The sequence below is a fragment of the Brachyistius frenatus genome, unplaced genomic scaffold (genome assembly GCF_029030835.1).
Source record: "Brachyistius frenatus isolate BFR_SWC_R1_liver_20210118 unplaced genomic scaffold, ASM2903083v1 Contig_97, whole genome shotgun sequence".
Taxonomy (NCBI): Eukaryota; Metazoa; Chordata; class Actinopteri; family Embiotocidae; genus Brachyistius; species Brachyistius frenatus.
Genome location: NW_027210696.1, coordinates 1 through 69,325, shown reverse-complemented (window position 1 = coordinate 69,325; position 69,325 = coordinate 1). Strand labels below are relative to the sequence as shown.

The 69,325-nt window shown below is 40.4% G+C and overlaps 9 protein-coding genes across 12 annotated transcripts in view; 6 read left to right on the top strand and 3 right to left on the bottom strand.

Moving 5' to 3' along the window:
* Positions 1-1,701, top strand: part of terb1 (telomere repeat binding bouquet formation protein 1) — a 9,574-nt gene extending 7,873 nt beyond the window's left edge. For 2 of the 3 annotated variants that reach the window (XM_069711161.1, XM_069711160.1), the window contains 3 exons: positions 177-253; positions 1,068-1,223; positions 1,321-1,701. In XM_069711161.1, coding sequence (XP_069567262.1) covers positions 177-253; positions 1,068-1,223; positions 1,321-1,353 — 266 coding nt within the window. In that variant the 3' untranslated portion in view covers positions 1,354-1,701. Of the gene's footprint in view, positions 1-176; positions 254-1,067; positions 1,224-1,320 lie in introns of those variants that run through there. The other variant, XM_069711162.1, reaches the window with a different exon arrangement.
* A 1,468-nt stretch (positions 1,702-3,169) lies between these two features.
* LOC138628255 (protein TsetseEP-like) lies at positions 3,170-9,683 on the bottom strand. Of its 2 annotated transcripts, XM_069711195.1 has the most exons (5): positions 9,513-9,683; positions 9,322-9,415; positions 6,431-6,681; positions 5,688-5,890; positions 3,170-4,749 (listed from the first exon to the last, which is right to left on the bottom strand). In XM_069711195.1, the coding sequence occupies exon 5, from the start codon at positions 4,740-4,742 to the stop codon at positions 3,831-3,833; it is 912 nt and encodes a 303-aa protein (XP_069567296.1). In that variant the 5' UTR covers positions 4,743-4,749; positions 5,688-5,890; positions 6,431-6,681; positions 9,322-9,415; positions 9,513-9,683; the 3' UTR covers positions 3,170-3,830. The 2 variants fall into 2 exon arrangements, with proteins under 2 accessions (XP_069567296.1, XP_069567298.1); XM_069711197.1 differs by lacking the exon at positions 9,513-9,683 and having other exon boundaries at positions 9,322-9,503.
* Positions 9,684-18,522: 8,839 nt separating this feature from the next.
* Positions 18,523-26,903, top strand: neto2b (neuropilin (NRP) and tolloid (TLL)-like 2b). Its single transcript, XM_069711194.1, has 12 exons — positions 18,523-18,776; positions 20,278-20,334; positions 20,497-20,655; positions 21,471-21,719; positions 21,897-21,944; positions 22,115-22,242; positions 22,883-22,984; positions 23,159-23,285; positions 23,675-23,788; positions 24,412-24,473; positions 24,559-24,651; positions 24,744-26,903. The coding sequence occupies exons 1-12, from the start codon at positions 18,767-18,769 to the stop codon at positions 25,179-25,181; spliced, it is 1,587 nt and encodes a 528-aa protein (XP_069567295.1). The 5' UTR covers positions 18,523-18,766; the 3' UTR covers positions 25,182-26,903.
* A 254-nt stretch (positions 26,904-27,157) lies between these two features.
* Positions 27,158-33,206, bottom strand: LOC138628225 (transmembrane protein 116). The gene is made up of 12 exons (XM_069711131.1): positions 33,124-33,206; positions 32,961-33,004; positions 32,086-32,149; positions 31,753-31,884; positions 30,387-30,491; positions 30,249-30,292; positions 30,004-30,129; positions 29,853-29,898; positions 29,563-29,634; positions 29,260-29,413; positions 29,053-29,135; positions 27,158-28,961 (listed from the first exon to the last, which is right to left on the bottom strand). Exons 1-12 carry the CDS (start codon positions 33,154-33,156, stop codon positions 28,809-28,811), a joined length of 1,056 nt encoding a protein of 351 aa, XP_069567232.1. The 5' UTR covers positions 33,157-33,206; the 3' UTR covers positions 27,158-28,808.
* Positions 33,207-34,055: 849 nt separating this feature from the next.
* On the top strand, positions 34,056-39,620 carry LOC138628208 (ADP-ribosylation factor 4-like). The gene is made up of 6 exons (XM_069711111.1): positions 34,056-34,268; positions 35,461-35,541; positions 35,672-35,781; positions 36,203-36,274; positions 38,003-38,128; positions 38,252-39,620. The coding sequence occupies exons 1-6, from the start codon at positions 34,202-34,204 to the stop codon at positions 38,336-38,338; spliced, it is 543 nt and encodes a 180-aa protein (XP_069567212.1). The 5' UTR covers positions 34,056-34,201; the 3' UTR covers positions 38,339-39,620.
* A 1,330-nt stretch (positions 39,621-40,950) lies between these two features.
* LOC138628226 (protein tyrosine phosphatase domain-containing protein 1) lies at positions 40,951-44,630 on the top strand. Its single transcript, XM_069711132.1, has 12 exons — positions 40,951-41,138; positions 41,234-41,314; positions 41,667-41,785; positions 42,000-42,137; positions 42,225-42,496; positions 42,583-42,876; positions 42,995-43,240; positions 43,330-43,446; positions 43,555-43,656; positions 43,767-43,847; positions 43,959-44,069; positions 44,157-44,630. Exons 1-12 carry the CDS (start codon positions 40,951-40,953, stop codon positions 44,247-44,249), a joined length of 1,842 nt encoding a protein of 613 aa, XP_069567233.1. The 3' UTR covers positions 44,250-44,630.
* Positions 44,631-45,751: 1,121 nt separating this feature from the next.
* On the top strand, positions 45,752-48,099 carry cimap1b (ciliary microtubule associated protein 1B). The gene is made up of 7 exons (XM_069711120.1): positions 45,752-45,799; positions 46,812-46,926; positions 47,053-47,256; positions 47,336-47,437; positions 47,528-47,649; positions 47,735-47,875; positions 47,964-48,099. Exons 1-7 carry the CDS (start codon positions 45,797-45,799, stop codon positions 48,054-48,056), a joined length of 780 nt encoding a protein of 259 aa, XP_069567221.1. The 5' UTR covers positions 45,752-45,796; the 3' UTR covers positions 48,057-48,099.
* A 916-nt stretch (positions 48,100-49,015) lies between these two features.
* Positions 49,016-53,762, top strand: rabl2 (RAB, member of RAS oncogene family-like 2). Its single transcript, XM_069711180.1, has 8 exons — positions 49,016-49,635; positions 50,333-50,362; positions 51,084-51,163; positions 51,299-51,378; positions 52,107-52,218; positions 52,393-52,490; positions 52,660-52,743; positions 53,044-53,762. The coding sequence occupies exons 1-8, from the start codon at positions 49,529-49,531 to the stop codon at positions 53,122-53,124; spliced, it is 672 nt and encodes a 223-aa protein (XP_069567281.1). The 5' UTR covers positions 49,016-49,528; the 3' UTR covers positions 53,125-53,762.
* A 308-nt stretch (positions 53,763-54,070) lies between these two features.
* LOC138628197 (SH3 and multiple ankyrin repeat domains protein 3-like) lies at positions 54,071-69,302 on the bottom strand (the record flags this gene model as incomplete). The annotated part of the gene is made up of 7 exons (XM_069711093.1): positions 54,071-59,415; positions 64,590-66,697; positions 66,793-67,319; positions 68,014-68,119; positions 68,363-68,490; positions 68,887-68,910; positions 69,086-69,302. Coding segments are annotated over 7 exons (3,681 nt in total), but the record flags the coding sequence as incomplete, so codon positions are not given.
* Between the last annotated feature and the right edge of the window lie 23 nt (positions 69,303-69,325).

The following is a 69,325-nucleotide window of genomic DNA, read 5'->3' as shown; positions in this document are numbered from 1 at the left end:
TGTAACAGATGAGTTGTAAAACCTGGAACTCTCTTTGTATTTCTCACACACACACACACACACACACACACACACACACACACACACACACACACACACACACACACACACACACACACACACACACACACACACACACACACACACACACAAACTGTTTTGTGTCTTAAATACAGGAAGAAGAAAAGGAAATAACAGTGGACATTGTGCTCTTGATGATCAGCCAAAGATGAGCACAGACCAGTGTTCCACTGTAAGAGTTTGAAAGTTTTCTGGTAAAAATGTGTTGATATTTTCATGATGCCATATTTTCCAACAGCTTTTAGTGCCGTGACTACTGTACATGCTGCAGTGCGTCAAAGGCATTGAAGAGTAGTGTCGATGAACGCTGACACTGCTTTCTCAAATCAGTGCCTGCACACACACTGCGAACAAACAAAAACAAATATACTAAGATACCGAATTGATTTAAAGTAGACTCTAATGCACAGTACAAAGACCAAAAGATGTTGTAAAGTATGTCTTATTTGACCAAATCTGAACACAATCACAGGGAGGTTGATCGTCTCGAGAATACTACAGGACAAATCTGCAGTGGGCTGCAATCAGTTAACATGTATACAGTACGCTTGAGAGAATGTATGCAATGTGCTGTTAATGAGCTGAAATCTGCAAAGCCACCAGTGTGTTTGGTAATATTGGTCACAGCCAATTTGAGCGGATTATTTTTCAGTGGGAATAATAAGCAACAGAGGTTTTGAAAGCACATATTCTTTTACTTTATTTATTTAAAATTTGATTAAGTAGAGAAAATGTATCAACAGTTGCTTAGTACATGTACGCTGTGATTGTCTGAAACTCTACGAAAGGATAAACTATGCCGAAGAAGTTGTCAGTACAGTACTTATGTAGATGAATTATACAGTATTTTGTTATGTCAAGTGGGTGTTCATGCACGTTATTCGTCCCATAATCCCCAGTCTCCTTTCCAGGTGACACACTCTCTAATCTTTACAACATCTTTTTTTTTTTTTTATCTCTTCTGTCTTTATGTGGAATCCTCATAGAGAAGGAACCGGAAGGACTTTAGCCGTGAGGAGGTGTGTTACCTTTTGTCCGGAGTAAAGAGGTTTGGCTTCTCTTGGAATTCCATCTTGTGGTCGTACCCCTTCCAGCCTGGACGCAGCAACGTTGACCTGGCCAAGAAATACAGGCGGCTCATGGTAAAGACACAATCTTGAATAAGGTAGTTTCCAAAATAACTGTCAAAGTGCAAAGAGATGACCTCCCTTAATTTCTCTTCTTGTTTTTTGCCTTCAGTGTGGTGAAGCCCAAGACACTGGCAGTGAATAACCTTTGTCCTGAGATCCTGAGTCACTCCTGAGTAATGGCCCTCTGTGGATATCCTGCCTGGATCTATCTGCAAGGCCATCATATGGCACTCTGATAATCTAAAGCAATATATACTCCCTATACTTAAAAATGACTCACTTAAAATACTTTCTGCGACAGGTTTTTGTGTTTTGACGGATATTGCAAATTATTCGAGTCGACAGTTTCATTGTCTTCATGTTTAATTCATTGAAACGGGATTTAAGAAAATGTTACTGCACACAGTTTGTTTGAATGTATTTGTTCATGCTTTGCATTCATCGCATAAAGTGTCATTTGAGAATAAATCAGAAAACTGTTGGGAGTTTTTGTAAGAAAAAAAATTGCCAAAATGCCATAAAATCTAGTCCGGCAGAAGTGAGTATGGTTACATGTATTTTGACTCAGCGAATTTATGAAAGAGTGACACCACATTTATCTGTGATTTATTTAAAGATATTAACAGGAAGTTCCTTTTTTGGGGGGAAAAACCAGAATAATTCTGTAAAGAAGAAACTATTTCTTTCACTTCCACTTCGAGCCTTAAAAAAAATCCTAATTGTCTTACTTCCTTCATAGATGGTGAGATGAAATCAAATACCAAGTTCTGTTTTCTTTTGCTTTTGTGCTCCGGCCATCACAAGTCCACAGAGACAGGAAATCAACAAGGAGAGAGGGGACTCGAGTCCAGCACTTTTGTTTATTGAGTCCAAAGCCTCTGGTATGACAGGAATCGCAAATAGTGCAACTCATGCTGTTTATCTATTCTCGGTGTGCATCAAGAAGCTCCGTCTGCAAACTGTATTATTTGCTAAAGCTGAGCTTTGACTGAGATCACTGTCTGAAGAGTGCCTCTCCCACTCCACAGGGACTCATCAGTGTGTTGCCAAACACGGACTTACCCGTTTGCCGTGCCCCGAGGCGTAGGCCGTGAACGTTAGGTGTGTCCGGACAAGACTAAATGTTTTGAGTCGATACGATTATTGAACTGGGCAGGAGATTCATGAATTGCCCTCGTGAAAAGCAGCAGCAAGCAGCAGCAGCAGCTCCACTCTCGCTGCCGTCGCGGCGGAGTCGCACGTCTCCTCCTTTAGGCTGCGTTTCTGTCAAACCGGAGTTCATATTTAATAGCGTCTTATTATTTTTTTTTTCAGTTTTAGGCAGGCCTAAAGCAGAAGTGGCCTCTCATACCAGTCCGATGACCGCTTGGTCAAAATGTTGGGATAGTGTGAGGGCAGGCTGAGTGTGGTGGGAGCGGCATGCGAGGAGCACATTTCTCATGGACCGAAACGCAGTCGCACTGAAGACTTTTGACCCGGACCCCCCGAAAACCTCCTTCCTCTGGAAAGAATGCGGCCCGGTCGCTGCACTTCTCCCTCCCTCCCCTTTGCGCCCCCTCTCCCGCGAGAATTGTTACAAGACGCTGTCTCTCTTACGTGACCTGGGCTGTACTTGCTAGAATTGGATTCCCATGTGTCCCCGTGCGTGCGTGTGCTAGTATGTTGTTCCAATGTGCTTTGCGATGGAGAAAGCTCCAGTGTGAAACTCTTTTGACAGATCCCTAATCTGTAGCTGCGCAAAGAGTTCATCCGAGATCCATCGTGCCGGCTAGCCTTTATCTTGATCCGATATTTCTTTCCAATTTACATTCCCAGATTCTTCCGACATGCGATAATAGTATTCTATCTCTTATCATATATTCTCTTAGTTCAAAAAAAAAAAAAAAAGAAAAGAAACAGGGAGCGTGACCATAACACATATGGAATACCATTTTTATTTTCACAAGCAACTAAAAACACAGTAAGGTGACAATCACCTTTAGAGGATTACCGCAAAGTCCGAACATGATAATGATAAGACATAAATGTTGACTGGACACTTGTATCCGGCTTACACAAGTGGAACTGTCGCCATCTTCGGTTGCATTCTTTGTCCCTGACCTTTTCTCTTTCAATGAGCACACTCGCATATTTTCCTCAGAAAGATTTGACCCTTTGTACTTAAGTGATTTTTTTTTTTTACGTACAGGGTTATTATATAGCAATGGAACATATTTCCTTAGTCCCAAAATGAGATTATTTTTGCTCGTGAGCTTGCACAGAGGAAGATCTCTGTTGTCTAACAGTATACTTGTAGTCCCTGTGCTGCTGGAGCCTCTTTACCCCACGACCGCACATAAGAAGGCGGTTTTATGCATTAAAAAACAGAAAAGTATCACTATTTAGTAATCACTTCAGTTAGTTCCACAGCTCTTTTGGCAAATTTGGTTCATTTAAAAAAAAAAAAGAAAAAAAAAAAGAAACAGTTATTTGCCTTAATTAGGGCACTTAAAGTGAGAAAAAAAACAACAACATGGTTTCTTTGCTCCGCACAGAATTCATGTAAAGGGTAAAGAGAGGGGGGGGGGGGTTCACATAAAAATATCCATTCACTTCTTTCATGAATTATCGTTGATGGATTCACATCAAGTCGGCGGGCACGCTCATGTCCATGATGGGAGTGTCATCGGGGATGGTGACATCACATGGAATGAGGTCACTGACAAGGTCATTTCCTTTCAGCTCCAAGTTCTGTAGGATTTCACGAACGCTTTCCTCGTCGACATCACTCCCGAACTTCTCCAAGCACCCTGCAGCCTCCACCTTGATCAGCTTTTCCAGACGTTCTGATGTTTCCGGCTCCGGTGTGGAATCCTCAGCAGCCTCAGCGCCGTCTTGGCGCTGCTCACCTGCTGGGATGTCAGACGGCTCGTCTGCATCGACCGGGACGGGGACGGGGACGGGAGCTGGGGAGGGGGTGACGTCAGGGACACCCAAGTCAACCGAAGGGAGTGACTCTTGAGTGAGAGATTCTTGGGTGAGCAGGTCTGCCTGCTGCTCTGGAGCGTCAGCCGGGGCTGGCGCCGGATCTAAGACGGGTTCAGGGACCGCCTCAACTTCCGGCTCTGGTTCGGGGACCGGCTCCGGGGCTGGTTCAGGAGCAAGCTGAGGTTCAACAACAGGTTTCGCAACCGGCTCTGGTTCTGGAGGCGATGATTCGCTAACTGAGACCAGAGCTTCAGGCTGGACTGGATCTGGAGTTCCCTTAACCGGAGGCTCTGATTCGGCATTCCCCGGGACTGAGGCAGCTGGAGCTTCTCCCTCTTTACACTCTGACACACATTCTTCGCTGGGTAAACAAGCCGCCACTGTCGCTGGCTCCCCCACTACCACATCTACATTCTCTGTCTCGGCGACATCCTGAGTCTGTGTTATTCCAGAGTCTTCTGTCGGTTGAGGAGTCGCCGGCTCCTTTGCAGACTTCTGATCAGTGGCCACGGTTTCAGCGCTGTTGGCTGGGGCATCTCGCCTTCTGCTGAACCCGTTTCCCATGACAAACCTGTACAAAGGGTCAAAAATGAGATTGAACATAATTGAGACAGTTAAAACGTCAGTTTATATTTTGGAAGTGGTAATAAAAAAAAATAAATAAAAATATATATATACAATCTTCTCTTTGGCCAAATATTGCATAAACTAATTGTGCTTTAATATAAATTCATTAATACACAGTAGGGTTATAAAACCAGTAGAAAGTAGAGAGAGAGAGAAACTATCTTTCAATTGTCCGGATTTGGGTTATGGTACACTATGTTCTCCCTCCTCGGGACAAGTGCTGTGGTTTTCTGGAGAGGAGCGTGTCTTGAGTAGAGAAGCTTTCTGCACCCGTCCGACGATCATTTAAAACATTTTGTTTGATTAATCACTGCTGGCTTTTACGCAGTAGCGTTACACAGACATTTAATCCAACGACAAAAACAACGTTCTGGACAAGTCCAGACGTGTGCACTGAAAACGTTTGCCACTGGCGAATTTTCATTTCACACGCCTCCTCCCCTCTCTAAAGGGAAACATATAGTTTATAGTTTTCCATTGTTTCTCGTTTCTAAATATTCTGTAAAAGAACCACACCTTGTTCCAGCTGCGTCTATCAGTACCACGGACCCATACACATGCAACTTAAACAACAGTTTTGTCAGGTTACTTAACGTAATGACAGGACAAGCATCCCCAAAATGAAGTTATGAAAACAAAAGAATATTAGCCTGCTAATAGTCATCAATAGTCAATTGCTAGTGACAGCAAAACGAACAAAGAAAACTTTTTACAGACGACCCCGCCTCCCTGTCGTGCTGAACAAACTGTTAAAAAACTGTCCAAAAGTGTGCAGAAGTACAAAAAAAAAATAAAACAAAGAAAAAAAAAAAAACCCTCCGGTCATGACATTAAGTTAAAAAATATATATATATATATAACAACGGCCATCACGTAACCAACCTTCTGAACTTTCTGCGTTGGAAGTAAAAGTAGATCAAGTTGAAGGTGATGTCGTACTCTCAACTTGTAGAAGTCCGTCCGTCAAACTGTCTGTGAAGGCGCGGCACCAGCGGAGCCGCTGCGCGCCGCGCGTCCACGCTCTTTACGCGCGCCCCGCCCCGCCCCGCCGGGGCCGTCATGCCGGGGACACACCGATTTCGTCGCTGGTTATCAAACGTAAATAAACAGAACATTTAAACAAGCCCGGCTCAATCAAACGTGAAATTCAACCGTCGGATCAACATCTACCCCTGACAACGCTGTTCAGAAATCAGATCTTATTAAACTGAGAATTGATTGAAAGCGCTCACCGCTGTCCAGATATGTAATGTGATCATTGTTGGGGACGTCAACTGATCAGCTGATCAAGGTTAAACATTAATAAACCCGTCACACATTTATTGAAGCGTCAGTGTGTTATGCTGAGAGGTTTGACGGACTTCCAGTTTCAAAGCTTAACTCCTGAAGATCAGACAAGTAAGGTAATAAAGCAACATTACACTTGTACCGTTTTGTCCATTAAATACTATTTTTGTGTATATTTGAACAAACAACACGGTATTTCTCTGAATGATTTTTTTTTTTTTTATAGATTTTTTTTTGGTCAACATCGATATTAAATGTGCAGTTCAGGGGGCATGGGGACGAAGAGCATTCTCTCCTTCAGCTCTTTTTGGATCTCTATGGTTCTCCTGCTCGTCTACCTTCAGATGTTAACCTCCCTGGTGCTCTTCGCTGGCGTGCTCGTCGTCTCCGATGAGGTCCTCATCAGCCCCTTTCGCTTCTGTCGAGCGCGTCAACACGGCGAGGTGTCCTGCACCGGACCGTCCGGGAGTTTACTCAGCGGCGATGAATCGGCGCTCAATATTGACATCCTCGCAGCGCTGGTTACTCTGGGGTTATACGTTCCAGTGGCGCTCGTGGCCTTTGCCCTGCTGGCCATGCTGTTCGCCACCTGTGCCAAAGACAAAGGAGTACTCTGGCTTAGCATGATCTGCCAGGCTGCATCGAGCTTCCTCACCCTGGCTGGCATTATAGTTTTCGTGCAGCTTTATCGGTCACATTTTAGTTGGACAGACTTGACTGTTGGATTCTACATCTGTGTGAGTGTGCAGCTGGAGCTTGTCATCACTACTGTGCTGACCGTTGTGTTGGGATGGAGGCTGACGTTTGACTGGGAATAAAAGGGTCCAGACTGCCCCCCTGCTTCAGCACAACCACGGGACCCGGACTGCGATGAAAAGAAATACTTGCAATTATTTTTTTATTTTTTTTTTAAACATTATTTGTGCTGAAGTCTTTGCTTTAGGGTAATATGCTGATGAAAACCATGACACATGACCTGGTCGATGTAATGACTAACTGTACTTCTTCTTTTTTTTTTAAATCGGATTAACTGTAACATGTTAGTTCTTCTTTTGCTGTAGCTGTCATTGAATTATACACAAACTAAAGAATGAAAGCTGTGTTTGAATATGTAAATAAATATTTCCTTAAAAACGAGAAAATGGTCTGTTCGCTCTGATAATCACAGCTGGTGAATAGATGAGAGGATGCAACGTATTAATGCTGCTACAGTTTTTGTATATGAATTTTTTTTTAAAGTAAAATGTGTTGTTTACGAAGATTGTCAGTCATACAGGTTATCGTCAATCTAACTGTTAATGCAAAGATAACTGGACATGATTGAGTTGTTTTTTTTTTTGACATTTCACCTCTCACCCAAAAGACCCTTGTAATTCAGAGCTGAAAAAAACCGTTTCTTCATTTAATTCAGCGACAAATTGAACTATACTTTCTTGTGAACAGTAAAAGAACACATGCGCTATGATCACTCAGTTCAGAAATGTAAGGCTTTTTTTTTATTTTTCTGTTTCTCCCTCTACAAAGAGGCCACAGGTGCAGCTACAACGTAGTGCTCGGTGGACTCATTAATGTCTTCTGGTGAAACCATCTCTCTCACCAAACCTCTGCGGTGACAAAGTGTGACATAACCACAGGTGTTACCAAAGGATTTTGTATCCAAACACAAAAATCAACCTCTTGGTCTCATTAAAGCTTTCCGTAACCCTGTGGAATAAGCATGTTGTCCCAGGGAGTTTCCACAATTCCACAATTTCACGTTAAATCAAACAAAAAATGGGTACAGCGGAACAGAAATGACGTTATAGCTCCATTAACGCGGAAGATTTTGTCAAGTTACACCGAGTTGTTGCACCGACATGAGGTTTTAATGCCATTTAAAAGGCAGACGCCAGCATCTACACCTCATTTCAGTGCAAAAGCATTGGTAAATTATCGGTGTCTCTCTTTGGATCCACCGTCTTGTGGAGCGCTGCCAAATTAGACATCTCAACGGCATCACTTTGATGTCTAAGAAAAGTTTTTTTTCAGTTTCGTGAAAATGCTTTAAAAAGTTCATTTATCAGGAGAAAAAAATGTCCCGTACAAGCCTCAAGGCATCGTCCTCCTCTGCTGCGTCTGCCAGCATCTGGGACTGTTCCTTTCTTTTCCCAGCCTCCACAACAGCATTCATTAATCCGCCATGATCCTGAACTGGTTGTGACCTCCGACCCGCAGACCCAGGACGCTGCGGGCTCTTGGTGCACGGCACTGGTTCCACCTCTGTAATGTCCGGGTCCGTTTCTGAAACGTATGCCGTCTGCACGTCGTCACCGCGGCCTGAGGACTCGTCCCCTAAAGTCTCGGTCACTGACTTTGTCCTCATCTGCGAAGTGGTGGGTTTCTCTCGCTTCTTTATGGAGTTCACTGTCTGTGGTTCAACCTATGTTTGTATCGTAAATAGCATTTTAGAGAGAAGTTAAGTAAACAAAACAAAATTGCTTGCTAGGAAAGTCAAATTAATGGACACAACAACCTTAAAAATGACTTATCCAGTCATTGCAATTTAGTGAAAAACAACTATTCCAACAACACTAACAAATATTATTGCGATTAGGTTTAAATCATGTTTTTTGAAAAAAAAGAAAAAATTATATATAGCTGCATGTCGGTGGAATAAGCTGCTTATCCTTAAGATAAGAGGAGTTTTAAATCCGATCTTAAGAAATGGTTGTTAAATAATTTGTAGTTGTACACATGATTGATGTTTTCTTGTTTTTTTGTTTTGTTTGAAAAATCTGCCATCTTGTGCTGCAATATACGACAACAACTACTTACTACAAAAAGTAATCAGGGTTTATTGTATATTTTTATCCTCACATTTAAAAATAGATGAAGTCTGTCAGTTGTGATCAGCCCATCATGTTGTTTTTTTTGTCTAATCTATACATGAAGCTAACAACCTGCATCTCATAACCCCTTAAAAAAAATGGTGATGATTATTGTTGAACTTTTTTTGTATTTTTAATAAATGCAAAAATTCTGGATATACTTGTACTGGATACATATTTGACTTTCACGCGTATGATCACATATCACATTTATGGCATGTTTTCATTGTGATATTTATTGGTTAGAGCAGGGTTTTTTTTTTGGGGGGGGGGGGGGGGGGGTTCAGGCAGAACTTTGTAGAAGAAGAAGAAGAGGAGAATTTTTACATTTAGAAACGTTAAAAACAAACAAATACCGCCACCTGCTGGTGAGTCTGGAGCGCCGCACCCTCGCAGGTAAGATACGAAACAGCTGCTTCTACCAGCTCTCTCTCGTTCATGCAGTAGAAAGCAGCCCTGGAAACACATCAGAGCCCATTTGTTCGTCATAAGCACTGACAGAGTTCAACTTAAGCGCAACAGCGACAGTCGTGTGTTTCTGACGCCCTTCTACCTCGCGGTTTTCCGTTTCCTCCTGGTCCTCAGCGGCTCCTTCTCTTTCACTTTCTCCTCTTTTTGCATCCATGAAGGCAGCGCGCGATGCCTTTCTGACATGGCGACGTTAACGTGCACAGCTTCACGTCATCTCCACATCTGCAGTGAGCTTATGCTGCCGAACCATGAGGTAAAAAGGACGCGAGAAACAGGAGGCGTTTTCTTTCGTTGTGAAGTCACGTGACAACACGGGGTTGACGGAGTCTTTACCTCCACCTAGCGGACAAGAATGAAACAAGCCCGGTTCTTCAGGAAATGATCACGAAACAGTTTTCAATGAAGCAATTCAGGTTTAATAACCAAAACCAAACCAAATTTTCCACTTTTATTTTGATGTAAATGGGTTTTTAAGATACTAGTCAGTCTTCGCACAGGTTGATTTCTTGTTTTGTTCATTATTTATGATTTAACATTTTTTTTAATTAAAAGTTTTTGTGTTTTGTGAATTGTAGTAATAAATGCGATATATTTTTCTTTCTTTCTTTCTTTCTTTCTTTCTCTTCTTTCTTTCTTTCTTTCTTTCTTTCTTTCTTTCTTTCTTTCTTTCTTTCTTTCTTTCTTTCTTTCTTTCTTTCTTTCTTTCTTTAACATTGAGACAGGTTTTATGTTGTTATACTAACTTTCAGGCAGTTCTATCTGCCGTTATTTACATATGATCGCTTCTATCTCAGATGATTTGGTCTTGGAAGATATGAGGGGGGGGGGGGGGGGCATTACACACAGCAAATCACATGTGAATTTGTATTAGGGGAGATGTAGCATCTTATGGGACCCGGAGATGACCATAAACATATTAGAGAGGAGAAGAAATGCTGACAACATAAACACACACAACTGGGATTAAACAGAAATAGCATGCTAAGAATCTAGTAACCAGCTAAATGTATCTTACAATGGATTTTACTTAGTGTTGTTTTGAAGGCTTACATATATGGGTGGGTTTCTGACATTTGTCTAACGAGGTCATTATTCATACTTCTCCTTCCTCTTCTAATCTGTTGTCATATGGGCCTGAGATAAAGATGGAGTTTAGCATCAGCTCTTCCGGCTGCATTATATCCCATATGTCCAAGTCTGTCCTGTGGTTGGACAGTTGTTTACTCTCAGCGGTTGGATCTTCAGGGACCATGTGGCTTTGTACCTAAAGATGGTTATTGCGTAAGGAACCATCGGATTAAGTTTCAAGTTATATTTTTGTGCAGATAACAATTTCTACGCACACGTCTTTAAGGAAACAAAATTCTATTGCCACACCAGTTGACCCGTGTTTGTCTCCTCAGCTGAATTCAGGATTTAACACAGCAGACTGTGCATGAGGGTGATTAGTTGTGGCATAATCTACAGTTGTAACATTCAACGCCCAGAAAGCAATAAAATCTCCAGGGGTTAAAATGTGTGTGAGAACAAAATAAAAAAAAAAAATGTGATGATAAATGAGGAGTCACTGGGATGGAGTAATCTGTTCCACCCTATTAAAGTCGTATGTCAATGAATCTACAAAGAGCTAACTAAAGCTCTCAATAGTGAAGTAGACGACAAATTTCAATATGTCCCCCTTGAAAATAGTTTTAAGTTGTAGCATAAATAGCCTACTGAAGGGAACAAGAACCCATAAAGCTGCAATGGCCTCAACTTAAAGTATTTGAGTAGATGTATTCTACTTCTTGTATTTAGCTACTCCAAGTGTCTTTAATCAAAACATCAACAATACATTTTATTTGATATTTGTATATAGTTTGATTTTACAGCTTGCCTTGGTGGGGTCAAATGTAAAAGCTGTTTTAACAAAAGGGAATTTAGTTTGAATGTGTTTACAGATGTGAATCAGAAATTGGTGGCACAAAAATCACAGTCTGCGGTACGTGCCCAAATTGTTGTATTCACATTAGCACTGGTTAATTCTAAAATAACTGTGAAGAGGCACAGATCATGCAGTTTTAAAGACTAATGAATGTATCGTAATCACAAAGTTCAATCATCATTTACAAATACTCACTCCCTTCCATCTCCTAGTTACACAAACACACACACACATTAGTTTGCTGGAATTAATCAGGGTCTCGAGTAGTGTGCTCTGTGATTAAAACTGCATCGCAATTCTGATCACCCAAATTCTTTGATTTCACTTCCAGAGTATTCCATTTTTTTTGTTTGTTTCCTCTTTACATTTTTCGATGAGCACATTGGGTTTCATCCTTGTAAGATAAAGCAGCAATAAACCAAAAACATGAAACATAAAAACTTTCTGACTTGTTTTCCAAGATACAGTCAGATAAACTTGTTGAATACTTTTTCTTAACTATTAAAATGCACTCTGGGTACGTGTGGACATATATTATAGTGAAGTACTGATGGCTTCTAACCTCGTATGTCTTCTTACTGGCCAACAGTTAGATACATAATGCGAGTCGAGCTGCATGACACATTTTTTTTTTGTCCCCGTTCTCTTTTTTCTCCTCTCTATCCTTTTGTCGCCCTCTTTCAATCACTGATGTTCAAAACAACCTTGTATCAGATTCTCACTTTCTGTCACTTTGTACCCAAAGCTGCCATCTCTCTCTCACTCAGGCCTTTTAATTATGCCTCTAAAGCCCCTTCCTACAAGTGCTTAGTCCTTGATTGCAAAGACCAGCTTTGTATATTTGACTAAATTAAAAAGTGGGGGAAAAGGGTGAAAAAAAAACCCTCAAGGCAAAGAGCATGTTAACAGCCAGCTGCACACACAGTGTAATTTTCCCTAAAGCTCTCAAGTTCAGTGCATTTTAGGAACAACAAATAACGAGAGGGCTCAAGTGATAAATGAAAGAAATCCTCAAAATCTCCATACATATTATGATTATTATTATTTACAGCAGATGACACTCAGTAGAGGATTTTTTTTTTTTTTTAAATAACTGTATTACTGACCCACAGTTTTTCCCTCTTATGGCTTTCTTCTTTTTTTTATATAACGCTGCTAGAAAAAAAAAAAATTCCACCAAAGCAGAAATGAGTAATTACTGGACAAAGTTAGGTGCTTTACAGTGAAACACATGCCACCGGTATAACATGAGATTCCCAGACAGTTTCCTTGCAAAGCTGATTCCAATCCATCTCTTTTTAAATGCAGCAATAACTCAATTTTTTGTTTGTTACTAAAAACCTAAATGAAAATAATATATAACATCTACAACTCATTATCAATCCTAAATCATGATGTTAAATTAAATTCATTTTTAAATTGATCCACACATTAAAAAGCTCTTTGAGGAACCTGAAGTAGCATTGGACTCGCTCTCCTCCAGGCTTGCTGCCACATCCACAGATCAGGCTGTGCTAAGAAGATTTCTGTGTGCTAATGGAGTAAATCTTGTCACTGCTTTTCTTGCATGCTGAATTTGTGGGTCAAACATGGCAAAAATGTCTGCTAAACTTACTAAACATGAGTGCATCAGCACTGTGTTTATTTTTAGTTTAACAACAACTTGAAGTTATAAATAAATAAAAAATGTCCCTCTGAGGGATTAATAAAGTATCTATCTATCTATCTATCTATCTATCTATCTATCTATCTATCTATCTATCTATCTATCTATCTATCTATCTATCTATCTATCTATCTATCTATCTATCTATCTATCTATCTATCTATCTATCTATCTATCTATCTATCTATCTATCTATCTATCTATCTATCTATCTATCTATCTATCTATCTATCTATCTATCTATCTATCTATCTATCTATCTATCTATCTATCTATCTATCTATCTACCTATAATGTCTGTTTTTTTTATCGAGTTGTTGTAATGACCCTCATTTGAAATCTCTTAACACTTGGATCTGCTTACATTTAACTTTTAATTCTACATATATGATGATATATATGATATACATGTAAAGTTGAGCTGGAGATAAATGAGTTGATCAGGAAAGTTCTCTATCTACTTTCAGTATCCTCAGCCGTCTCATCACATGTTAGAGACTCCGAGGACCCTAACTGCAATGAAGCAGACTAATCTGATGGTTCTCTGCTTTGGCTTAACCCTGCTTTGAGTAAGGGTCATTGCCATTGGCCATCTGTCCCAGAAACCCCTCTAGTGATTGGCGATATGGCGCAAGAGGGCAAGATTTAGGAAGAGTAGGATGTTTAAGTTGAATGAAGATCTTTCACTAAAGGATGTTATCTGTTGGCAGAGATGCAACACCATCTCATTATGGTATCGAGGACCATGGTAGTGAAAGTTAAATTTGTCTTATGTCACATCACACAAAGCACACATACACACACACACACACAGGAGGAGAAGAGGAAATCATTTCTACCTTTCAGGGGGTCTTTTAGCTTCCGCTCGGCTTTGATTGCAGCAAAGTGTCTGGGAGCCAATTATTCCCGTTGTGTTTGAGCACAATGTGGAGTTCAGTCTTTCACTCGTTCTTTGTGTTAATGCTTTTCTGTTGAGGTGCATGATTGTGTGTTTGATTAGAATTTATCACATGACCTGGAGATGGCCATGTGGTATCTTTACTTTTTACGTTTTGGTGATAAATAAGCATAAAGCACACAACTTCCTATACATGTAACATCGCAAATGGCAGATTGGTGGAAAGTGTAGAGTTTTCTAAGAAATTATGTGGTTATTTACGTATGATCGCTTCTATCTCAGATGATTTGGTCTTAGAAGATATGGGGAGGGGGGGGGGCATTACACACAGCAAATCACATGTGAATTTGTATTAGGGGAGATGTAGCATCTTATGGGACCCGGAGATGACCATAAACATATTAGAGAGGAGAAGAAATGCTGACAACATAAACACACACAACTGGGATTAAACAGAAATAGCATGCTAAGAATCTAGTAACCAGCTAAATTTATCTTACAATGGATTTTACTTAGTGTTGTTTTGAAGGCTTACATATATGGGTGGGTTTCTGACATTTGTCTAACGAGGTCATTATTCATACTTCTCCTTCCTCTTCTAATCTGTTGTCATACGGGCCTGAGATAAAGATGGAGTTTAGCATCAGCTCTTCCGGCTGCATTATATCCCATATGTCCAAGTCTGTCCTGTGGTTGGACAGTTGTTTACTCTCAGCGGTTGGATCTTCAGGGACCATGTGGCTTTGTACCTAAAGATGGTTATTGCGTAAGGAACCATCGGATTAAGTTTCAAGTTATATTTTTGTGCAGATAACAATTTCTACGCACACGTCTTTAAGGAAACAAAATTCTATTGCCACACCAGTTGACCCGTGTTTGTCTCCTCAGCTGAATTCAGGATTTAACACAGCAGACTGTGCATGAGGGTGATTAGTTGTGGCATAATCTACAGTTGTAACATTCAACGCCCAGAAAGCAATAAAATCTCCAGGGGTTAAAATGTGTGAGAACAAAATAAAAATAAAAAATGTGATGATAAATGAGGAGTCACTGGGATGGAGTAATCTGTTCCACCCTATTAAAGTCGGGATTTGTAGGCTACTGTGCTTTCTCATCAACAGTGATAGGCCAAATCCACAGGGATTTCTTACCAATCACAGGCTAGTCTTAATGACTTTTCCTCGGAAGCTGATAAAAGTGCTTTTTTCTAAAATCGTCAATCTGTTGTGTTTTACAGATCAACAGTGGCACAAAAAGAGTAAAAAATAAAGGCCAGACAGGGTATTCTTGTGGTAGCAACATGCTTGGGAGAGGTGAAAGAGCCACCAGCACCAGTTAACCCCGCTTTTATGTGTCGCTGTTGAACTGAACAAAAAGTTCCTGCTGTGTAATCCATGACCTAAAGTTGACACTTTCCTCGAAAACTCATTGTTCTTTTCAGATTAACACATGCAGACAGTATAGGCATGTCTTCACTCACAACAACATGGTGGTGGTGGTGGTGGTGGTGGGAACGGGGCGGGGAGGAGGAATGAAAGGAGTGAAAGTTGATTTCATCAAGCAGTGTCACCTGGCTCACTCAACCGTAGACTCTGCCAAATTGAAGATGTAAATTTCATCCTTAAGTATGCGCTAATAAGAGCAATCACTTGCGTGGTTAAGACTCTAATCAAAATGCTAATTACAGTCCAGGCCCTTCAAATGAACAATTTAGGATTCATTATTCTTTTTTAGTTGGACTTTTCTGTCCCTGCTTCCCATTAAGCATCTGTTGGCCATAAAGGTTGTGACATTACATAAAGACATCTGATATCTTCACATTGCAGTTAACTTATTTTCTGCCATGTAATTCATGAGTCTAATCTACAGCTGTTGGAGGGATGTTACTGTTTTTCATACAATTATGAATGTTTGAATTTCCAATTTTTTTTAAACATGCTGAAGTCTCCTTGTTCGAATTGGCTCAAAACTTTAGACTGACATGTCACTGATGACCTTGGACACAGCAGTTGGCAACAGCCTCAAGGCAGGAGTCCATTACTAGGTGTTCCAGAGCATTTGATTGAGATGAGCTCAAGATGTGATTGTTTTGCCAAAATAAATTATAATAGCATCCTGCAAAGTTGAATTTAATTACAAAATGTCCAGAGAACTGCAAACTTGTTTTTATTCAGTACATGTATAATCAAGCAAATCAGTTTCTTTGCCAAAATTGTTTTCATATCATACAAGAGCTTTTTTTCCCCATTAGCTTATTGATTAGTTAATAACAGAGAGAGCCCACGCACATCCAGCACACTGATTGTATAGTGCAGAATAATCTGAAAGATCAGAAAATATCACAGCACTGCAGTAATGTGAATGCAAATGAGAAAATCTTAAGGACACCCCAAAGCTTTTCTCACAGTACAGTAACACACTTGGGGTTAAAAGACAGCAAAGTACTTCCACTGGCGTTCGGTGACTACAACACAAAGCTTCCCCTCCAATAGCAGCTGCAGCAGCAGCAGCACACTTTTTGTTCCACTTTGATTCTCGTCTCTGTCAAACCGCCTAAAACCTCTGCTTTCTAGGTCTCTGATCAGAGGAAGCAGGCAAGACATCTGGCCGGTTGTCGTGGCAACAGATGCAGATTTGAATACCCTTGATGTGTGGTAAAGGTGTATGTGTTTTAGTTAGCATGTGTTTTAGTGGGTGAGTGACAGACAGACACAGAGTAACAACAGTGAGAGTAACCAATTGGTCCTGAAAGTAACTGCAGGAATTCATAGACATGTTGACCACCACCAGTCACACTGCAGTTCAAATGTCACACAGCTCAGGATGACTTGGAGCTGCAGGACTCCTTCCCAACAAAACACATTCCGGAGAATAAATGAGTCATGCATCTCTGAGACTACTTTTACTTCATAATCAATCGAAAGGGAATAGTGTCGTTTTTAAAACACAGGCCCAGATGACGAAACTTTACAATTATGGGGATATCTTGTGAGCGCGTGTGCTCATCTTCTGTTGAATTAATTTGCCCCGAGGTTGTTGCTGCAGAAGATAACTTTGTCTCACCTTCCTGAATAATGATGGCCGTGGAGACTGAGAATATAGCCCTGCGGCTTTGGGATGTGTTGCTTTGTGATTTGCGGGTGGTGTCTGCTGTTTTTCTGCTGTGTATTTGCATGTTTTATGTGATAAACAGAAATCCAGACGAACAGGGGAGGTTTTCATCAGAAAATAAAACACTAATAATACGTTAGATTTTGTCAATATTGATAACACACGCGAAAACGAAGGCAGCCCATAATGACACCACATCTGCCACTTGGTTTCAGTAACTACAGTAGTAGGGGGGCAATTTAACTAAGTATTATGGTTCGCGAGCAGACGGATGACTCAAAGGCATAAAACTGAGGCAGTAAGTCAAAGTAAAAGGCTGGTTTGCAAGAAATACACCGGGCCAGTGAAAACAGATGGAGGCTGGTGGAGAATCCAAACTTGGGCAAAAACACAAACAGAAAGACAGACAAAGAACTGAAGTCAGACACTCAAAGACTCTCAAACATAGCAATCTATTACTGGGAGGTGAACAGGCAACAAAATGAACATAATCTGCACCTACTGACATAAAGATGCAGCTTGAATATTTATGCAATAGTAATCTTAACAAAATGATAAGATTTATTTTTTAATAAAGTTTATAACAGGTACTTTTGATATACTTTAAACAGTGTCCAGTATAATTGCCGATAATACTTCTGTACTTTGTGTAATTTTGAGAGAACTTTTGGAGAAAATCCTCCACTTTCAAATCAAAAGTTGAATTCACAGGCAGAAAAAGCACCATCACTCACTCTGTTTTGCTGATACAATTTTATGCATGCGTACGACTATCCAAGTGTGAGTGTGAAAGGCAAGAAATTACAAATTTGCACCCAGGCCTCTGTCAAAGTAAGAGTGTCTGAGACTGCCAGGAGCACATTGTCCGTCTCTGAGAGCAAAGCTGCTGATTTAAAGCAATTACAATCATCTAGAAGGGCACAAATCTGCTAGTGGACATGGTGACAGGTTTGGTTGTTAAATGGCAACACATCAAAGGAAAAGCTCCATCCCACCAACTCTTGGCTTCCATTTTCATCTTTCTACAGCTCTCGCCAGAGCCAAGCTCTTTTTCTTTTGGCTTTAGGGGATGAGTGTCCTTGGAGAAAAGGGAGAAAAGACTACAGGGAATGTGTCCTCCTCTCTGCTCTGCATAGAAATGCACAGGGACATTTTTTCCCCCCCCTTGTGTGCCTGCGTGTGTTTCTGTGTGTGTGTCAGAGTAGCATTTGCCTTCTGGACACTTGCCCTGTATCACCTATTTGCATTTTTAAAAAGGGAATTCCCAATTTAATTAATGGCTGTGCCAAACAGGCTATGGGAAGATTACCATATCAGTCATACTCATATAGGATGATGCACATGCGCAATCAGATCTTCCCCCATCTCGCGCCAACTGAGCTCAATCTTAAAACCGCGAGCAGCCGCAGACAGATCATCCGTTTATTTGAGAGGACGAGTCTCGCCTGATGCACACTGAGCTCCGCAGAAACAGCGTCTTTGCCCTGGAAAACTCTGCTCATGACATTTTGTCCTTTATGGGAAGACTGATGATGAGTCAGAAGTTCATCAGCTGTTTTGTGCCCCCAAAGACTCTCTTTGATTTTGACCAATAACATGAGGATGAAAAGGTGAAAGTTGGATTCTATAAATGCAACATGCGCTAATCCGAACCACTGGGCTTAAACGGAGATGTGAGGGACACACAGTGGGTTAAGTTTGAAATCATAACTCAGAAAACGGAGTCCAGCTACAACGATGCAGGCAGGTGAGTGAGATCATCCATATTTGCATAATTTAGGGCGTTTGGTGAATTTGGGCATTTTCTTTCTGTTTCTGAGGGCGAGTGACATATACGGGGTTTTCTAATCTTTTATAACCTTTTTCCAGATGTTCTTGGCAGACTTCTGACATGTTTGTACAGCTATGTTGTTGACAAACCTTTATTCGGGTTTGCAATCTGCAAAAGGAAAAACAAAAATCGACCGTGTGTGGGTTTTTAAAATCGAATTCCTGGAGACACTTTTTAGACAGGAAGACGAATGTTGTTTTGTAAGTATCTCTGGTGCAACAATTCACGGTGCTGAAGTGACAGCTCTCTCCCTGCACTCTTTAAAAAATATATATATTTTTTACAATGTTTGTAGAAGTTAAGACAAATGTTGCAATAAGATGTTTTAGGAATCCAAAAGTGGGAAATCTGCTTTCCCTGTTTTTTTTTTTTTTTTTTTTTGGCATCAGTGTGGTGCCTACGTGCCTGCACAGGAGGAGGATTTGGAGCTGCTGCTGGTGCTGTTGCTGCCGCCTCAGTGCCTCCTCCAAACACGCTGAATATGGGCTCTGAGGAAGTGATTCTTTGGCATTTTAACCCACAGAAAACCTTGCTTCAGCCATGCAGTATCCTGGCAGTCAGGTGTAGATATGGTGGAATGACAGTTGAGCTTAATTGCCTCATTTTACCATCTGGTCATTGAAGGAAGTCATTCAGATATCAGTATTGCTCCAAAGTTTTTCAAAAAATATTCTGTGTTCATTTCTAATATAACAGTGACATATGGCATTTAGAATGCTCTGTAAACAAAAACAAAATTAGAAACAGAAAATAAGTGATCAACGACAAATCATATTGTAGGCTTGTAAGCCTGGCATCATGTTAATAATGATTGGAAAAAGGTCTTAAAAGTTTTAAATTGGTCGTTAGAGGTCACGAGCTGCCTCAGCCGATACAGCCCACATGCTGTACAAATATCCACTGCTGTTTTGTGTCTTGCAGTGTGTCACTGGACATTCACTGCAACATCCTAAAATGCCACTTTGGTGAAAGCTCAAAGCAATTTTTTTGTAGCCTGATGCCCTTGGGCTGGATGGTCTATTTAGGTCACATTTTATGTAATAGGTGCAAATGTGTGTGTGATTTCATGACACATGGCTTTTTTTTATTTACCATTTGACGTCCTTGAACAGCATCATAGCAGACTGCACATTCTCAACTGTCCCACCTCTCATCCACTGAGTTACATATGAGCCTTGAAAAGAAAAAGGAAAGCAGGAATATGAGTAAGACTTAAGCAAACAGATGGTAGAAGCAGCATGACCTTACTCTGTCCCTGTCAAGCTTTGAATTCCACACCCCCGGCCCTTTATATACATTCAGGGAGAGACAACAAGCACAGACGAACAAATCCTGCTAAGCGCTCTCTCTCTGTCTCTCTCCTTTCTTCCTCGACTGTGCCCTTCCTCACTGTGATATCTGTTGGCTTTTTGTACAGTCTGGATATTTCTCCTATTCGTTGAGGAGGGATTTGCTCTGGCACAAAAGATTAAAGGTAAGATTGTTATCTTCACTGCTCTTTTTTGGACTGAGGGACTACAAATAACTCAATATAATTAGGTATAATGTTCAGGTGTCATTTGTCTTTGTACAGCAAATATTTGTATCATTACTGTCAGAATGTCATGTACCTCTTAAGCTGTCATATCACATGCAGGTGGAGGTGCAGGATCAAATGGAGTCAAACCTTCTCAACAACCGCAGCAATCTCGTCACTGTGGAAACTGGGTACGAAACACAGAGGGTGGCACCTTCAGCTCCCCAAACTACCCGAACACGTACCCACCAAATAAGGAGTGCCTGTACGTGCTGGAAGGTAACCAACAACATGCACCTGAGCCTGATCATTTCACTCCTGTGAAAAAATGTTTAGCTCCTGTTTCAAATTTTGTGAACGTTGCAGATTTATGACATTGAACTGGGTCAGATTTCTGTTGTGTAAATATTGGTAATAAATGATGGGCGGCACAGTGGTGCAGTGGTTAGCATTGTCGCCTCACAGCGAGAGGGCTCCGGGCCCGTTTCCCGGCCTGGGGCCTTTCTGTGTGGAGTTTGCATGTTCTCCCTGTGTCTGCGTTGGTTCTCTCCGGGTACTCTGGAGCGTAGTCCGACCCCCCCTCCCCCAGCCCCCACAACGCCGTTCAAGATACAGCGGCTATTTATAATGGATGGATGGATGGATGGATGGATGGGACAATGACACCAGTAAAAACATTGTTTCATATGGCCAGTGTATAAGGTGATCAATAATTCAAACTGCTGTTGTTATTGCCTCCCTCATTACCTCCTTCCAATCCTAAACTGATGATGTTGTTTGGATTATATTTATGCAACATCTGTCCAAACTAAAGACAAACAAGCTATCAGGAGATAACTTTATCGAATGTATACCTCATTATCTTGTACACTAAACGACGTATCAAACTTGGTTGTGCCTTAGTTCCCTTCTTATTGCTGCTGTCGCCCACAAAACATGCTGATTTACAGTAATTATGAACTCAGATATGCAACACTAAGAAATATTTGAAAGGAGTATATCGTTTTTCACTGCACTGTCCATTCTCTGGTGGTATTATATCCCTAAATCACCTCCATGGCAGTAGAAGTGACACACTGCCAGTCTGTCCACAGCCCTGCCTCGCCAGAGGATAGAGCTGCTGTTTGATGAGGTCTTCCATATCGAGGCGTCCTTTGAGTGCCGTTTCGACAACATCGAGGTGCGGGATGGTCCCTTCAGTTTCTCGCCGCTCATCAATTGCTTCTGTGGCACAGCCAGTCCCGGACTAATCCACTCCAGCGGACGCTTCATGTGGATCCGCTTCTTCAGTGATGAAGAGCTGGAGGGAACTGGCTTCCAGGTCCAGTACAGCTTCACTGCAGGTGAATAAAACAGTGGGATGGTTAATTTATCCCTGTATAAACTGAATGTTCATCCAGTCTGCTCAAATAATGCCTCCATCAAATGTATTTGCTGCTACTAGCCATCTAAATGTCTACACTGAGTGAGAATGCACTTGATACTGTACGTCACTGTCTGTCTTTTGATTTCCCCCAAAGATCCTGAATTTCATCTGCATGTGGGAGGACTTTTAAACCCCATCCCAGGTAGTGCAACCACATGTCCACTGAAAACAACTTCCTTTGTACATCTTTTTGTGATTATGTGATGCAAATTCATGTCGATCTCAGCTCACCACCACGACCTAATCTCATGGTTTTTCTCCTGTATGTTTCCACTTTCTCTGCCTCTTTGTTTCTTGTTGTCCGTGAGTCAGATTGTCAGTTTGAGCTGTCTGGGGCCGATGGCCTGATCCGTTCCAGTCAGGTGGAGGAGGAATACAAAGTGAAGCCAGAACAGGCAGTGGACTGCATCTGGACTATACGAGCCCCGGCAAAGAACAGGGTAAGTGGCACGTGACATGTTAGATTTACATTTACAGTATTGCCAATTATTTAATTCTCAACAGCAGTTTGAGCTTAATTTCATGTTTATCAATATTATTGTTAACTGGATGATTATATAAGGAAAAAAATGAAAGTTAAATAAAGGTGGTGAGAATAAAGGAAAAATTTAAAAAAATCCCACAAAATTAAGTTGAGAACAGGGGAAATGACTCATTGGGTGCAAAATGACACAGTAAAGTGGTTGGAAAGATGAGTCTCCAGCCTGCAGCTCATTTCACATCCTGCGTTATCTTCACCCACTCCACATCTGTTTTGATGTATTCCTAGTCTTAATCATAAGGACAAAGCATGTGGTCTTCAATTTCATGTCACAAAACCCCTCGATTAATGGGCTTTACACTTTTATCATTAAACATTTACTAATTGTACATGACTTGACAAACTGTATATGTGCATATAAAGTATAAACATATACGTCGATAATCCAAAAGTCTACATAAGTACACATGCAGTAGAGCTGACTCAGAATGATTTAGATTTGATCCTTTAGTGCAGTGATGCCTTCACACGACAGGAGAAAAATATACCTGAAAACTGAACATAATGTACAGTGTATTCCCTCTCATTAATTATTCCAGATTTATCTGCGTTTCTTGGAATACCAGATGGAAAACTCAAATGAATGTAAGAAGAACTTTGTGGCTGTTTATGATGGCAGTAATGCCATTGAGGATCTAAAGGTAATATATATGTAACACTAGACTGTAAAATTAGTCTCTTTGCATGAAGCACTTTACTGCTTTTTTAATATCATGTTTGAATCAGAAATATAGAGCACCCGTCCTAAAAACCTTGGCCTCAATGAGACTGCGCATCCACAGCTATCATAGAAAATGATGTGTGGTTTCTTACAGGCCAAGTTTTGTAGCACAGTAGCAAATGACGTCATGCTAGACACTGGCGTGGGAGTGGTGAGGATGTGGGCCGATGAGACAAGCCGTCTCAGCCGTTTCCGGATGCTGTTCACTTCTTTCGCTGACCGTGAGTTTGTCGTTCAGATTATTCTTATCTTCCGTCATTTAAACATTTTTCTGATGTGCTTTCAGTTTATTTTCTGCAGCTGTGACAGTGCAAGTACAGCATGTGGCTTGGATGTATGATTGCAAACAGATTTGTTATAGCATTCCCCTGTGGTTGCCATTCATCATTGCAGATTTTAGACAAATTTTTTGGTTTTAGTTAAATTAAATAATGTACTAAGATATTAAATAACGCTAAGCAAAAGAACAGCTCCATAGTTTATCAAGCATTTTAAAGATGTAATTCCAGTTACGCAGCTCTCGCTAAGATTTACCTCTCACTGTTAGTGGGTTGCTTTGTCAGCTGGTCTGCATACCTCACATACTGATACACCTGTGTTTCTGTTTTAGCACCCTGTACAGGCAGCACATTCTTTTGCCACAGTAACATGTGCATCAACACTTCTCTGGTGTGCAATGGCATACAAAACTGTGTCTTTCCTTGGGATGAGAGCAACTGCAAAGGTACCCCAGTTCTGCCAAGACACTTGGCAGGAATACTTTCTTTGATCCGCCAGTCTGTGCTGTGCCGTATTACAATGAGTTGTGTAGTGCTGTGATGCATGTCATGTCTGACTCTGCTATGTCACATTCAGCCTCCTTGAGGATCTGTGACTATAATTCGACAAAGTATTTGCACTGGGACACTCGTACAGACCTCAGCAAGTCTTCTTTGTTATTTTCCACCCTGATATTACAGAGTAATAAGTATTGGTACATTTTTGACAGTGCAGTCCTATTGGCAGGAAAATCACAATCTCATCATCTTTGACACTTTTCCAACTAAAAGACCTTCAAGACATTTTGGTTGATAAGTGAAACTTGAGCACCTCAATTGTTGGGGTGGCTATTTATCCCTGCTTTGGTTTTTAGTGAACGCTCCAAATTGTTCCTGGCAATCAAAGATATAGACTGCCTTGACGAGTGGCAACAAGTAAATGACTTATGTAGTCTCAATACCTCCTAACGTCCCTCATATTTTAATTATCTTTGTCACTCTCTTCATCTTTGTCATCCAGAGAAAAAGAACAAAGGTATTTTTCACCAGATCACAAAGACCCATGGGACAATAATCTGTGTGTCAACAGGAGTGGTGCTGTTACTCCTCATTGTTTCCATTCTGGTACAAGTCAAACAGCCACGTAAAAAGGTAATTAATGTAATTATTTGATATCAGGTCACAGAATATTGCTGTAGAATTTTCAAATTCATTAAGTGTGTTCGAAAATTTGAAGGTGTTGGTACGTAAGAACAACCTCTTTCATCGCGCTGACTTCCAGGAGGTGTTTGACCCTCCGCACTACGAGCTCTTCACTCTCAGAGACAAGGTCAACTGGATTAATTTGATAGCCTATATAATTTTCTGTACGTGCTTATTTCTTTTTTAAATTCCAAATGTAAAAACATTGTCCTTTTTCAGGAGATGTCTGGGGACCTCGGGGAGTTATCAGAGGAACTCCAGTCCCTACACGCATTCAGAAGATCCTCACGCTGCATTCACGAACACCATTGTGGCTCTCAGGCCTCTATCAACTCCATCAAAGCCAGTCAAGGTGCACATGGCCTGGGCAGGGGATCCATGGAGCTCCCGCCTTTCAGAGAGGACTTCAAGAGCGCCTTACCTCCCTTCAAAGACTTGAACAGCAGTCTGCGGAAGAAGAGCTGGCCTAGTATAATACCGGGCCGAATGCAGAGCCATCATGGTATGGGGGATAGAGCACTTCGGCAGGACAGAGTTATGGAGGAGGACGAAGATGAAGAGGAGGATGGAAGGTATGATGCGTATGTGCGAAGAGCAGGAAGCCGAAGAGGCAACTATGAAATGGCTCAACAAAGATCGTTGTCCATGGACTTCTAAAAAGAAAGGGCGAGTTTGGTGCGGCAAGTTCTGTGGCAATTTTGGGGCTGAACTCTGCAGATTTAAAGAACAGAGGAAGAAGACGGGAGACTTACTGCTACCTGTCACTTTTTCACTTGACTCCTGGTTGGAGAATCATAAACTCTGTTAAAGATCAGTGCTTCAGGAACTATACGGAAGATAATCAAAAACTGCCAGATCTGCTTGGACAGTAAAACAGCCGACGGGTACTATCATTGTGGTAAAAGTGACGAGAAATAATTATGCTGTGTATTGTGTTATTGATGTATTTAATACATTTTACTGTAAAGCAAAAAGCTTTTGTTGAAGTAAATCAGTGTTTAGGTTCTAAAAAAGATTTCGAGACAAAGTGTGATTATATTCTAAGCTGCAATGGAAAAGTTACATCTCATTTTTTCTTTCAACAATTAATAAATGTATTGAAAATAAATCGCTAACAGTAAGTTCAACTTCACAGAGAGGAAGTGTGTGTTAATCTTGACATTTTTAAAAGGTGAGTCACACAGGTATGCTGGTTGGACATTCTCCAGAGTCAAAGTATTATATAATCTGATTTTATAGCGAGCAAAACCACACTTATTCTCATCCAACACGAGGAAACTTTGTCTCGCTTTCTTTTTGAATGTAAACACAAACTGTAGTGAAGTTTGGTTTAGCAGATGTATACTTACTTAGTGGAGAGAATCCGACTCAATTTGGATTATAGGTTGCGGTTAATAACCAAGAACAATATTTGGAAAATGAATAATTAAATCAGAAATATAAATGAAAAGAAAAGTGTAAGTATAATGACCTTGACACAAAGGTTGATCTGAGCAGGTTAGGCTTTAGATTGGGTTTCCTGGTAAATTAAAGCATAATCTACACCTATCTAATAACAGAACATTTTTAACGTGTTGTATCCCGATGACGATATACTCATGTGAACATTTTCCCTATACTGTAATTGGAAAACACAGAACTGTCTCTGAAATACCCACACAAGCACAGCTTAGTGTTCAGCTAAACTACTTACATAACCTTGGAGCTGGAGCACAGACCACATTTATAAAGCCTTGAAGTTTAGTCAGCAAATCTGTGTTGTTCATTTATCATATTCAGGAAATTCACCGCGCAGATAATTAATGGAGCAACTATACATACTCACAGACAAACACATGACCATGCATTCTTGCTGCGGTTGCGCACCTGATGTTTGACCTTGAAGTATGTTCTGATATGCTCAAGAATAAAAAATTAAAAAAAAAAAATCCCAAAATAATGTTTGCTTTGGCAACTTTCTACAAATGACCAATACAATAAAAATATGACCAAACAGCTGATAAATAATGTGAATGTGTCAGTTTTGCATTTGGGCAGCAGATTGACCCAAATGCTTCCATAAATTGGCCTTGTATTAGAAGTAACTTGATTTATCAAATACTGTTATGCACAGACAATTTTTCATATTCAAGAATAGGCAGAATATCTGGGTCAGATCAGATAGCAAAGGGCTCAGAGTAAATCGAAATATAGCACAATAGGTGCAGGTGACACAGGCTGCATGAGTTTTTATTTCTATAAATGACTTGACAATTTGACTGTGATAATCGCTCAACTTATCATCCAAGGTGTTCGTCATTCTCTCCTCAACTGCATGCCAGGACAAAAACCCAAGCCATGAATCCTCCCAAGACACGAATTCTCCAGTCAGTCCTGGGATTAGCCTGAGCAGGTGAGAGACAGCTGACAGGTCAAGCCAGAGGTCTGGAAGATCTGGAGTCCAGAGAGGTGAGTGTAGTAGCTCCGAGGTAGGAGCGGCAGACTGCAGGTGAGTGGAGAATTACCAGCTAGCGGATGAGAGTGGATCGGGCAGGGGGCTATTCTTCTGGCAGAGTACTGCAGAAGACAGGCAGAGGCATGGCAAGATTGCAGGAAATCAAAGAGTCAAAGAGAATCGTCACCAGAATCAACACTGTGATTTAGCTTCTGTTTATGTGACTGGTCTACTTGATGAATGGCAACCAACAAAATCATACAGTTGTCAAATGAGGAGGTGCAGAAGTTATTATGTATGGTCACTGATGAAAGGATCCAGCGAGTGTGTCTGATTTCGCGGTAGTTTCATGCAGCACTACTATGACGACTAGCTACACAAAGTAGGTACTATCTACAGAGGGAAACTAAATCTATAAAAGTAATTGGCATTAAACTCCATACAGCACTTGTGGAGAAACCTGAAGATGTCAGTTCACCAAGGCTTCCCGTCCAATCTGATCCGATCTGGAGAGGATTTGTCAGAAAGAGAATAGGATAAATTGCCCAGGTCCAGGTGGGCAACAATAGTGGATACTTATCAAGAAGAGCTGTAATGGCTGCCAAAGCAGCTAAAAAAAGTACTGAGTTAAGAGTCTAAATACTTTTGTGAATGAGTTATTTCAGTTTTTGATTTTTAATATATTTTCAACAAAAGGCTTTTACTTATCAGTATGGGCTATTGAGTGTAAATTGAGAGGAAAATTGCCAGTTTTATTCATTAAGAATAAATCTACAACACAATAAAATGTGTAAAAACTAAAGAAATCTGAATAGTTTATGTTTTGTTATGTGCTTGATAAGTATTTGGCCTTCAGAAAGAGAACTCGGAGAACAGCTGAAAATCAAGTTTACCTTTAGCTTACAGCATAACAGGTGTGGTGATCAGGGACATAAGGAGCAGCAGGTTGGCATGCACTCAGTCAACAATTGAGAGTTTGACTCATGCAGACACAGGTTTACACGTGACCGTGGAGTATAAGACATTCATAACAGGAGAGTGTGCTGATCTCGCCAAGCTATGTTTAGGAGTGAGGGAACAAACCCTATATCAGGTATGTCCTGCGTGTGACCTCAGTTGCACAAACATGTACTATTTTTTATGAGATACCTTAACAGTTGAGGTTGCACACATGGCATGACAAAGCACTGTGGCACTCAGGTTTCCTTTTCTTGCCTGCAGCAACTCAGCATTCCTCAGCACATCGACTCCTGAGACTAAACAACACATTATAGGTCGTACAAGCTTCTGAAATTACATAAAAGTGACTGCAAAGAAGGCAAGCTGACAGGTTTTACATAATCCTTGTCTTGAACTACAAAGTAGTGATGGATGATTGAATAAAAAGTGGTTAAAAAAACACCTTATTGATCAACATAAATAAATATGATAAAACAATACAAAACAAATCACACACATACCAATAAGTCTGTCATTTTCAATGGCATCTCTAAAATATTTGATAAAACAAGCATTCATATAAATGTATAAATAAGATACAATAATACACTTTATCTAAAAGTGTTTTTTGTCCCAATTTTTACCATACAGTATGTTACTATTTGGTACTGTGACTTTGCTTAAAACACGACAAAATCGGTTACTGCAATGAAAAATATGACATCAGTTGTAACTTGTTTAAATAGTTTTTGTGTTATTTTGTAGTCATTTCTCCCATCTTCAGTCCATAAATGAGAACATGTAGTGTTTCAGCCTAAACGGTCATGAAGTAGTGATGTGTGCAGGCAGGCCATCAGTCTCCCTAAAGCCAAAGTGTTGTGATGCAGCACAATGTCTCTCAGAGTCAGCAATCAGGACGAGCTCCTCAGTGATTCATCAAAAAAGGCCAGGCGGTCATAAGCTACCAGTGGTGTGTTCTCCCCGAGAACGGCCTCTGTGAAGTTGGGCCGTCTCCAGGCGTAAACCATACTGTTCAGGAAACCTTGTAGGGACACACTGCCAGCCTGAAATAAGCAAAAATAAATACTGTAACCTGCAACTCAGCCATCAGATAAAATTTGTATTTTCTCCTCTGACGTCAGTCCTTAAATGTACCTGCATCATGTAAAAGCCAAACAAGCTGCTTTGTTCAATGTTTGTCCGTATCATGAGGGTGGACAGCAGAATGAGGACAAGAGCTACAGGAGGCAGAAATAAACAGTAGGGCATTAATCTGTTTGAATGCCCAAATGCTGTTGATTTAAAGTTGATGATCACATTAGCTTTAAAATTGCATGCTTGTGTTTGTGTGTGTGTGTGTACCTGGTGTCCAACAGATCAAGATGACCATCACCATATTCCTTGCTGTAGAAATAACCCTTCTGAATCTCCTTCTTGAACGTCCATCTCCCTCCACAGGAAAAAGGCCCTCCTGCTCATGTCTTTCATACCATTTACCAACCTTATAGTAAATGACCTAAAACAAAGATGGATTATTACAGTCCGCTTACTTACATGTAAATACGTAATCCATGTCAAATTACAGCTATATCAGCAGAAAACTGCATATAAACATTGTTTGTATTTGTGCTACAATAATGTGATTTTTTTTTTTTAATGACTTACAGAGCAAGACACAATCACTGGTATCACCATAAAGAAAAGAAAAACTCTGATGAAAGTATCGTGGATTATCTCCTAAGAAGAAAAGAAAATCATGTTAATACTAATGTGCATTGCTCATTAGTTAAAAACTGTCCTGCTACCCTATTAATAATAAAATATAATGACCTGTTTATATAATACAAAATGCAACAATACCAATCAGTATCTGAGAAATAAAACACCAGAAATTCAACTGAATACATGAGAAATCTAGATAAAAGAAAGTGTTTGAAATACAGATTTATACTCACAGGGTCGGAGCAGGAATCTCTCCAGACATGCAGGAACAAAATACAACTGCAGAATAGATAAATCACAAAAATCAGAAACACAAGGGAACAGACCTAATTCACTACTGCAACTTCTTTGAAAGAGGAAACTTTGGAGGAGGTTGATGCTCACCTGGTGCAGTATGTGTTATCATTAAGGATAAATGCGCCATGTGATCTGTTGGTGACTGGAATCAGCGAGGTCATTTTTATAAAAGGTGTGAGCACATATGCAAAGTATATTGCAAGTGGGATCAACCTGTAATATTGGGCAGAGAGAGAAAAATGATTTAATTGTTCACACCAGAGAAGATATCCATAAAGTCGGATGAGTTACTTATTATACAACATTTAAAAAAAGGTGGATGACAAACTCACCACACAATGGCATACACAAGTAGAGATTTCATTTGTCTTCTGTGCTGTAAACCAGGACAGTTAAGGGCAAAAATAATATTACAGAATCTAGAAAGATTCTGAGTAAGTAATGAACTACAAAATCAGATGATGCCTCACCTGTGCAATCCCATCATCTGCTGGTCTGTCTCTCCATCCTTGGATTGCATTCTTCGACTTCCAAGCGTAAACGACCACCAGCAGAAATGAAATGAAATAAAAGGTCTGGAACAGAAAAAACAGAATGCAGTGAATGATTCAAAATGTAAGAGTTTATGTGGTTATGATGAATCGGTTATATCTGATCAGTTATGACTAGGTACTCATATTTTCAAACTTTACATTGAATGTCACAGGGCTCGGTTAAATGTCTTTAACGCTTGCAAAAATGTTGATGAGTTTAAGAAAAAGTCCATTCCCTGCTCCATTAACATAAAAATGTTTCAAAGAGGTTTATTTATAGTTTGTGGCCAGCTGAAATGTTTTGACTGAGTTCAGACATTTGTTCTTCATCTTTATTAGCACAATTTTTATGATTCTTTCTGAGGACATTTTTATTATTTAGCTTAGTTTTGCTAAGCTGCTTTATTTCACTTCAAACATTCTGTTACTGCTATTTTACATTAACCTTTAAGATATACAAGGACATTTTTGTAACAACTTCATTGTAAAGCCTATTGGAGCCAAAAGATTCTCCATCTGTTTGAGGCAACGGAGCCATGTTACCAAACAAGGGACAACATTAACCTCATGTTGGAGGGGACTTCAATTCCATGTCAGTCAGTTCATAAATGTAAACTGACTATTATTTTTACATTTTTAAGTTTCAAAAGACTGATTGTTTTCCATATCTGCATTTTGAAAGAAATCTGCAATGTGAAGTGAAAAAAAATGAGTAACACCGTTTTTGTACTTACATTACATTATTTTTTCTTGTCTTTTTGTTTTATGTAAAATCAATATCTACTTTTCTCTTAATACTTGTAAATGATTGTAAAAATGTTGACGGAAAATTTAGAAAACTTAAGTTTAAAGTTGATCCAGTTCACAACAAACTTGGCCAAAAATTTTAACAGTTCTAAAATGTGACGGCTAAAACAATAATTAATCAAATATACAGCTTCTCCTGTCGAACAGAGGGGAGTGTAGAGACATTTGCATAACTGACAAGACGAAGCAAAACTGCTTACCACTTTGTTTTATAGATGCAATTAAAGGACACAAGGTTTTGCTGCTAGAATGACATGACATATTCCCACATGACTCGTGAAATGCTGCATTTATATGATTCATAATCGAACCTTTAACCTTGAAAACCTCATATACTTAAACTGGGAAATACCAAAATCCAAGTGGATGCTTTTACACTCACCCACTCTCTTCTTCTCTGCACTTTCATTTTTTTTCATTTAAGATCAAACTCTTCCTTCACCAGAAAACCATCTTGTAAATGATTTATTTGTAGGAGCATAAGCTTGTTTCTTACCAGTGACAGTGGTAGGCTGTATTGGCAGATGGCTACACTGTTGTCACTGCGGACTATATTCATAACACTGGTGGACATCAGGATCAAAGCAGCCAGAAGGTCCGCCAGAGCAAGCTGTACCAGGAGGTGTACCTGCAAATAAATACATACACATGAAGGATGCTGATTGTAGTAAAATAGTGTTACACATAATAAAACAAAAGACAACAAATGTTATGCAACCTTTTGTGCCACTGAACTCAAACACTTAGATCTGGCACTGACAAGACGCAAAGCTTCACCAACATGAACAAACTATCATACGTTTATTTAATAATAGATTTGTTTACTCACCTGTTCTTGCAAATGCCTCCATCTAATTATGGAAACCACAAGGACAGAAAAACTCCCGATCACGCTGTAATAAATCAGAAATATGTGCATTATTAAATAACAGCAAAATATTATATTAGTATGTGCTAATTTCAGTCAAAAATCTTCACCATGTGTGAAAAGATTAAAATAAACAAGGTATTTTGTAATTTGGCACCACATCAACACTGAACCTGGACAGGTTTATTGTACAGGTCAGTGTCTGAGAACAAGATAGACATCTTTGTCTGAAAGACAGCTTATCTCAGACATGTGACACCTGTATCAAAGCTGTAATGTGGCGAAAATCATAGCTCTGCTCTTCTTCCACAGAAACTAACAAGAGGAACGAAAGACCCCACATTTTCTCCTTAACCTATTTGTCCTCTCTCTTTTGGCTTTTACTTTCATTCTTACAAGACAAACAGGTACAGCAAGTTACAGTCTGAGTGTTCACAAAAGAACGTTTTAGCCCTCCTGTTGTCCTCGGGTCAAAATGACCCGCAGCTGTGCTCAACCAAGTTCTATTTTATTTCTATATTTTTATATTTTTTGGGATCATTGGTCATCATTCTTTAAAGAAACCTTCACAGCCTCCTTGTCACCAATGATCCCAAAAAGTATGAAAATAAAATAGAACTTGGTTGAACACAGCTGCGGGTCATTTTGACCCGAGGACAACAGGAGGGTTAAGTTATCCATATTTGCAGGAAGTGAGCTCCAACTCCAAGTTATGAATGTAAGACAATAACTGTTGGACTGGAGGAAAGAAAATACAAGTAAATGTGTTTTTTTCTCATTTGGCAAACCAGAACATTTTTATGTAATTCAAGCATGCAATTGAAAAAGCACATTACCTGGGAGTGAGTAACACTATGTACACAGTCGAGAGAAAGTCAATCTGGAAAAAAAATACATGTTTTGAGAGTTGTTTGACTATTATTTCCCTCTTAAAAGTTTTCATGAAAAAAATATTTTTCTTCAAATTAATTCATTGCGGACAAAGCTGTGTTTGCCTACCTGGTCTCCATTCAGTATACCATCAGGCTCCATGGTGATAAGTTTTCTATCCAAAAGACAGATTTGATATGTGCCTGACCAAACAGCTTGTCTCTCAAAGCAGGCCTTTGTGAAAATGTTTTTTTTTTTTTTACCAACCCACACCTTTATAAAAGTCTGCACCTTGTCACGCAATACTGTTTTGACTCCACCTGCTTTGAGGATGTTCTTGTGTGTGTGCTGTACACCAGTTAGTTATAAAATAATAGCCTACTTTGAAATGGGAAACCCCAGGTATGAATTTAAATATTCCATATCTGACATCCAATTTTCCAAGATTTTCCTCTGTACTGTTTGGGGTTTTTACCGTCGTATGGTTATTCCAAATGAACAAAATAATGAATGTTTTACTGGCTCTGCTTCCTGCTGACAGCCACACACACACACACACACACACACACACACACACACACACACACACACACACACACACACACACACACACACACACACACACACACACACACACACACACACACACACAGTCTGTGAGTGTGGAGTCCACATTCCCCCCTGGATTACCAGGTTACTGGGTTCAATACAGTGTTCACAGTGTATTGTTCAATGCAGACAGTATATAAAGAGATTCAGCGCGTACTCATACTAATGAATGTCAGTGTTACAGCGACATCTAGTGGTAGAAATCGGACTAGCATTTTATTTTTTAACGTGACGAAAACAAGTCTTTTGAAAAACAAAAATAATGATAATAACTAATGCATTTTCTTCTACGTTACTACAATACTATCTCTCGATTATAGCCACACACACACACACAAATAATGGCCCGTAGTGTACCGTATTGATAAATACGAACAATAAAATACATCTAAAAGTCCCTGTTTTGTTTATGACGAGGTGGTGTTGATAAAGTTTCTTCAAACTGATGACGCCGTGTGTTCCACGTTGGCCCGGACGTGGCAGTCGGCTGTACTGCTGTGTGGAAATCATTGGGTCGCTGTAAAACTACCACACTGCGCTCCCGCCGTGTTTAATATTTCTCGTATTTCCACAAAGATTCAAACATCCTCGGACAGATATGGGGCTCACCATCTCGTCCATCTTCGGCCGACTTTTCGGAAAAAAGCAGATGAGGATTTTAATGGGTGAGTGATTGGAGGCGGTGTTTGGCTAATGTTAGCCAGAGACTCGTTTTTTTTTTTTTTTTTTAATCTTCAGCTGAAACTACACTTTAGTTAGTTTGGCCAGTTCCTTTTTGAATGTATCAAACTTAAAAAAAATAATAATAATAAAAAAAAAAATCTAAAACTGTTTAATGAGCTAAGAAATACACCAAAGAACTGGAGCAATTTGATTGAATTGTAGCTTTCGTTCATTTTAAGCTTTATTAAAAAAATAAAAAAAAGGAAGTTTGACAATGGCATCTTTATCAAAGGATTTAAATAAATTATCTTTATATTACATAGCTTTTATGGAAACAAGCTTTGCCTGGCATGAGCAGGTGTCCTGTTTAACAAAAAAAAAAAATACTTCCTGCACTAATTTAATCGCAACTAAAGGCCTATGTGGCTTTGGGCTGCGAGATACATGGATATTTCATCATATCGTATTATGAGACTGGAAATCGTTTTAGATTTTGGATGTTGTAATAATGTGATATAGTGGTGTCTTCTCCTGGTTTTAAAGGCAGCATTACAGTAAAGTGATGTCACTTTCTTGTCAGTCCTTCTCACTTCAGTGTGATTTGCCTTTCCCCACTTTTATATCCACATTTACGGATGATTATTTAGCCTATTATAAATCTCTGTGTAAGTATTTTGTGAAAGCACCAGAAGTCATCCCCACAATATCGTTGCAGTATTGATATCGCCATATTTTGTCAAAAGTATTTTGATATTTAATCTTGTCCATATCGCTCACCCCCTAATATAACCAGCCTATATACATATATAAATTGTTAAAAGATCATTTGGAAAAGAGTTTGGTGTTTTCTACTTCGCTTATTAACTTGCTCTTTGGTGATTAACTCCTCATGACGTCAGCCAGTAACTTTGGCGAGTGTCGTTGCCTTGCTTTGTTTTTTCAGGCCTGTTTGTTGACACGTGGAAGATAATTTTATGGATAGATGTTAATATCAGGATCAGCTTTAGTAGCTGTAGGTTTTTTTTTTTTTTCTGTTTATTGGTGAAAATATTTCAGTTCAGATGATTTGCTTCATACAGTCTCATGTACTCCGTCGCACATTCTTTGTTATGTGATGACCTATAAGAAAACGATTGTTACGCAATTTACAGCTTGTATTCTACTTGATTCTAACCTCTCTTCGTTTCCCTGTAGTTGGGTTGGACGCTGCAGGAAAAACGACTATCTTGTACAAACTGAAGCTCGGTGAAATTGTAACCACTATCCCCACCATTGGTAAGAGATAACATTTATTTATTAGCTGTATATTCAGTTCTTTGATGCTTTCATTTTGTGCAGCAAATCATTAAGAGCTGTCCCCCCCCCCCTTTTTTTTTTTTTCTTTTTTTTTTTAACCTCTGTAAAGGTTTCAACGTGGAGACAGTAGAATATAAAAATATCAGTTTCACGGTTTGGGACGTTGGTGGCCAGGACAAGATCAGACCCCTCTGGAGACATTACTTTCAGAACACACAGGTATGGATGTGACTGTCTCAGTGCTGTGGGACAGCTGTGGCTTCCCAGTGCAAAGATAAACTTGGTAGTAGTGTCTGCAGCTCTCGTATATCTCTCCTCAGTAAAGCTGTGTCAGTATAATATTTTGATGAACCAGATGGGTCATTCATCAAAGTATTGAACAGAAACCGTTCTACCAAGTAGAGTATTTTTTAAGATACACACACTTTCATTGCACAACTTCTACATTTAGAATTATATTTTTTATTTCTCTAAACCAGTGTTTTGAGTTGTTCGATCTTAGATTATACACAACAATTGGAATTTTCTAAACATTTTGTAATCCACACATCAGTATTCAGCATACAGTTTTTCTTATTCATTAATTACTGACATATATTCTAATCTAACCCTTAAACTTTTTCTTTTTTTTTAAATTTAGGGCCTCATCTTTGTAGTGGACAGTAATGACAGAGAAAGAGTGGCTGAGTCAGCAGAGGAGCTCTCAAAGATGGTACGTATTTTATACATTTAGCTGTAGAGACAGCAATCCATTATTAGGGTGCACTGTGTAGTTTTGAATCGCAGAGTTTTATAATGTGATCATCTGATTTAGAATTGCATCACCGTGTGATGTGGATATATCAGAACAAAAAATATTGTTGTTCCTTCCTCCTGGCCCCTCAGATGTGGTTCATGGGCTTATGTCTTCAGAAACCTAATCGTTACAAGAGTTCGCCTCAGATTTTCCTCCCCTGGACTTTCTGTGTGCGATGTTTTTGTGGAAAGTAGTGCTAGCTCAATGTTGGATGGCGATCCTTCTCACTGCAGAGATCCATATGTTGTTAAAATCAAACTTTAATCTATTTTTTTTTTTTTATGGCTCAAGGAATATTCAGAAAGACTTGGTGATCTTTTGAGCAGGGCCTGTTTGTATTGTGATGACATGGTTCAACCACAAATGTTGAAAGTGTTCAGTGACAGTGTTGACTTCTTCTGAGCCATCCAACAATACGAGCACCCAATCCCCCTAATCCTCATGTTATAATTACCTTGTGCTGCTTCAGTGCTTCAAATTATCTTAAAATATGGTCAGATCTGCATTTAAGTTGCAATTATGAACACATTGATTTATTTTAAATAACATTGCTGTGCTTAAAGAGTTTGTATTTTAAGTAGTCCACGGTTAAACAGATTGTTTATCAATTCGGATGTTTTAGTGGCTACTCCCAAAAGAAGTTGGCAATCAGCTATTTTCAAAATCACACCGCAAAATGCTCAATGATGTCAAAAAAGAAGGAAGCTGCAGCTCTGTAGAAAAACATCTTTGTGCAGCAGAGGCATGAGTAAAGTATTTTGTGTAATGATGAAACTCGAGGTTGAATTGTTTGGAAAGAACATGGGGACCTACATATGGTTTAAAAACATATAAAAACAACAGCTGGGGGAAGTCTGAACAGGTCGCTATCAACAAGGAGAATTTTTTTTTTTAATGGACGTCGTCAATAAAGACACAAGAATATAATAGTTTCTTTGTTATTAGCTAGAGCACATTGTGTTTGTCTACAGCTATGATGTCAACGGAGATGAGGTAACAATTAATACAGAAAAACAAATAATTCCAAAGTGTTCATCTATTTTTCTTTGTCTAAGGAAACACTGTCTAAATTAACAGAATTTCCTTACGCGAGTCAGTGTAAAGAAAAAAAGTAAACTCAGTGAAATCCCTCTTTTATTAGGGCTTAGGTTTGTGTGACAGTGCACAGTATTGTTCTGCATGTGTTTGCCAATATCCATTTCTAATATTTTGTCTTGCCATTGTTTTATGTGTTGTTGTTTTTTAACCATGACTTACTGTGGAACAGCTGGGATGAACATCAGAGTTGAATCTTTTTTTTAAAGTTCTGTTTTGTGAGCTCGTGTATTTTGCTGCTTTGCTTCTTGAACCACCAGGTGTTAAAAATTCACAGCTGGCTTTTATTTCTATATTTAGTATATTTGTCAGGCATTTTTGCCTTTTTTTTTGACAGAAGACAGTTAAGATGTGTCAAGATGAGGGAGGACAAAGGAAAGATGAATAAGGCATTTATGTGCATCTTTATAGTAGATTTGTTATTTCTCAGATGTGTTTGTAAAATGTCTACTATACATATAATCATTTGATTTTGGAAGCCCCAGTAAAGACTCAGGATGAATATCTTGCTCTGACATGAAATCTCAAATCTGTTTTCTGCCCCTCTAGTTGCTGGAAGATGAGTTGAAAGATGCTGTTTTGCTGGTGTTTGCTAACAAACAGGACCTTCCTAATGCCTTATCAGTCAGCGAACTGACCGACAAACTTGGCCTGCAAGCCCTCCGCAACAAAAATGTAAGTAATTTGAGTAGGAACATGTTTTCTATACCTGCAGTAAGATTGTTAAAACTACGAGCCAGTGAAGCGCTGCCTTCATGTTCTCCTGACCTCGATGCCTCATTATCTCCGACCCCACAGTGGCACATTGAGTCGACCTGCGCCACCCAGGGCACTGGGCTGTATGAAGGGCTCGACTGGCTATCCAATGAGTTGTCCAAGAACTAATGAAGGATGGTTGGACAGAAGGGAGACACTGAACACCAAAGGACAGGAGAGAAGGCACAGACATTCAATCCAGAAACATTTGGTCTTCCAGCACCAATGTTCACAACAAGGACAAGGCTGGTGGACAATATAATCAACAGTGGGAAACTTTAATATCTCATATTTCCTCTTGTATTATCAATACTATTGCTTTATTATCTCTTGACATTCTTTCTATTTTCCTCTCGCATGGCAACATGTTGTAGTTACACGATCAGTTTCATTATGAGTAAAATACCTACTAAGGAAGTTTCAAGGAAACAATGAACAGATTAATGGGTTGTTTTTCCGCTTGACACTTTGGCTCCTGCCTAGGCAACATTTGCAACTATGGACTTCCTTATATCTTTTCTCGAGCCTAGGTTGGGGAGTATGAAAATATAAACCCATAGCTTTGGTGAAGGACAATTTGTAGGCTGCCACGAGCTGTTAATCTCCATGGCGCCTTGTGGATATTTGACAGACCTGACCCCTTGCTCTTCACTGTTATGTCCTCAAGCTCATGCCAACTCATTTCTGTAAAGGCCTGCAGCTTGTACAATGAGGTGGAGGAGGATTGCTGTGAATTTTGTTAGTAGTGTGGAATCAAATGGATCCAAAAAGGAACAATGTGCCTTCTGGCCCCTTTTTGCACAAATCTGAGTAATTCTTTCCTTCTCACATTCTTAGGTCATGCTCCCTCTTAAGATGATTTTCTGCATTAATGCTTTTGCGAGAGAAAATTAAAACAATGAGACTCTTTTGTTTTGTGCTGCAGTGAATGCTGTGGCACTGCACAGCCACACAAGTGCGAGTATAGATTGCTTCCTTGCAAAATGACTTCACTATCAACTACTATCAACATTTGTGAATTTGGCCTCACTTACTTTCTCATTTAAAAAAAAAAAAAAAAAAAAGGCTCAAATAGAACTTTCAATTCTTCTGTCCACTCTTAACAGAAAATGTGTTTAGCCTAAAAGGAGGAAGGAAGCGTCTTTTCAGTGTCGACACAGACAGAGTCATTGCAAAACAGTAAATTGGCATGTTTTTTGTTGTTTGTGTTTTGTTTTTTTGTGTTGACTGGCAGATACTGTATTATATTCTTAATTATTCTACCCCTCTTGAAACACATACGATCCCATCAATTTATTTGAGTGTACATTCCAACTTGTGCTTTCAGATGCTGGAGCTGACACTCCTAAAAACATTCTCTAACAATATTTTACAGAAAAAGCTCTGAATAAAGCCAGCGTCACAAAAAGGATGTTTTGTCTCTGTTCATTATTGAGGACAGTCCGCTATATTTGTGAATGTATTCACAAAAGGTCATGCTTTTGTGATTTTCAGATTTTGTTGCATCATTCATTAAAACTGTCATCTTCTATCAGGAACTTTGGCAGAAAAGAGGAAGTGGAATGTTTTGGTACCAACAGATGATTAAGATTACTATCCTACATATGGTAATAACTTTGTAAGAGGAGACAAGAGGAACAGAGACAGATGTAATCACCTCATCATTACTCTGCTGTTGGTATTGCTGAACTGTAGTGGGAGACACTATGTCCAGAGCTCCTCCTGCAGACGTGAGGTGATTCAAAACAGTTCAGCTGCCAATAAGCTTATGACATGTGGACGTTTTCGCTCACGCCTGGTCCTACATGAAAATCCTAGTGCAGTAAAATTGATAGATTTTGTGAATGCTTTTAACCAATGTTTTTTAAACTCCCATTATTTCACTGATTCACGTTTAAATCTGTTAAGGTAGCTATTAAATGATGCAGAGACGGTACTGTTGTTGTTGTTTTAATATGAGAACAGAATACACCAAAAACAGAGTATTGTTCGTTCAGAGTAAAACATAAACCCTGTTGGTGCATGTTAAAAGAGTATTGAGATTAACGATTCAGTTTCCCGCATCACAAACTAAAATCATGTTTGGAGCTGGAGCTGGTGCTTGGTAATTAGGACATCCACAGTGTTTCTCAGAGAAGGTATAAGCATTATATAATTGGCTTGCTACAATGTGTGAGAGTGTCTTCCAATGTATTTATGACAGCTAATCAGGCTTAGTGGAGCTGGGTCATCACTGTGTATTCGGGGTGGATCAAGCTAGAGGAGCACATGTGCATTGTGCTTTGTCGAACTGCCTTTTTCTTCACATTTCAGCTGTCTTATTGTCTGACAATACATTAAATGGGATTATCAGATTCACTGTTCAACATAATCAAAAGGGTAAGTTTGAAATTTGATTACAATTTATCATATTAAATGTTATGCGTTGGTTGTTTTCTGAACACTGTTTTTGATATTTTTGGAAGCCCTATGACTTATTTGATCTTTTTTCACAGCACATTTAGAATAAAAACTGAACTTAAATACTGAAACTTTCCATAGTATGCAGAATTACTGCAAAAAGTGAGCAAACAGCTAAAAAAACAAGCTGTCAGTTTAAGAGTTACGCTATATTTATCAAAGGCAGGAAGTGGTAAGAAGGTGACATGAGGTTTGCCAGTTGGCTCAGTTTCAGCCTAAAACTTAACATCTACAGTGTGACAACAAAGGCTGATCTTGGGGGTTTCCACTGGTGCAGAAAGATGCCGACTTTAGACTCGCACATAGCGGTGCCACGGCCCGCCTATTCCCAGACCCGGGAGAACCTGGTAAAAGCTATCCCACCCAAGCTCCTCTGTCTGCTGGCCTGTGGAGGAATAGACTGTCGCTATGAGGGACCGGAGTGCTGGAAATTAAACCAACAAGTCATCCGAGGCCTTTTCTCCTCCTGGTGAGACAATTTTTAATGCATGCTCATTGATGTTGTTGTGTTGTAGCAAAAACAACAAGAGGTAGTTAATGATTATAAACTTTTTCCTATCCCAGGGTGACGGATGATATAATTGCCATGGCACGACCATCCAAACATCTAATTGAGAAGTACAACATCATAGATCAATTTCAAAGGTAATCACTGGTCCTTATTATTGTCCTGGTACTTGTTTGGTTGTAAGAGTTATGAGCCTTCTTAAAAGGTTTGACAAAATAAGAACCCCTTATTGATTAAACCACCTGCAGATATAATTAGTTTCAAACAAAGAGGGACAAATCTAGATCTGAAATCCGTCAAATCTGTGATTTTAATCTAGTAAAATGAGGACAAGACATCTCGTGTCACGTCTTTTTAATGACACGAGTATTATTTGAATTCTTTAAATTGTGGATGTTACGTACTTCTTAAATGAGTAACAAGCAGTTTACTTTTGAGACAAACACAAGGAGTGAACTGTTGTCTTCAGATTTTTTATTTTTTTCTCAGGTTAAATATCAGATCGATCATCAACATGCAGCTCCCAGGAGAGCATGCTCACTGTGGACCTCCTCTAGACCCCGAAAGTGGTTTCACATACTCCCCACAGATCTTCATGGACAACGACAGTAAGATCCTGACACAAAATACGTTTCGTTTCAAAACTAAACTTAAACTAGCACTGATGTGTAAATATAAGACAGTTGTGATTTGTGCCAATATGGTAGAAATTAAATATCAGCTGTATTTCTCACAAACAACCTGTAAACTGAGATAATTTACATGACTGGACATTAGGCGTAAGGCATCAGTTTATTCATATGTATGTACATTTATTTGCAGTTTACTTTTACAACTTCGGGATGCCAGATTTCGGTGTGTCGTCTCTTGTCGGTATAATTGATGGGGTGAAGGTTCTGGCCTTCGCAGTGAGAGAAGGAAGAGTAGCTGTGCACTGCCATGCAGGCCTGGGCAGGACAGGTACGATCAAACATACAGTACATCTTGTATCGACACACACTATAGTGCTCTTAAGTATACTCAGTGTGTTTACCTGCGTCTCAACAGGAGTCCTAATAGCCTGTTACTTGATCTACACTCTGCGCATCAGCCCGAGCGAGGCCGTCCACTACGTGCGGATTAAACGGCCTCGTTCTATCCAAACCCGGTCACAGATCAGCCAGGTGTTTGACTTTGCCCGCCTGCTTGGCACACAGCTGGTTCAGTACCCAGACCTCCGCCTGCGGCACGGAGCCCCTTTCACCCTGCAGCACTACCTAAACCGACAAGCGCTGCTGCTGCACGGCCAGGAGGCCCGCGATCTCAGACAAACACCAAAGGTGAGGACTTTGTCATTACACGATCATACATGATCATACCTCTCTGAAGATCTTCCTCTCTGACCCCCTCTTGCTCTTGTGATTAGGTGGTGTACCTCCTGTGTGCGCGTCTCTCCTGCTTAGCCCTAGGTCTCTCATCTCCTCCGGAGGTCCACGCTGAGCTGGAGAAGAGGTCAGCACGTAGGGATCTGAGCAGGACTGTGAGGGAGACCCTGGTGGCTAAACAGTACTTGCCCTTGCTGAGGGAAGGTCGTAAGGGCTCGTGGGTGGGCTCGGGGTCGGTGTCCTCCTGGGACGAGCCGCTGGCGTTCTCGGAGAGAAAGAGAGAGGTGTTGTTGGACAAACGCAGCTACAGTGACTCTGACCTCTGCAAAATCACAGTAAATGAGGTGAAATCTCACATTATGGATCCAGAATTACATAAAGTTTCTGAATGTCTACTGCAGAATTAGGCTTGTTATAGAGGCTTTTCTCACAATGTTACATTATGTATTGAAGGACCTGGAGCTGAGTCCATTCTGCACCACAGCACTTGGAAATGAGAAACACTGGTATGTTCAGGATCTAATACGAGTTGATCTGAGACGAGTCAGTCTGGATCTTTCACCAAGCCACCAGGCTAACATAAAGGAATCTCAGGCACTCAATGTCCGAGTGTCTAGCATGAGAACAAGCAGCAGCTGTGTTATGAGAGCAAAGTGCACGGCTAAAAAGGCACTTACCAAATACTGCTCCAATATTGAGGTAACCTTTTCTTATTGTGTTCTTATAATTACAATTTTGTTTTGCTGTGAATGCTTTAACTAAAATATTCTGACCTCTGTTGCATAAAGTTGCACAGAAATCCAACAAATCCAGGTCCTACCTCGATGGCCCGTCCTGTTGCCAAGGCAATGGCAGAGCAAAGGCCTCTGGGAGAAACCATTCTGCAAAGGTCAGCCCTGCTCCAGGTAAAAAAAAGAAAAGAAATGAAAAAAAAAAATATAAACTTGGTTTTACATCACAGTACATCCCTCTTATTTTAAAGCCACTGAACACTTCAACTCACCTTTATTCAGGAGGAACTAAACAGCAGTGACTGTGGCTGGGCTCTGCTGGTCACCGAGTCAGATCCTCATGTTCTCTGTTGTCTCCTGTGGACATGGCTGGAGAAGCTGAGGGTCAGTGGCACCAAACAAGAGGCCATGATTTCAGTAATCTCAAATGCCCCAGGACTGAGGTATGATACACTTCTCTCTAATTTCTATCTGTTTTTACCAACCTCATCCAGGAGCCTGTTCTGAGTGCTGAGGATATAGAGAAGTTGAGTACAGGAGCAAGCAACAAAAAGCCTCTCAGTGTCCTCAAGCAGGTAAGGAAACCGGCATCATCTTTTTCTAATGACTATTCCAAGTAAACCTTTGTACTATGAATCTCTTCAGCAAAGGTATACAATGCTATTTGCCATATTATATCATTATAGGCACAGAAACACACCATCTATTGTCTGCTGAACTGTGTGAGTACAGTGACCGGCCTGTGTCCACACAGAGAGGATGCAGTGTTCCAGCGGCTGATGCGGGCAATTACAAGGGTAAGACAAGAGTAAAAGTTGTGTGCTATATTAAATACTAGTTTTACATTGAGTTGTATAATTGTCCATTTTTTTTAAACCCAACAGCGCCCTCAGGAGGAAATGGGAAGCCTCGCCCCTTTGATGAAAGTCCTGAAGGTCTGTTCCAGGAGGGCCTGCACCACCAATGCTACACTTTGAAGAGTGGAGTTCTTATCATAACAAAAATAACTTTTTAAATTGGCATTTCATCCTGGAACATAAGGGTGGGCAATATCACAAGACAGAATAATTTTTTTTCACAGAGGACATTTTGACATGTCACAGGCGTAAACAATAAAATGAATGACAGCTGTTTCAACAGGGTCCTGATACTGTACATGTTGATACTCTGTCACACTGTCATGGCTTAAAGTGACACTTAAATAGAACAGAGCAAGCGATAATGCTATTAGTAACACCTGTGCTTTTCATACTTTGACAAGATTAAACTTCTGCTGTGGAAAAAAGTCTATTAGACTGTTTTTTTTTGTTTTGTTTTGTTTTTTTGGAGCCGCAGGCAAGATCTGGCTTCTGGATTCCTTCCTCCACCTCTCATTGTAACTTATCTTCCCCTTTTCAAAATAACACAATAGATGTGGATTCAACATCAGCTGTCTGCCATTTTTTTTGTAATAATAAATAAATTGCCAACGGTGCAACGAAAGCTTCTCTTCTGTTGGAGTCTAAGCCGAGTCAATTTGGTTCAATTCTAACTGCTCTCTCTGGCTCTAAAATATTGTGTTTGTGGTGTTTTTGCTCATACTTTCACACACTACCACCATTCACAGAGGGCAATTAACAGCGTGAAAATGTGCCAATTCCCCCCACCCAAAAAAAAGGAGTAAGTGATGATTTCTTGTAAACACAAGGTTTTGGGTAAAGTTCATTTGAAATTATTTTGAAACATGTATTGCCCTTTATGAAAAGTTTATAGTTTCAGTGGATTAAAATGTTTTTTCCCTCTATCACTAATCTTCTCATATTGGGTATCATTGAAGCCACAAATAATAAGTTACTTAAAAAAAGGTGGGACCCTCGGCCTAAGTCATGGGTCAATCCCGCAGAGTGTGCTGGAACAGCTGTTAAACTTCAAATAAAGGTGAATTTTAAAAATGACATTTATACAATATTTACTGGAATACATCTTTGTAATACATCTTGTTTAATGTTTGCTTTGAATAGTAAACTACTGTACCTTAGTCCTAGCAATTTCAATCCAAACAGTGTGTCCAGAGTGTGGCCCTGTGGCTGGTTACAGCCTTAAAACCTAATAAAACATTTACAACCTCTAATGTATTTTATGTGCCACATTTTGGACATTCCTGCACAGTTCACACACAAATTCATACTCAACACAGATTAAGCAATGACGATGTGTTCTGGGCCCAGTGTCCCAAAATTCTACAACCTAAACCAGACCGAGATACACCCCACACAAGCCGGAAAACCCCCACTTGTCGATCGTCAACCACTCAAAACAGGGTTAATTTCCTAGAAGTGCTCACTACCTTGGCACAAGGGACAGTCAAACATCATGTCCTGTGTTTTTTTTATTCAAGCACTCCTGTCAAAGGGTCATCTCCATGGCAACGTTGTCATAGTGAAGTTGACAGGCACTAAACAATCCCTGTTTGGGTTCAGTGCACATGCTGGTTTCCAGGGATAAATCCTGATACAGACGCTCACAGCAGGACTGGCGTTTTAATATGGTAAAATCATTTATCTATTCATTTTAATTTAGTAACTGAACTAAACTTGAAGCTGTGAGCGATTGATTAAGTTTGTATGCATTTGGTAGACATGTTGTGGTTTTGTTACAAGCTACTCTGGGTGTTAATACACATGTTTCCTGATTTTTATGTCGCAAAGGTTTCACTTTACCCACAAATGACCACCAGGCCTCTATTGTAGCATATTAGCTTGCAAAAAAGATATTTTCGTTAGATTGTTGCAACAACAACTGTTTATGATTCACTAACTTCATTTTACTCATTAACATGGTGAGCACTTACTTACACAGCAAGTACAAAACCATTTTTTAAATCTCTATTTCTATCAGTGTTAAGTTAACAATTTGTTTCTTTTTTGGGGCCAAATTGGTGTTTGCAAAGTTTGTTCATTTTTAACACCATGGCAATCTGATATTAACCATTATTATTATTCAAAATCTAGTGCACTGACTGGCTGGTAATGTTCTGACATCACACTCCTATTACTAAGGAGCTGTTCAGAATGGTGCAGAGTGTTTAAATGTTGCACCTCTACTGCTTAAATAGGTGAAATCTTAAAGGTGCTACCTTCAGGCTTTAACAAAGCCCACAATTACTTCTAATTACAACAAAATGCACTCTATCTCTTTTCGTCTTACCCTGTTTAAATAGTTCATCGTAAAGCATTTCTGGTATTTACAGCAGATAAACTGGTTACATATTTACCAAGTTGGGCCCAAAATATTTCAAGCAGCAGCCAGACCTGTTAGCATTTCTAATGACAACTAAGTTTCCATTTTGAAAAGTAAAGCCACAATGAGAGTGATATGTGCTAAAAAGATTTAATAAATGCTTGAGTGCCTGGTATCAAAATATCTATGACCCAACCTACTTAAGAATGAGAGCTTTTTTTTTTTTTTTTTAACTTAAAGAGTAAGTCCAGGTGTAAGTCCCCTGTCATTATACTGTTGTTACACCATGATTTAAAGGCAAATTGTCCCTTTCTGTCAAGGTAAAGCCAAGCACCGAACCATGGGTTGGAACCTGGAGGCCCCACAGGCCAATAGGGAATATAGCTGCCCTCTATGGTAGCCCGGGGCCCCAGTATTCACTGCCTGGACTTACAGGTAAAGCTAAAATGGCAAATTTTCACCACCGCCAGCACCATAATAATAATGATAGTAATAATACAAATCATTATTATTATTATTATTATATTAAGTAACATCGTCTGTCTTTGTTTCTTAATAAAGGTAGTGTTAACCATGACCCAACTAAATACAAAGCTCCAATGTTCAGCCATGGGATACGTCATGTGGATATCAAAACTGGCTGCTCCCCTGGACCAAGTCATGAAATCCCCGCGCACATCACCAGAATGGGCCGAGACGGCACCCCTGCGTTTTCACTCCACAGCCGTCCAGCAGAGCCAAAGATGAGGCAGGGCCCTGGACCAGGTCAGCAACATCCCAAACACATTAGAACTGATTTTTAAAGGCAAAACTTTAAAACTTTCTTTTCTTTTTGGTGTTTTAGGTCACTACGCTCCAGAGAATTCAGGAAAGTCAGTCTTCCACTCTGCTCCTGCTCATTCTCTGTCTGGGCGCAGCAAAGAAAACACTATTATACAGACACCAGGTAACATATGTATTGGCTGTCAAATTTAATAATGCTGTGAATTACATAGTTTCATGGCACAAAGTATAAACTTTTCCTGCCATACCTCAGGTCCAGCCACCTACACGCTGCCGCCTGTGCTGGGGCCCAGAACTGTGGTCACAACTACAGCTCCAACCTACTCCCTCATTGGCCGCAACAAAAATGGAAGCTTCCATGAGGACCTGAAGAAGGTACATCCAAATAGTCATTAAAACTGATCAAAGTTTTAGAAATCTAGATTTACTCTTATTGTCTATACTATTGTTTCCCCTCTAGACTCCTGGTCCCGCTAAATACAAAGTTGTAGACCCCTGTATTTACAGACAGAAACCTCCCCAGTACAGCATGACAGGACGTAACTTTGCTCCTGGTGAAAGCTCAGCGAAACCAGGACCTGGAGCACACCGTCCGGAGCAGGTAAGAAACCTCATTATGTATTATTAGATCACAAAGGCTCCAAACATGAACCCCTTGTTCAATCATTAACATTTTTTTTTCTTCCTAGGTAACCTTCACAAAACCTAAAGCCCCAAGCTTCTCCTTTGGACTGCGTCATTCACAATACATCTGCCCGCTCATAGTCAATGCAGATGAATAACATGATGCGTGATCTCTTATTCTTTGTGTAAAGAATAAAAATAAGTTGCTCTGGATTACTGAGGTCTTATTATTAGTCTAATTGTGTTAGTACTTGTCCCTTTGTCAGCATTTGATGGAAATTACACTAAATTAAAAAAAAAAGAATAAGTAACTTGCGTCTGACATTCACATTCACGTAACATTACATTTCAGAACAGCTCTATTTTTCAGTTTGACTATTTCTTGTGAGTTGTAAAAACTGATCATTATGAATAATTCGTCAATGTGTAAATGAACCTGATCAGTAGGTAATTTGGAATAAGTTACACAGGTGTCACTTATAACATTAATTTAGGTTTAATTACATTTAGGTCTCACACATACCCATGCACAGTGGGATGAAGTCATATTAGATGTTTGTTCAGAAAAGCCTGCGGAGCTGGCAAACATAACATCGGTGTTGCACGGTAGCAACAGTAAAACTGCTTTATCAAGAATGTTGGGGCACTCACCAATTCAAGGGTCCCAGTCAATGCACCCCAACCACATGAAACTACCATAATAAGACTGCTGCTTGCCCAAACACTGAGAACAGATGGGTACCACCCAAAGCAGACTGTTATGAATATTTTCTAAATCAATAATTTTGGCCTTCTGTCCCATGCAGAAGGTTTTTAAGAGAGCAGCACTGATACATTGCAACTAATTAGAAAACAGTTTTACTGTAAATAAATCCTAGTCTTAATTTGTATGTGCTTTGAGTTGGGCTACTAAATTCCATCTAGTAGAGCAAATCTGTCTCATGGGGATTGTAAATCCGGGATTTGTGCCATTGATGCAGAATATTTACCTGAATTATATGGTTGCTTTTACTGAATAATTTGAAGTGTCAACAAAAATAAAATAAATCAACATCTGGGAAGAATCGTCGAGCATTTTAGACAGGCACCTGTCAGGACAGTCCGATACAACGAGAAGAGGTCCTGGTAGCGTCCCCGTTGCATAGAAACGAAAAATCGTCGTGGACGTCGTACATCTACCAACTTTTACTATTTGGACACCAAAAAGAGTGAAGAAACGGACCGAGCTTTTCCCCCCACTGTGCCGCAGAAGAATAATAACACAACCGGACAGTCAGTGACATTTAACCGACGTCAACTAATGCTAACAATGCTAATTCTACTAGCGGCTCGAGGAGATGACATGAGAAAGTAAACAGCGAAGACAAATGTGATCCATGACCCGGTTTTTGGTTCTGGTCTCAGCTTCGGCGGGCATCGGTTCTGTTCGACGCGAGCGGCGAAGGAGCGGTGAAATAAGTGGCGTGAAGTCGACCACACGATGTCAGCGTCAGCTGAGCTGACGGCAAGCTAGCTTAAAAACTCGTCTTTCTGTAGGAAGCTCGAAGCGGAGAGTTTTCACGTGTTGTTTAAATACAAAGTAAAAAAAAAAAAAAGGGGGGAGCGGAGGTGGAGGTGAAGGTGGAGGAAAATGGCTGGCGAAGCTGGCAACATCCCTGAACTGGACCTGAAGAAATACGACGCAGACGAGCAAGTGAAGATCATCTGTCTGGGAGACAGCGCGGTCGGTAAATCCAAGTGAGTATCGAGGCGTGAGGAACGTATAGCATGTATATGTACATATACATATACATATATATATATGTACATATATATATATATATATGTATGCGTATATATGTATATATATGTATGTTTATATATATATATGTGTGAGGAGCGTATAGCGTATGTACATATACATATATATATATATTTATGTACATACACAAATATACGTTATGTATATATACGTATATATATATATATATATACACATATTTATGTACATACACAAATGATATATAACATATATACACATATACATATAATATATACATATACGTACATATACGTATATATATATATATATATATATATATATATATATATATATATATATATATATATATATACATATTTATGTACATACACAAATGATATATAACATATATACACATATACATATAATATATACATATACGTACATATACGTATAGAGTATATATACATATATATACATTTATATATAATATATATACATATACGTATAGCGTATATACACATATATATATATAATATATACATATACGTATAGCGTATATATACACACATATATATATATATAATATATATACATATACGTACATATACGTATAGCGTATGTACATATTACGTATGTAACCAGCTCTCATTGTCTGATGGTTTACAAATGCTGTCTGTCCTTCTCTCACAGGCTGATGGAGAGGTTTCTCATGGACGAATTGTATCCTCCAGCAGAAATTTAAGATGAAATGGCCTCTTGTGTCAGTCATTTTTATAGGTCACATTATACCTTCTGCACATGCTATTTAAGGTCAGGGGGAAGTCGGGTCATATTATTTATATAGCACATTTGAAAACAACAAAAGTTACCAAGAGAGCCATTAAAACCAAAAATAAGCAACAAAACATAAAGAAAGAGATTAAAGGAAGATAAAGCCGGAGTAACCCTCAAGAAAAATGCACGAGCACTATATAACGCTTAAAAACTAAAATCCTAATTAAGTTGGGCCTAATCTAGAAATGCCAGAGAACGTTTATAATTGAGATTTGAATATTGGTAGTATTAGTGGGTGACCTGATCCGGAAGGGAGGCTGTTCTACATTATGGAGCTGTGACTGTGAAAACCTCAGTCCTAAGAGCCAAATCTGGATTTAGGAACCACTGAAAGCTGCCGGTCCGCTGACCTGAGCAGGCGACGAGGAATATAGAGGTGCATTTAAGCATTTATACACAAGCAGTAACGTTTTTATTTTTTTTTTTTAAATTAATCCTATGCAGAACAAGGTAGGATAAATGTGCTCAAACTTAAGGTGCAACACTCAGTAGCCGTGCTGCAGCGTTTCGCACCATCATCCTAGTATTAAGGTGACAGCTGGATTTTTGGTAACTAAGGCACAGATTGTTTTTCCTGAAAAGTTAAGCTCCTGAACGCCTCCTGCAGTCGCCCCCAACAGTTGTCAACCTACGCTTTGACTCTCTACAAACACACAGCCACCGTAGGAAACAAGACGGTGGCGGTCGGTACGTACCGTGCAGTCGTGCTGCTTTTAAAGTGACACACGGGGAAGTCATTTCAGCCAACTGAAGCTTAAATCACCAAGACATGATTTCGTGTTGCTTCTGCAGGAATAAATGCCTTGTGTCTTTAACCCACAGATTTCTGGGACACCGCTGGCCAGGAGAGGTTTCAGAACATGCATCCGTCTTACTACCACAAATCGCATGCATGCATGATGGTGAGACACACTCTGGGCTTCGCGACAGTTTTTCAGTCATCGTTTATCCTTTCGCCTCCTTCCACAAACCTGCAGGGAGGTAAAATACAAATATCGAGGTGTTATTAAAAGTGCAGAAGCCGGTTTATGCACGGTCTAAAGGTGGTGGCTGGAGGACGATGGATTTCTGTTAGTTAAAAAGATCATTTGGAATGTGATAAAAAAAAAAAAAATATGGATAAATTAAATGCATTAAAATATTTCAGAGACAGATTGTTGTAGCTTTTATCTTGAATTGATTGAAGGGTTAATGTTTTATTATTTTTTTTATTTGATGATGTATTTGATCATGCACATGTGCGAGTTCATTTTCATTTCTGTCTACGTGGAAGGTTGTCAAGGTGTCATGCCTAAGAGCTTTTTGGACTATAATTTAGTTTCATGAATTGTAAATGCTTCAGTTTTGGATTTTTACATGAATCTGGAAACCCGTTCTGTTATTGAACATTCAAGAGGCATCAGAGTGTGAGTCACGACTAAAAGTACAGAGATTTGAGAAAGAAAAAAAAAAAAAAAATCGATTTCACATGGATTACTTTGATGACAGAATAAAAAGGTTCGTGTTCTTACCGTCCCTTGAACTACCACGAGGATGGTGATTTTCTCACAAGGAAGTCAACGAGAGATTGTTAGACGACTGCTGGAAGGCACTAGTTGAACTCTTTGTAAACCTTCCTTCTTTCTTCGAGGTTTTTGACGTTCAAAGGAAGATCACGTACAAGAATTTAGCCAACTGGTATAAGGAACTAAGAGAGTACAGACCGGAGATCCCCTGTTGTGTGGTAGCCAACAAAATTGATGGTGAGTTTGGTTGTGACACTGCAGATAAAACTGTATGTAATGTTCATTTTGCAGCAGAATGAGTGACATAAATTCTTTTGGTTTGCAGGAATCGTTTTTTTTTGTTTTGTTGTTTTTTTTACTCTCAATTTACAGATGTGAACATGTTGGTTTTTTTTTTCCCCACATCTACAGCTGACTTGAAGGTGACACAGAGAAGCTTTAACTTTGGGAAGAAGCAGGGGCTCCCGTTTTACTTTGTGTCAGCGGCCGACGGGACTAATGTTGTTAAGGTTCGAGTGTGTTGTTTCTTCTCCTGCCATTCTACACTTAATTTTATAACGCGACGATATCAGTCCCTTTATAAGACTTGAGTATCAAAATTCATTCAGACTATAAACCGTCCGTGCCACTTGAAGTGCACTCGTGGGCTGATGGTTCCGAATGTTACTGTCCCATCAGATGTTCAGAGAAGTGATCAAGAGAGCGGTGGACTACAAGCAGAACCCCAGGGACTTCATGGATGAAGTGATGCAAGAATTAGAGGTACACGTCTCTGAATGTCAGAACACGGCGTGATCGCCGATGCGCTCATCACGAACTGCATGCGCTGCACAGAATGAAACGCGTCTTATCGCGTACCACTTGCTCTAAAGAACTCTATAATTGGTGTATAACCTGCCATTCATGAACTCCAAAACAAATAATTTGTCTTCCTTTTTTAAATGGCGTTTTGCTCATCCATTCTTCGTCGCTGTAATGAGTCGTTAAAAAGCATTTTTCTTGTTTTTTTTGACTGAAAACATGTTTTCTGATGTCCCTTTGTCCCTCGCATTCCTCTTACAGAACTTTGACCTGGAGAAGAAAGAAGATAATTCAGAAGCAGATGAGGACGCACTAAAAGCAGAAAGTCCAGAGTTGGACTGAAAGACTTTTTTTTGGTTTCTTTTACAGATCATCTTCATGTCATTTAATGGATATTTTTTTTCTTGCTTTTAGTCAAAGTGTCAGAGATTTCTGATTCTCTGTGTAGGTACTTTGTTTGTTCTTATGTACTTTTTTTTTTTTGGTTGTCTGCTTTTTAAATTACTGGAATGCGACTCTTTTCCTGGAGGACGACAGATAAGTCATTTCGTCAGGTTTTTAAAATAACTGCCCTCCAGCTGTCCAGTGACACGAGTGGGGAAATAAACTCAGTGGAATAATTAGGATTTGTGTTGTTTACCGGGTTCCTTCAGCTGCTGTTTTTGGCATTGCCATTTCTACTTCGAACAATATCTGCTCTTATAATAGCAGAAAGTGAATGTTTGCTTAAAGTGTGGCGAGAAAAAGTACTAAGTGTCACGTAAAAACAATGTGAAGCACTGAAAACTGAATGCACACAGCGTGGAGAACGTGTGATGATGAACTGTACCTGCTGCTGTTCTCGATGTTTGTGTGTAGCGTCGTGTGCAGCGTCAGCGGGGATTCGTTGCCCGCTTTGGTTGCATTCATTTTAAGATGTAAATGCAGCTTCTTTTTTTTTTTTTTTTTTCCCAGCGCTCTATAAATGAAAACTTAATGTACCGTGTGAACAAATTGTAATGACGTCGCTTTCCAAATTGCTGTCATCCAGAAGTACGGACAAGAGCACCAAGTAGTCAAGCTGACGTCAGCATTTATAAGACGCAGCTGCCAGTCGAATACGGGTGGAAAAGCAGTTTTGTGTACATTCATAATATTATAAAGTAGCAGAAGCAGCGTATTAAGAAAGGGCTTCAGTTATGTTGTACACAATAACTGCGTATGGGCGCGTATTTATATTTGATAATTCACACTAACATTCTCACTCATGAGACACTAAAGCAGGAGCAAAAATACAATGCACTTCATGTTTTAATTATAAATTTATTACATAATATAACAAACATATATCTCTGTGGTGGAGATATCCTGGGCAACATCTCAGATCTTGCCTCAACCTTTACTATCGCCCTTATTCTTGTTTGCATGAGGAATACTAGGTAGCTTCTGGTTCACTTGTACTTTAACTTGGGCTTTCATGTATTAAAATGTAAGGGGGAGTTCTAATATACCTTCGGTGTCCAGAGGGAAGAGAGAAGTCGGAGATGAACTGCCTGGTCAACGGATGCCGAGAAGGGGAAGTTCACCTGAGACAAGGCTGAGGTGTTGCAGTGATACATCCACCGTTCTAAACTTCACAGTGCAAACAAGGAGAAAACCAACAATGAAAGAAAAAAAAAAAAAAAACCTTTTGATAAGAGCACTGGTTCCAGTGGGTTCCCGGACCCCAGTGGGTTTTTTAAAAAGGTCACACTGCTCCCCCTACACTATGTAGATTGTGCTTTGTTGATTAGAAAATAAGACAAAGATAACCCCTCGCTGAACTTATTTGACCTAATGATGTGTACGTCTGTTACACATTGCTCATTTTGCATCTGTATTTGTAGTAAACTTACACAACAATCCAACCAGGTATTCACTACAGCATTGATTCTTCTCACCAGGCCAGCCTGTGTCTGAGTTCAGACTGTACACGTTCACCTCGCAAGCATTTGATCTGCTCTTTGTATTCATATTATGGGAACAGTAACCCTTCATCACAGTCAAATCAAGCTATCGTGTTACTATATCTCAAAATTTAAATAGAAATGTTAATGCAAGTAGATATACACAAGCTATAAATATATGTATGTTTACATATATTTCTACAGCCTGCTTCTTTACGAAATAATAACAATGACTGTACTTCCACTTGCAGGAAAATACAGAAGGATCTAACAAATGTCTGTTGTTCTCAAGATTTCCAGGAGATGGCACCATATTATCATATTAACTAACAGCTCAAGAACGCTGTAACTAAGATAGTCCTAAAGCAAAGACAAATATACAGTTAAAAGTGAAGTTACTTTTTGGCACATTTTTCCTTTGTGTTGTTTGTTCTTCACCTCATATAGCATATCCATAACTCAGAAACTGAAGGTCTGAAAAAGGAAAAAGGAGTGCTGCCAGACAGAGTGGAGGGTAAAGAAGCACAAATGCCATCTGGGAATGGGTGTACAAAACGTTGACACTGCATAAGCTGAACCTACACAGTTACAAGGTGAGTTTGTCGTTGTCTTGCAATATAAAACGCGACAGTGTTTTCCTCAATGTGATCTCTCTCTGTCTGTCTCTCCCTCCTGGGCAGAGCAGTCCCACTTTTTGAAGACGTCACTCCATAGAAAACAAGACTGCAGAACAATGAATTGGAGATGAATGTGTGTGTGTGTGTGTGTGTGTGTGTGTGTGTGTGTGTGTGTGTGTGTGTGTGTGTGTGTGTGTGTGTGTGTGTGTGTGTGTGTGTGTGTGTGTGTGTGTGTGTGTGTGTGTGTGTGTGTGTGTGTGTGTGTGTGTGTGTGTGTGTGTGTGTGTGTGTGTGTGTGTTGGTGTGACACAGCCACCGCCGGCAATCTCTGATGGTAATACAGTAAGGCTATAGTGGACTAACTCCAAAGGTGTAAACCCTAACAATTAACCACACACTCTCTCACTGTCACATGCATTCTCGTCGTCTCGCTCTCAAACAAAGACACACACACACACACACACACACACACACACACACACACACACACACACACACACAACACACACACACACACACACACAAATGGAAACAAACAAGCATCCGTGCACATACGCACACAGCCCCACACACACACACACACACACACACACACACACGTGGTGAAGAGGAACGACCACTCCAGAGAGATTCAGGAAATCCAGATGCGCGCATGCGCTTGGACGATGGGTGGCTTTTATGTTAGCACCTTGTCACCTTGTTTTGTGCAAATCATCCCCTAGTTCATAGTTCAGAGTTCAAAAGTTCAAGAGTTCATAGAAAGAATAAAATCTGCTCACCTTTTCCACAGGTGGTTAACTATGCATATATGCCAAACATTCATATATAGATCTATATACTTTTTGTTTTTCAAAAATTTATATGAAATCTATCATATTTACATTGCTTGTGATTAAAAAAAAAAAAAAAAAAAAAAAAAAAAAGCAAATATTTGTAGTTTGCTCATTTTTACAAGTCTAAGTATGTTTAGAATGGACAGGATATTTTTTTCTGTCTTTTTTCTGTCACTCTAAAAGTCAAATGAGTGAAAGACTTAAGTATCATGTTCCACAGGCTACAAAATATACCCACAGTGTCCGAGGGTAAGAACAAAAATAAATAAATAAATCAAGAAATAAAAGGTCCAAATGAGTCTGAGGACAAAACACTGGAGTCGAAAGTAAAATAATCAGTGAGGTCACAGTGAGGCAGTGAGTGCTATTCCTACAACCCAGATACAATGTCATGTTCACCACCTGCTTTTAAAAACTGCTTGCAAAAAAGGAAAAAAAAGACTCACACAACTTTATGCCAAGTTAACCCTCCTTGACATACCGACTGGATGCTGCTGATGTACAGAGGTTTTTAGTGGTAATAGACATTTCCTGGTATCTTGTCAGATAAAAGCTATGCTTAAAATGCTTTTTTTTGTTGTTGTTGTTGTTGTTGCGTGAATAAAACTCACTGTTTCTCACTGCCTGCAGAAGCTACTCATGAGTACAATTGTAGATTTGTATTGTTAAAGGAAAATTGTTTTGCTTTTTACAACCTGGGTCTTATTTTTTAGAGTTCTGGCTGCCACCGTTCATGATAATTCTTTACTCGCAAAGTTAATGGTAGAGATAGAGGGAAGCAGCGACTGTGCAAAGACACTGCCAGGTTGTAAAATACTTCAAGTTCCTTAAGACCTTACAGAGGCTTCCCCATCCCCGCAGCCTGAGGGACTACAGACATTTCCCGCTGTGGCATTAGAGAAGGGCGCACACACATCTCGCTCATTTAAGCTTGTGTGGCAAGATTTTGTTGGTTATAGTGCAGGTAGAGGGTTATAAGGAAAACAATTATTTGTTTCATTTGAGCAGTTTAAGCTTAATTCATCCATGTTCCCCCCGCTTGGAACTGGAAAATGAAACTCAGATTTGTGTTATCTTTTACTGATAATGCTTCCCCCCACCCCCACCCCTCTTCACTGGGAATGAAACACATCCCAGTGTTTCCTTTGCGATATCAGCCCGTGTGCAACCTGGTCTGAGAAGCCTCTCCAGGGGCCACAGGGATGGACATTTGACTGGCTCTCTAACATTTTTCAGACAGTGGTGGTGCTTAATTGTACGGATTTAAACAGACAGTATTAAAACAGCCAACACGCTCTTAATGCTAGTGCCCCAAACTTCCATCCCTGAATGATAAACAGGCATACGATGAAGAGCCCTCTGTTAACCAGTTAGCTGGGTCATTAGTTGGCTCCCACAGTATGCTATAGTGGATAAATGAGCGACACATCCACGGCAGCGAGAGACCTGTTTCTGAAGCAGTAGGGATTCAGAAACAGCCTCAGCCTCACATTACGGGATGCCCTTTAGTATGAAGGAAGACCGTAAGAAAAATAAAAACAGACAACAAACTCTCTGTTCAAAACATGATGCAACTCGTCATGCTACGGTTCAAGAAAGGGTGACCTTAAGGAAAGTTGTATACCTTTGACAAAAAAATTCATTTCCGTATCTATATACTTTTTCTTTCAAATATATATATATTTATATATGTTTGTATATAATTGGTAGAAATGAGTAAACTATCGGTGGAATAGATTTAAAGATTTCTCTCTGCCTTCTATACTAAAAACCGAAAACAGGCGCAGATTAATTTATTACATTTCCTCTTTGCAACATTGTCTTTTCTTCTGAAAGCTATATTTAGATACATATATATTATATTATATAATACCTATATATATAATATTCCCTTTGGAAAACCAAAAAATTGATTATGAAAAAAGCCACGAGTGTTGGTTAAACATTCTCCAAATATAATAGATAGCACAGTCTGGGTACCAAGGCAGAGGGGTTTTCTCCCACGGTTTACTTTGTGGAGCTCCACCTCTGGGCTCTAAAATCTTCGATTTAAAAACAACAGCAGGTATACAGAAGACACACCTTCTCAGAGCTGTGTCAGCACTATGTCCATAGCACTGTGTTCACCATTGTTGATCTCTGTATAAATATTCTGAAAGGCAACTGAGCTTTCTGTTTGGAACGGAAATTCTTTCTCCTCCTCCTTTACTCAAACTGCAAAAGCCTTTCAGAGGCCTAATAGAGGGGGGTGGGTGGGTAGAGGTAGAGAGGAGAGGAGGGAATAGTAACGGAGAACGTGTGGGTGTTACTAAGGAAACAACTGAACCTTTCACAAATCAAATGTTTTAATTGGAGCTCATGCGATTCTCCCCAGCAAAGAAAGATCAGATATCATTTTGAGGTCTGATCTAATTGGCCGCTGGCAAGCAGGTGGGCAGACACTAAGGGCCGAGTAGAGGGGGATGAATATATTGACTCCTCCTCTTCAGTGCAGTGCCAAGTGCAGGGTGGTTATGCAGAACGGGAAAGTGTTATTAAGGACCACGGGTAAACATTGGTGATGTCAAAATTAAAAGCAGCCAGAGTAAAAGAGGAGCGGTCCCTATCATTTCTTTCTATCAGCTCTATATCTTATTTGTTCTGCCTTCATCTCCCCCTACATCTGTTGCTGTGTCTCAGGGCAGAGGTCAGCTCTCCAGCAGCTGTTTCAGTGCTCGCTCAATGTTCATGCGGTGTCCGACTCGAGTCACTCCCAGCTCTGCAAAGTCATCCTTGGTTAGAGCTGGGAGGTGAGAGCCTTCGATCTCATGTTCTTGAAACCCTGCTCTGTGCTCTCCCAGATTGATGCTCTCCAGCCAGTCTCCAACGTCGTACTTGTTCCAAAGGTGGAGGGGTTTTTGGTGGAAAGGTCGCAGGGCCAAAAGCGGCGACCCCAACCCAGGGGAATGAGATGGTGACGGGGACGGGGAGCGAGAGCGGGAACGGGCGCTGGAGCTCCTCATTACAAAGCGGACCTCCTTCGGCTCCTGGGGTAGGCTGAGACTAGAGGACTTGAGGATGGTTTGTGGCGGTGTAGTCGGTGAGGTCGGTAGGCCGAAGCTTGAGAATCGTCCAAGAGGGTCGCCCCGATCAGGTGAGCCTGAACCGGGGCTAGGGGTGCGTCGGGTGACAGGGTAACGGCTGCCAGGGCGGATGGTGTATGTAGTTCCATAACTTCTCTGAGAAATGGTGTGGAGCTCGCCTAGGCTGCTGAAAAGTCTAGTGGTGACAAAAGTAGAGAGTTTTAGAAATATTACCAAAGAAGAAGCTGAACAAAGTAAAAATAAAGAAGAAAGAGACCAAGCTTTTGGTTATATATCTATATAAACTACTGTCCTGTTTTTTTTTTTTTTTTTTTTTAAATGTTAGTGTAGGATAGAGGTTAATAAATGTAAAAAAAAAAAAAGATTCAACTACTCTCACATTACAGCAACATCCAAGCAGCAAGTTGCACTCATTGTTGGTAGTAATACAAATTTCAGATATTATTCACAGCTTTGAATAAAATTATATGTGTTTATTGCACTCAGTTCTTCATAAAATGAAGTTGTTCTCCAAAAATGAATTTAATTTAAAGCTACTTCCTTTTAAGTCATAATGCATGCTTCCCTGACATGGTCACTGTGACCCACTAATGCAAGCGCTTTAAAAATGGATTAGAATTAGAGTAACAGATTTATGCTGTTTTACATTCAAAATGCAGATAGGACTAACCTGAAAGGACTGAATTCATATTTGAATATGTGGCAATTTCAGAACAAACAAACACACACACACACACACACACACACACACACACACACACACACACACACACACACACACACACACACACACACACACACACACACACACACACACACATTTAGACGCAAAAGGCAGCTCTAAAAGATAATTTTATATTGGGTTTTCAGCTTTTCTGTGTATGACAAAGAATTGAAGTGTATTAAAAAAAATAACAGATGAAATCTATCATGTCCTTAAATTGCTGTTAAAGGCCATGTGGGGACACACAAAACTGTGTCTTTTTCCAAAACGTATCTTCACTTAATCAAATGAATGCTGATTTACCTTGGAGGTGCGGCCAACACTTAATTCAGTGCGGTACTTCTAGCATTTAGGGAATATCAGTGACCAACCAACCCAATCTTACCATCTGTAGCATGAGGAAAAAGAACTGCACAGACATAAACTGGCAATCGTTCTATAGAAAGGGAAATCTGATGTGCAACATCAGTTACTCAAATGTCTTTCAATGAAAGTTAGTTTATTTAAATTTTTACATCTGACACTTTAAAAAAAACAAAAAAACATTAGAGGCATAAATTCTAGTCTAAGAGATTAACTATTAGTACACTACTGATCTAATGTAAGGAAGGATGGTCACAAAGAGAGATGGATTAGAGATTAAGGTTCAAATGAGAGTTTGGTCTATTTTGATGCAAGCAGGGAGAAGCAGAAAGGAGAGACCTAAGTGTGATGAAAGGTTATCGCAGTGGTGTCGGTCTTATTCATGCACGTGAGCGAGTGGTTTTTCATCTACTGCATGTGTTTGGAACTTCTGATATGGGTGAGAGTTGAACTGAAGAGTGTAATGGAACAGAGGTTTAACTAAGACAGCACGCAGGCTGGACAAATGATCAGACTACTGGGAGCCGACGGATATGAGATGAGCTCCATGCGCACTTACACAGTCGTCCTGCCCTCCTGGGCGCACAGTCAGTTCTAGACCAATCAGATCAGAGCAGCAGGGCGGAGCATGCAAGGTGAGCAGAGAGAGAGCAATGGGAGAGAATGTTAGCATCACTCCATGAGACGCAGCCTGCCAACCAGACTTATAAGGCTGCTTCAACCAACTCTGCTATCTTTGACATGCTTTATGTGCGTGTGCAGGTGTGTGTGTGTGTGTATGTGACTGCGCAGGACTACATGTATGTTCACATATACTGATGTGTATGCATGCATTTGTGTTGCCAATGTGTTTGCGTGAAAAAGACAACAGAGTAGGTTTCAGCGCTGGAAGGTCTGACTAGTGGGCTACATGAGATAGAAATGAGCACACTATTCACATATCAAACACTGCACAAAGAAAAACAAACAAATAAACAAAAAAAACAAAAAAGAAGGGAGGCACATGTCTCTTGACTTCTGTAGTTGTATTATGAAAGTACTAGATGGTAATTTACATCTGTATGTGTTGCAATGTATATAATTGGTGTACGCATGTGTGTTTTCAAGAAATAAAAATTGCAACATGTGCTGGTCTACTTTGGCATGTTTCGAGAAACCTACAGTGTTCAATAAGCAAGACAGTCAGGGACCATGGCCATCCTCAACACAAACACTGAAAAACAAAACAAAGTTATGCAATTTACATAAACAACGAAGAACAGAAAACCAAAGAGCACAAATGAAATCAAATGAGATCCACAAGTTTCTAAACCACCCAAAGCTATGATATACAGCATGTGAACGAGGCGGGTACAAGAGAGACAAAATACAGCAGTGTGGTTTTAGAGGCGGTTTAGATGGGGCACATAGTGGATGAGATGAGTGAGGGAGGACCAATACAATCAAGAGTGCTGGGATGCCAATGGTATTTGTGAAATGCTCCAGTAGGTGATTAGAAACAAATGCAGAGAGAGAGAGAGAGAGAGAGAGAGAGAGAGAGAGAGAGAGAGAGAGAGAGAGAGAGAGAGAGAGAAAGAGAGAGAAATAATGGTGTGCATGATCATCTTTGACAGAGCTGTCAGGATGGAGATGGTGGAGTGGACTCTGATTGCATAACCTCAGGAAAGTATGAGTCCAATCAGAACTGGGTGTTACATGATGTGTTATATTTGATATCATGATCGCCTTTTTCATCCACAGATGTTGTTGTAGTAGATATAAATGACTGATGGTTGAATTTGGCCCAATGTCAAATGGTGATTTTGTATTTCATTTGTGGTCACCCATGCAATGCACTGACTTAAACAGTAAGGATGAGCAAGCTTTTTAACCCTACTTATTGTGATAGCAGATTACTATTACTGATAATGGTACAATTCTAATGAAAGAATGGGACCACAAAAACACTTGTCAGGTGTTTTCAGCACCAAAAAAACCCAAAACAAACAAACAGAAAAATACAGATTTGTTTTCCTTTTAAAAGAAGTGATGCTCTAAATACATTCCTTCACTTATGGAGATAAATCTTGCCTCCGAAATCACCAGAATTAGCAACAAGATGTGGCAGCAAACCTCCGTAGACTCCAAACTACACTTATCTGTGGCAACAATAACAAAATATTTCGAAGTGCAAATTTTACTATCAGAGGCCATTAAGTCATAGGCCTATGCTGATCAGTTGTAGAAAAAGTTTTATTTATTTTGTCTGAGGTGGTATTGTAACTGAGTTCATTGACAAGTGGATGGAAACACAAAAAACTGATGCACAAGTTTCAGTTGTGTGCAGTTGGTCATCTCCTCCTCCTGATATCACAATGATGAGAGGACTGTGACGAAGTCTATTATGGCAGCTTCTCAATCTAAGATTGCCTCTTCATATCGTTCAGCTCCTCTTAATCAGCCGTGAAGTATGGTGAGAGCAGATTCTTGCATTCTTGTTTATCATATAAACAAAGATTAGGATGAGAGAAGAAGAAAATTGAGGAGGAGCAAACTCAATTCTATCTGAAGAGTTATTCTGGAGCTCTTTATAAGACTCAAAGATAGATAACTTAATACACTGAATTTAAGGTCAATCACTGTTAATTCCATGTCAAACCAAAAAGCCAATACTTGTGCCTCAAACATCAAATGTTAACTTCCAACCTGCTAAGTCATAAAAAAACAGACAGAGGCGGGTCGTTGTACACCTATAAGCAGAAGATTCCTCCATCTACTTTACACTTACTCCAGGTGACACTTGGGAACTTTTGACAAGGTGAGGACTTTGTCTGGTAATCTCGTCATTAACAAGGCTGTTAATGCCAAAATCACGAGAGGATGATTCTAACATGGCACACCATTATAGTTCAGTCACGTTCAAATAGTTCTTCAAATACATCCTTACATCTTTGAGGTTATCACTGATAACTTTTGGATGGGGGACGGTGATAAGAATGAAACCACAGTTTCTGATCTTATCAAGTTTAAATCAGTGATGACTGCAAAGACCTGTAGATAGGAGGATATATTATTTATTATTTGAACAGGGACTTTGGGAAACACTCAAGGAAATGCTGGAAGGGTAACTACTGGCAGGGTCATAGGTTAGAACCCACAAGTGAGAGTGTGTAAGAGATGAGGAAAAGCTTTCAGGAGGTACATGCCTTCAAGCCCTGCTACCTCGTTTGCACCAACAGATAATCTAATACACACACACACACCTGCCCGCACACGCACGCTTGCACAAATTGCATTACATAAACTTATTGACTTCTACTGTCGACTGTTAACAGCATGTTAACATTTAACGGGTGGCTAAGGAGTACAGTAGTAACTATGGAAACAAGGAGCAGTTTAGAACCAAGACCAGAGCCCTCAATTGTAATACACTGTATCTTTAAAACCAATAATTTCTTAAAAAAAACACATTATAATATTATACTTTCTTCTTTTAATTAATGTTACTTTGAAAGATTCTGTAAGTAGCCGTGACGAAATCTGATGATGCAAACGAGGTAACAAATAATATGTAAAAGAAAATATGTGAAACAAAATGTATAAAAGGGTTGTTCTTTTTCAATGGGCTTAGTTGATAGGCTTGTTATGAAAATATATATTCAAAAAAAGCTTTGCTTTACCCTAGAGTCTATAACCTTAAGGTTTACTCTCTTCGGTGTCCTCACATCTGCAGAAATATAAAGGATTTCATTGAACTTTCAGGCATGTTGTAAAAAAAAAAAAAAAGGAAACCCACAGATAATAGACAAAAACAGCACTGAGCTTCAGATGCTACAGATAAGCTTTAATGTGCCTCTTGTCTATGCCACATGACTTTGTTCTTAATGAGATAAGTATAGCAGATATTAACTGTTGTCTCACTGATATTGTCATGGAAGCTAATGCCAACAACGCTAGTGACCTCTGATCTCATTACCACTTACCTTCATGGTAGACTGGCTTACATATAGATTCATATGCATATTTTATAATGTAAGCCATGTCATGCACAACAGAAATAAAGAGGGATTTTTCACAGAAGATACTGATGTAAATAAAGACTTCTAACTGCTGATAAACAAGAGAAACTGATAAAACTTATAAAACGTATGAAAGACCCTTCTCACTGAATAATTTGGTCTCTGCCACCATAGAAGTAAAAGGTATGAATGAAACTTAAAATCTTCCCTTTTACTGTTATTTGAAATACTTCTGCAGTACACTTTTACCAGATATTCTCTTACCTGGCACCTGTCACAGGTGACTTCCTCCCTGGGTCAAGTGACGCTCCCAATGGTTCCTCTCCCAGTGACCTAGTGTCTTTATTTAGCTGCTGTAGTCGTGAACTGAGCTCTCCCATAACAGATGGTTTTGCGCTCTCATCTGCACCCAGCCCCAGTCCTAACCCACCAAGATTGCCCAAACTCCCAATACCTAGCCCCACCCCTGGCCCACGGGGCTCCACTGGGTCTCCCCACAGCTTGGACCTCCGCTGGAAGAGGTAGCGTGGCTTGGTGGGGGCCAGACCAGTCACTGAGGCTGAACCACCTGGGGGGAGGCCAGCTCCTCCAGCCGCGGCAGCAGCCAGGGCAGCGGCCTGTTGCTGTGATAGCAGCTCGCTGTCAGAGCTTTGCTTCAGCAGAGGGTCCCTGAAGGTGACGGGGCCTTTACTGCCTCCTATCTGGGACTTGAGTCGGGGCTTCGGAGGCACTGGCGGCTTGTCGAGCACAAAAGTCTGCCCGTCGGCATAGGAGGTGTGCGTGGTGTGTGTGTCAGCAGGCTCGCCGCTTTCTGAGGACAATGTGGACATGCTGGAAACCGTGGAGACGGTGCTGGTGGTCTCGAGGTGGTGGTCTCGTTCTCTCTCACTGGAGCTGCGCGTATCAGCCTCCTCCACGCCTGAGTCAGCTGCAGAACCAGACTCGCCCACCGGTGGGGGCTCCAGAGGGTCAGAGGGCTTCCCTGAGACAGCTGCTGCACTGGGTGGAGGTGGGGGCTGGGGAGGCTGAGGCTGAGGCTGGGTGGGGGTCACAGTTGGGTTTGTTGGGGTTGAGGGAGTTTGGGGTGTTGGTGTTGAAGGGGTGGTGGGAGAGGTGGCAGGTTTAGTTGGGGCCACTGGCGTCCCCTGTGCCTGTGCCAGCAGTCCATTAGCGAACTCATCTGGTGGCGGAACAACTCCAATCTTACGTAGCTCCTCTCTGGTTTCCTCGTCACTGGAGGATAATATGGCAGGGGGCAGGGTCACTGTGTACGGATCCACATCCTCCTCGGAGCTTCCCTGAGCCAGACTTTTCTCTTGGGCTGGACTGGCAGGACGCTGAGTTTGAGGCAGGGCCAGGGGCTGTGACACAGAGGGACTGGGGGATTTCGCCCGTGGACTTGGTGATTTGCTGGGCTCCGTCAACACCGGGGCAGGTGTCTGTTCTAGTTCTGAATCCCCGCTAACAGCCTGGCCATTACTGGTAGCATGGACCATGATTAGTCCTGCTGTCTTCTGCTGTGATGTATCCATAATACTGATCAACATACTTTTTTTATCCTCTAATCTCTTCTCCTCCTTCCTCTCCTCTATTCTTGCCTCCATCTCTTGCCGGAATGAAACAGGTGATGTTGATGTAGCCCATTGTGGTTTGGTGGGCTGGGGTACTAAAATTGATGCTGGGGAGGATCCAGCTCCATACCCTGCTGCCTTGGCGCTTTTAGGTGAAAAAGGGGGGGGTGTAGATGCCCCTTCCCCATGTGGAGACTCTTTGGTCTGACTGTCAATGAATATTACACCCTGGCCTGCTCGCTCTTGTTTAGTCCGAGGCTCTGGGCTGCTAGTTGGGGACTGGCTCTGGGAGGTGAGCGCCCTCTCCCTTGCGGCCAGCGCAAGAGCCAGTGGTGAATTAGGGTCCAGGGGCTTTCCTGTTAGTGGATGGATAAAGGTGGTCCCACTAGGTGAGGGGCTCAGAGCCAAGGCAGGGGGAGGGAGCTGTCCCAGCTCTCGGGTCAGCATCCGTTCATCGACAGAGTGAGACTGAGTCAGAGAGGGGGAATCGGCGCTGGTGGTAGATGCCCCCTCCATAGTCCCAACAGAAAGGAAGACAGTGGATTTCCTCCGTTCTTCTAGGCGACGCTCACGATCTTTCACTGCTCCAGCTATTGCAGCAGCGAAGGGGCCCTTACCCTGAAACATCATCTCTCCCTGGGCACGCATACGCTCTCGCTCAGCCATCAGCTGCTGCTGGTAGTAGTCTGCACGGCTGGTGTGTGTGTGCCCATGGATATGTGGGTGTCGTCCTGAGGGTGAGCTCTCTCGCGAGTGGGCAGCAGCTAAGGCCAAACTAGCTTTCTCTTGTGCATCTTCCACCTGCAGTGGACATACACAACAAAAAAAAAAAAAAAAAATCAGGTTAGAGGGTCAAAAGAACAAACAAACAAGCAACAAAATAATCCTTAACATACCTGTAGCTGTTTCACCAGGGGACTTTTCTTCCTTTGGGGTTTGGTGGGTGTGTACAGTCCAATGCTAAATTGACCCACATTAGCGTAAGGGTTGTCAATAACCCGACCCTTCCTTTTGATTCGCTCAGGTGGAGTAGCAGCAGTAGGACGGGGAATTTCTGTAGGTTCTACAGGTAAATGGGAAGAGTCCTGCAAGATGATCATGGAGCGGGCTTTCTTCTGTCTCTCGATGTGAGAGGCCTGCCGCTGGGCAGCCTCATAAGGCAGGTCCAAGGAGGAGGGCTTAAAGCTGGATCGTCCACCAGGCTCATGGCCCTGACTCTGGGTCCTAGATGGGGGCGGAGGAGGGCAGAACGCCGGGGGAGGACCCGTGTCTAGGTAGTAGGGAGGAGGAGGAGGTGCCGTTTGCGGAGGTGGAGGGATAGGATGGGGCTGTGAGTGGTCTCGGAGGCTGTCTGTCATGGAGGAACTGCGGGGAAATCGGTGCTCGCCTGCAAGGGCAGACAGCCGATCCTCTTCCGTGGCACCTGATGAGGAAGAGTACAGATCATCTGGTGATGTAGAGTAAACTCAGGAAAAAGGGCCATTTCATATGAGCCTAGCAGATCCACAGCTGCTTCATTAAAAATATGGTGGAATGCATTAATCTGTAAATCTGTTTACTCACACAGGTAATAATTGCTATACAATATTTCAATAAAACATTTACCTCTAATTATTTCAGATTTATTTAACAATGAATTCAACATTCATTTAATAAGTGTGCTTGAAAAAAAAAGGAAAAATGTTAATAATGCAGTTGAGTATTAATAATGCATGCGTATATCTACTTTTGAAACAAGCTCTGGATTTGAATATCTGCTCTCTAAATCTGTTTTTGAGAATATCCACATTCACATTTGCACATTCGGAACATTTAATGCTATGTAAGCATGAATTGGTAACTCTGTCAACTGTTAACATTTGTTAATCTGTCAAGGTTGGACTTGGGTAAGGATGTCTCGTCAATGGGAAGTCTAAATTTGATGAGGATGCATCTTCAACCTATTTGTTTCCTATTTCCAATTTGTTGCACACTGATGTCTGTATGCTGTTATTTGTGGGCGTAGTAATGCAGTATATGAAAAGAGATTGAAGCTTCCTCCTCTTATATGCTATACTGTATGATTACACGGTTCATTCAATTCATATGAATATGCACAGGATGGGTGATTGTTTTACCAAAAGACTTGGTCCTGGACATGCCCTTTGGCAGCGGTATGTGACCTCTCTCAATCCCTGGGTGAAGACCTCCATGTAGAGTCATCCCTTGTCTCTCAAACAGTGACTACAGAAAAAAAATAAAATAAAAATGTACTCTGTCATTAAAGACACTGTAAACGTCTTTGACGCTTAAATAAAATTGAATTTGCATTGAGAATACCAAGAATAAAGGAGCACAGAGCAGTGCATGCATAAATGTGTGCAGTGTTGCATGTCGTGTAGGCCAGGTGTTTTTGAGTGTGTTTGTATGTACGCCAGCATAGTGGCATATGCTGTCTGCCAATGAGCTGTGTGTAGGTGCGCTCACACTGATCTCTGCTGGTGTTATTCTCCTGCTGGTAGGCCGTTGTTTGACAGTGGCTGCTCTGTAATCTGCCTCCGAGGGCTGAGAACGCAACATAGACTCTTGGGATGCCAACATCTCATCTAGTCTCTCTGTTGAAAAGGAAATGAGGCATAACTAAATACTGGGACATAAGACCATGGAAATGTTCTGTCATCATTTCTGACTTTTAGGTAATAGAAGAGAATGCAAAGGCATCTCTAAGAGGTAGCTATACGCTGCAGTGTGTGTGTGGAAGGGGGGGGGGTCATGCTCTGGGTATTGTACTAAATCACAACACTGTCTCGAAACAATTTCATTGTGTTTCCTTGAGTGAGCGCTAAGACTTAAGAGACAAAGAGAGAAAAAAGACAAAGTGGAGAAAAGGAGTCAATGTGTTTCAAGCATTATTCGCGTTTTCTCTTCTGTTCTAATCGACACTGCTTAAATTAGTGATAAATCATCTTCATGACGTTCAGAGAGCTGTCAATTTCTTGCCTCAGACTCACCTCCTCTTCTCCTCCGAGCAGAAGCTTGGTGGGAAAAAGATAGCGTCAGGAGAGGAGGGGAAATGACAAGAACAAGGCAACAGAAGTGACTATTCTAAAAGTTAGGAGTCACCAAGTTTTAATGACTAAGCGAAAGCAGAAATACGACAGAAAAGAAGACGCTAGTGTTGGGTTTGTACGCCAATTCTTTGGCACTCACCAAGTTCCTCCAGCTCAGCAGTCATGGACTTAGAGCGCAGTGTCAGGGTGGTGCTTGGAGCTCTCTTGGGTGGTGGGGGAGCTGTGGAGAAAAGGCACGGTGTTGAGGCTGAAGTTGAGGGGGTTGAAAATCCTTTGGCTTTGCGGCTCAGTGCTCTCCTGGCTTCCCCCAGACGACCAGCCCATCCTGTCTTGGCTGCTTTGATTTGGTCAAATTCAGTTGAGCTGGATCTCTCACACT

Coding starts and splice junctions, on each gene's coding strand:
- rabl2 (XM_069711180.1), top strand. CDS start 49,529: ATGGCTGGCGAAGCTGGCAACATCCCTGAACTGGACCTGAAGAAATAC. Junction 51,164..51,298: donor AAACAAGACGGTGGCGGTCG/GTACGTACCGTG, acceptor TTTAACCCACAG/ATTTCTGGGACACCGCTGGC. Junction 52,744..53,043: donor AAGTGATGCAAGAATTAGAG/GTACACGTCTCT, acceptor TTCCTCTTACAG/AACTTTGACCTGGAGAAGAA.
- LOC138628226 (XM_069711132.1), top strand. CDS start 40,951: ATGCCGACTTTAGACTCGCACATAGCGGTGCCACGGCCCGCCTATTCC. Junction 43,241..43,329: donor AATACTGCTCCAATATTGAG/GTAACCTTTTCT, acceptor TGTTGCATAAAG/TTGCACAGAAATCCAACAAA. Junction 44,070..44,156: donor TGATGCGGGCAATTACAAGG/GTAAGACAAGAG, acceptor TAAACCCAACAG/CGCCCTCAGGAGGAAATGGG.
- neto2b (XM_069711194.1), top strand. Junction 20,335..20,496: donor TCTGGCACAAAAGATTAAAG/GTAAGATTGTTA, acceptor TATCACATGCAG/GTGGAGGTGCAGGATCAAAT. Junction 24,652..24,743: donor TCTTCACTCTCAGAGACAAG/GTCAACTGGATT, acceptor GTCCTTTTTCAG/GAGATGTCTGGGGACCTCGG.
- cimap1b (XM_069711120.1), top strand. Junction 47,438..47,527: donor CACTATTATACAGACACCAG/GTAACATATGTA, acceptor GCCATACCTCAG/GTCCAGCCACCTACACGCTG. Junction 47,876..47,963: donor GAGCACACCGTCCGGAGCAG/GTAAGAAACCTC, acceptor TTTTCTTCCTAG/GTAACCTTCACAAAACCTAA.
- LOC138628255 (XM_069711195.1), bottom strand. CDS start 4,742: ATGGGAAACGGGTTCAGCAGAAGGCGAGATGCCCCAGCCAACAGCGCT.
- LOC138628225 (XM_069711131.1), bottom strand. CDS start 33,156: ATGGAGCCTGATGGTATACTGAATGGAGACCAG. Junction 33,005..33,123: donor GTATACTGAATGGAGACCAG/GTAGGCAAACAC, acceptor TTTTTTTTCCAG/ATTGACTTTCTCTCGACTGT. Junction 30,130..30,248: donor CTTGTGTATGCCATTGTGTG/GTGAGTTTGTCA, acceptor CCAATATTACAG/GTTGATCCCACTTGCAATAT.
- LOC138628208 (XM_069711111.1), top strand. CDS start 34,202: ATGGGGCTCACCATCTCGTCCATCTTCGGCCGACTTTTCGGAAAAAAG. Junction 35,782..36,202: donor ATTACTTTCAGAACACACAG/GTATGGATGTGA, acceptor TTTTAAATTTAG/GGCCTCATCTTTGTAGTGGA. Junction 38,129..38,251: donor AAGCCCTCCGCAACAAAAAT/GTAAGTAATTTG, acceptor CCGACCCCACAG/TGGCACATTGAGTCGACCTG.